Here is a 72,089-nt window from a genome sequence, read left to right on the forward strand (position 1 = left end):
GAACAAGTTTAGCCCATGAGTCCACAGAGTTAGGCGCTTGGGCAGTTAACCAAGACGCTGCCTTATCGGCTAAGGTGAAGGGAAATACCCTTAGTTTAATTTGTTCCGCACCAACCGTAGGATGATGGAATGTTGTAAGGACTTGTTCTATCCTACGCATGTGTTGGTAAGGTTTTTCATGGCCTAAACCATGGAAAACGGGTAACAAATTAAATATGTTTGGGGGGATTCGAAAATCCCCCACTGGGTCTGCTAGAACGATGCAAGATTTAGGGCTATCGCTCAAAGCTTTGTAGAAGTCGGATAGAGGAGTCTCTCTTTCTTCACCCATTATGTCAGGTATGGTTGGTGGGATAGTAGTTAGAGGTGTTGTGATTGGTATACTCGATATGTTTGTTTGTTGACGGTTAATTACGTTCGGTGTTTTTCTCCGACCAGACCTTAATCTCATGCAAGTCTAAGTCTAAACACGAAAACAATCCAAACAATTTTGATATATTAGTATGAACCTCTAACTGGAGATGCGAGGTATGGAACAAAGGAATACCTGATAGTGTCCTTGCTTTGCTTATGAATAGCGTCTTGTTTACGCGTGTTCAGTGTAAATAACAAGTTAGAACACTGAAAAAAAACTTAAAAATCGAAGTTCGAAACAAACCTGTAGAAATCTGCAAAATTTTGCATAGGGCGCGGTCGCGCTCCTTGTCCAGTAAGTGAGCGCGGGTCGTGCTCGAAGTCCAGTAAGTGAGGGCGGGTCGCGCTCGAAGTCCAGACTATAGAGGCGGTAGCTCCTTATAAGCGATCGCTCCGTGTAATTACGTCCGAATTTTTCAAACGGCTGAAACGAATAACCACAGTATGAATCAAACAAGGGTGGGTGGGTTTAATGGGACTTAAAAATGACTAATTCTACTATGAAAACAATGCTAAAGTGCAACTAAGATGGCAGCAGCGCCATTTGATAAAAGATAAAATTGAATAGTCTACCTACGAAATGAACGATGAACTCAAAACGCAAGTAAACTAAAACTATCTTATGTTTATATGTTATCAAAGTTTCCTACTCTCAAGTCTATGAGATATAGTGGAGTAGGAAGTTTGTTCCACTCCTAGTGCTCTAGCATGGAATTGTTTTCTAATCTAATTAATCGGTCTAAAGTCAATGAGAGCTTTACGAAGGTCATATACTACGATACTTACTAAATTTGATTACTTGACTTTTAAACTACTAATGCTATGGAAATATGATTGTTTTGAATCTAGATAAAGGATTATAGGGGAATTGAATCCACCTCGAATCCAACTTAATAGCCTAACATAGATTCTTGTATCTCGATTCTTACGTTCTTACGGCAAGAAATTCGAGTTCTAATCCCTAGTGTTCATGGCATTTCTACCTAGTACTAACTAGCATGTGAGGTCGTCCACCCATTCTCATGGCGAATTACGACCTTCTAGATTGGAATAGATTCTACAATGTTTCTACACTATACCACCAAGTTTTCATCAAGGCTTCATCAACCCCTCTAATGGAGGTTTTAGCCTTGAGTCATCAAACCATCATTTCCCATTTCATTATAACTACACATCATATTAAAATTCTAACTTAACTAAATTAACTAACAATGGTTCAATTAATTTAAACTACGGAATGATAATCAACAATAATTAAAATCAGATCTATAAATTGAAATAACACAATTCGAAATTGAGAAAACAACTATTTTATTTATCTAATCAATCAAGAACAATGATTCAAAGACTTAATCTAAAACAAGAATTGAAAATGGAACTAAAGCTTAATTTAATTAATGAAAACAGATCTAGAATTATCTATATTATTTTAGGTCTAACTAGCTACCATTAACAAAGAGCTAAACTTTGGTTTTTATACTTTCAGATCCAAAAATCGTGCATGGGCTTGGAGCCATGTTTTGGGCAAGAGAATCAGGCCCAAAACCCAATTCTTTCAGTCCAAAAAGGCCTCTTCAGCTGCAGTTGGCTTCCACAGACTTTTCATCCACTTCTGCTCCTCTGATCGGGTCAAGGCTTAGACCATTGGAAAGCTCTTTCCGAGACGGTCGTTTTGACATAAGGTAGGCCCAATTCCGAGGTCTTAGTCCAAAGATACGGCTTTCGGAAGTTCTCACGACTTGTGTCTTTGTTTCACCCGTGTCGACTTTTTAGCTTTGACGGGCTTTTTAGAAGACTTTATCTTCTTGAATCTTGGCCTTTAATCATGGAACTCCTTAGTAACCGACCTTTTCTCCTTTATCTCACTAAAGTGGCACATTTCTGCACATAATGGACTTTGAAGCCTGAAATGCATAAAAACACGTAATCAGTGTTAACTCTTAATTACTACTCACATAATTGGTCCAAAAGTATGACTGTTAAAGGGTTAAAACTACAGTTTTGGGCTCTTATCAAGCAACATCTGCAGATTTCCTTCCTAGACATGAAGAATTTTTTTGATTCTTACGATTGGCTGAGTTCCTTAGACTAGAAGTCAGCATGACTTAGAAAGTTAGTAGAGGTGAACTCTATATATCAAAATAAATAAATATACTTGGCATAAGTTAACAAAGAAAATAACTCAACCTTGAACTTTTCTGAATTGCAATTATCTACAAATCGTCGCCAATCTTGCAAAGGAATTGCATCTTGGGGATTTTCCTTCACGATGGAAAGAGGTTGATCTTTTACGTACTTGTTATACAATTCATGTTTGTACTCCTTCCACGCAAGCTTGAATTTGTTTCGTGTCCAGCCTATGTCAATCGAACTCAAGTGCTCAAATGCAAACATTTTCCCTAAAGCCTCAACAGCCTTGGCTACGATGCATTTGTCATTTTTGTCCAGATGAACTTCTTTCCAGTTCTCAAAGCGAATTGGGATGTCACGATGAGCAATGTGACCCAATTTGGTTATGAAGAAATCAACATCTTTTTTGGGCTTACTTGGTTGACCCAAACTGTTAAACGTAAGAACTTTCTTTTGGTAATCATCGGGAATTTCCTCCGAGATACCAATTGAAGGGCCTCTTGTCTCCGTAGACCGAGTGGATGGACCAGAAACGTGTGTGTCATCTACATATATACATTATCATAAGAACTATGAAAAAAAAAAATTAAAGTAAAAGTTGTGCTCTTACCCATGTCCTCATCAAGGTCGTTGCTTAGTGAATGTGAGTGGCTATGTATTAGATGATCCTCCATGGTCCAAAGATCTTTACAAACTAACAAAATTAGGTAGTACTCATTTTAAGCATAACACACACAAAATACCATGTACCATACATATGCACAAAATGCACAAAATCCAGCAGCACCCACCCACTCACCAGCACACAAACGTACATGTTGAAAGAAAAAGACTAGCACTAGCACAAAGACATGTGTTTGAGAAAGAAAAATAAACATGCAAACAATAATGTGGACCAAGTTCAGTACCATAATAAATCACAAACACACAAATACCATTCGAAAAAGCAACAAAAGTGAGCAAGTAAATTAAAGATACTATTAATCCAATACATATATAGAGTTGCTATCCTCTCGTCTTCCTTCTTTTTCTGGAACTCTCAACAACTCTGGTCATCCTTCTTTTTCTAGAACTCTTAACAACTTCAACCATGTCTTCTGGGGCGTCGAATATCAATTCATCCGCCAAGGGAAGCTCAAGGTTGCTAGGCCCTAGATCTGAATCACTTAGCACTCTCTCATCCGTGAGACAAGGATGATCTTGATCAAAATATAGTTTCTTTGGAACCTCCAACACTACATTCCATTCAAGATTCTTTGGATCTTGTGAATAGAAAACCTGTATAACTTTTTCTGCAAGAATAAATGGTTCTTCGCATATGCGGTATGAACTGAGTAGATTAGATAAATTAACTAGCCTCAAGTTTGCTTCTTCATCTATTTTCACACCAAGTTGTGTGCACTTAGCCCAGTCACATTTGAACAATACCGTCTTGTACCCTTCACGATAGTTTAGTTGAACAATGTTTGTTAGGACACCATAGTAATCTGCATCTCCATCAATTGGATTCTTGTCCTTTGCACTTGAATGGAAGGTGGTCATGCAGCTTGTGCTAACACCACTATTTTGGTTCCTTTTAGTTTTCTGGTACTCCTTGGTGATAAAGAGAAACCCATTGACACAGTATTTATGGTACTTCGTAGCAAACCGTGTAAGTCCCCTAACCAAATCCTTAAAATGAACATCGTTCGATTCCAAGAATTTGGGTTCTTTTGTCAACTAAGTGATGAAATCATCTGAGGATGGTACTCTATTCTGCCCACTCCTCCTTGCACTTGTTTTACTGTCCTTAATGAAGCTACTATACTTCCTACACAAATTTCTTATAAAAGTTAGTCACATAACATGTACATTATTTTGTTAAGTTTAGTATCCAACAATGTCAATATGACACATCATATACTTACATGTGCCAATGCAACTCTTGTAACTCGGATGGCTTTTTAGTACCCACTGACGTGCTTGTTCATACTCCACAACTTCCAATCTATACGTCGCACTTGGGCCAAGTGGTCCACCCTCATTGGTAGTGGGGTTGTCCTCCACACTATCTGAAAAATCTGGTAAAAGTTGTGGTTCATTATCAGCCATCTTATCAAGTTTATCTAACATGCCCCCTCCTTTATATCCAGCACAATACAGAAGTGTCTCCTCCCTCAAGTAACGCTCCGCAATACAACCTTCAGGACGCGCTTTGTTTGTAACAGAATCCTTGAAGATTTTCATGTATCTTTCCAAAGCGGGAAAAAATGAAAAAGAATTAAATTATAGTAAAAGCAATGGAAGCAGGTTGAAAAACAGGAAACAAAAACAGAAACAAGTTGTGTACCTTTCGAAACAATACATCCACCTACAAAAAACAGGCCCACATTGATGAGCCTCGTAAGCTAAGTGAATAGGTAGATGCATCATAGAAATGAATAGTGAGGGTGGGTAGATTCTCTCAAGAGCACACAGGGCCTTGATCATACCCCTTTCCAGTACATTCAGTGTTTCGATCTCCACTTTTTTGGAACATAAAGCACCGAAGAAAGTATAAATAGTTGTAATAATAGATCGAGCTTCTTTTATGTTCCCATCTCTATACGCATGCTGGATCAACACTGGGAGCAAATGTTGCATCAAAATATGATAGTCATGTGACTTCATTTGTTTCAAATCCACACAATCGCCCTTGACAATATTGGACCAATTACCACTAAAGCCAACAGGTACACTTAGATTTTGTAAGGTCTGGATGAACAACTTCCTCTCTTCTTTTCGAAGCCAAAAAATACCTTGGGGCATAACTCGTTTCCCGTTAACTTGAGTCACCCAATATTTCTTTTTAATTTTCATACTCTTTAAATCATTGCGTGCTTTGGCATTATCTTTAGTTTTCTTCGTATTCAACATCATAGCAAGAAAGATTTCACACACATTTTTTTCAATATGCATGACATCAAGGATATGACGAACGACAATGCGTTTCCAATACTTGAGCCTAAAAAAGATAGACCGCTTGGAAAAACATGAAGCTGCTTCATTGCCTTCTTGTTCATCACCTTCGCCATCTTTCCTTTTCTTGCCTTTTCCAAATTTGATTTTCAAATTCTTGGTCATTCTCTTAACTTCAACACCAGTAAACCTAATTGGTTGCTCGTCTAGTTCCTTTGTCTTATCATATGTGCTCTCCCTTGTATCATGTCTAGCCTTCGATGTCAATGGAAGCCAACGTCTAGTTCTCATATACACATGCTTCTTTCCATGCTTAAGCCATAAAGAAGCAGTTTTCGGACCACAAGCAGGGCAAGCAAATCTGCCCTTAGTTTTACAACCGGATATATTTCCATAAGCTGGTAAATCGTGGATTGTCCACAACAAAATAGCACGCATTTTGAACACTTCACCTTTGAATACATCTTTAACCATCGCCCCATCACGCCACAAGTCTTGCAACTCTTTAACTAAAGGTTGAAAATACACATCAATATCATTACCCGGTTGTTTTGGACCCTCAATGAGTGTTGTAAGCATGGTGAATTGCGACTTCATACATAGCCAAGGGGGAAGGTTATATGTCACACACATTATAGGCCATGAATTGTATTGTGTTCCTAGAGTACCAAAAGGATTAAAACCATCAGTGGCTAGTCCCAGACGAACATTGCATGCCTCAGCAGAGAAATTTGGATACTTTAAATCCACTTGCTTCCATACTGCCGAGTCAACGGGATGCCTCATTGTACCAGGCTTTGATGCCCCAGTAGAATGCCACTGCATCTCCTTCGCCACCCAACCCACACTATACAATCTCTTCAACCTATCAGTAAGAGGAAAGTATCGCAAAACCTTTGCAGGCACCCTACTTGTCCGTGCCCTCAATTGCTCAATGGTTGCAGTTTTGTATCTAGAAACTCCACATATAGGACAAGAAACCTCAAATTCATTATCTCCCCAATACAAGATGCAATCATTTCTACATGCGTCAATCTTCTAGCATTTCAACTTCAAGTCTTTAATCATCTTATTTGCTTTTAGGCATTCTCGGGTATCTTATTACCACTAGGCATCACCATCCGGAGTAGTTGAAGAAAATCAGTAAAAGCCTTATCGCTCAACCCATTTGTGATCTTCAAATTAAGCAATTTCATGACAAATCTAAGAATAGAGAAGTCAGTACATCCAGGATACAATTCAGTCATGGCTTCACACAAATTATCATTAAACTCAACACCTTCAACGAGTTCTTCTCCCTCGGTACGACCTCCTGGATCCTCACCCAAAACAGCGTCCAAGTTATCAAGACTAAGTTCTTCCGCAAGAATGGTGAATGCTGCATACATGTCCACCACAGGCACGTTTGCTTGAAAACTTGATCCACTTTCATTGAGTTGTTTTGGACATTCTTTCTCACCATCCAAAAACCAGAATTTATACGTCTTGTCAAATCCATGGCTAAAACAATGTATCACAACATCATCGTGACTCATTGCCGGGCCTTGGTTTCGACACTTTCTACAAGGACATGGTATAACATTCTTGTTGTGATGGTGTTCCACAACAAAGGAACTAAAATCCTCAACACCTTTTATAAAACGTGGATCTCGAAAACTGTCCAAGTTAATCCAACTCTTATCTATCAAACCCATTGACTTTATAACTTAATAAACTTCTAAAAGAAATAGAAAAGAGAGGAATTCAGAACAAAGAAAATAAAATAAGAACATATATATTCATGCATCTTATAATCACTCATACCCAAACATAGCATCCAAACTCAAGATTTCATTTTTTTCGCTTAATTTCATTAATAGTTCAGGTTAGTGAGTTAAGCTCATCAGATTAGAAACAAGGACTCAATACTAAAATTCACCATTCACATACACTGTTAGATCGATAAGAGATGTATCACTATCCTCCAACCAAATACCAACCCCAATACACCCCAAAACCCAAATTTTAATCAGCACCCAACTTATAAAGATTTATCTTTAAGACAGTTCATCAAATATCATGCAAATAGTTGGCGTAAATCAACAAACCCACACTTCAAAACAGACTCATAGTCTACGCATAAAAAAAATCAACTTAATTTATATACAACCTGATGCTTAGAATGAGAAACCCACACAAATCCAAAGAAGGAAGGAAAAAATAAACACGCACCTTGATGTGAGAATGCAGATCAAACTTGTTCACATCAATATAAAAAAATGAATAAAGTTACTTCATTTGAGCTCAATAGAAAATGAGTTAGAGGAAAAAAATACTACCTTTAAAACCAAAATAGAAAACGAGTTAGAGGAAGAAAAATTACCTTTGATTGAAGGCGTTGAAAAGATAGAGAATGCGTTGGATTTACTGAAAAAGAGCAAAAAATTGGGGGTGAGAGATTTTTAAGACAAAAGTGTGTAAGGGAGTGAGAGAGTGAGAGAGAGAATACCTTGGCCTCCCTTTTGCTGCCGGCTGTTGTTTGCTGTAGTTGTGTGAGACTATGTTTCCTTCTATTATTTTGGGTGGGAACTGAAACTTTTTTCGCGCACTGTTAAATCCTTGAATGTTTTTAGCAGTATTTCATTCCAACCGGTTGGCCAACTCTAAAAACAGTTGGTACACATAAAATATTCGTCGAAAATGTCCAACCATTATTAACCGTCGGTTATCTCGACGGCTTAAAACAGTGGGATATCTGTCGGGTAAGAAAAAAAATCTAACAATATGTTAAATAACTAATCCGATAGTGATATTTTGGCAGCCAACGAGCTAGAACCGTCGGTAACTACCAACATATTATAGCCGTCGGTGTACATCTACTGGGTCCGTCGGCTAAACTCAATTTTTTTGTAGTGGCAAAATTACAAAGTCGTGTGTTGTTGTATTTTCACGATCATGTTCTTTTTATATAGTAAAATGCACACTCCTTTGTAAGTCAAAATTACTCGTGCTCATAGAAACAAAGTCACGAGTTAGATTTTTGGGATATTATAGGGCACCAGTTGGGAATAAATTTAGATTCATTGTCGTGTGAACTATTCGTCTATTTGAATCACTGAATGGGTTGAAGAGCTCTAAGAGATCTATCTTAGATCGTTGTTCTTGGTAGGCAAACTTGTAGTATCATCTTTGTGCATGAAAATTAACCATGCGCTTAAATTGGAGATGATCCATTTTAAAGCACATGCCTCCTGTGTGAGGTGATTTAGGTGTTGAGCCTATAAGTTAATTTGTTAATAAATAGAATCTAGTAAGGTGATTGTTTCAATTTGAAGTCCATATAAACTCAAAGAAACGGAAAGAGTTTAGAACTTCAGATGGAGAAAGAAGGATGAGGTCTTTTCGCTTTGCACCACAATTTATTAAGTAGAGATGCACCTTTTGGTTGAACTACTATGACAAGATCGAAGAATGATTCCATACCGAAGAAGCTCCTTTTACATATTTGCAAACCAATCAAGTGTGCGAATTACGATTAAGAAATCACTTTGGCAGCGCTGCTTTGAAGGTAGACAACTATTGGACTTCATACCATGTGAATACAATAATCAGACCAAACACAGCCATTTTGTTCACTACAGAAAACTTAGACTAATGTACTCAATTATAAGCTTGCAGGTCTATTTGTTCAAGCTATCATCTGCCATCGATTGGTTTTTACAGCTCCAAGTCTACTCGTTCCCATTTGTGACTGAGGCAACATATAGATTGTTAGAACTTGTCGTAGGTGCCTCAGAATGTTTGTCCTTTCCCTATATGTTCTTCCACATTCATACTTTGGTAGGAAACCAGTTATTTTGACGAGTTCGACCCAGTTGCAGTCACTGGGAATTCATAAGAGTGCCTCTTTTATTTTCGTCGCATTCTGAGGATCCAATCAGAGATCTAAATGAAGTTCAACTGAAACTTCTAATAAGGCCATGTGTTGTTGTTGTTCATTTTTTTTATTTTTTTTTGGAAATACCCCAAATGAATTTGGGAGATATTATTGGATTGAGACGATTATTAGGGTATGACAAAAACTTTAGTTAGTTATGGGGGTATGGGAATGGTTTTATGGGTGTGTCCAAGATCACCCATGAGTTTTGGACTCGATTAAATGACAATTGGACTGTCATGGGGACAGACATATTACAACCCAAATTAATGTTGGACTTTCTTAGTTCCTTGTTTGATTTAGGAAAGCTTGACTCGGGCTTTGGATTGTTCCAAGTATAAATGTCCAATAAATATGGGTCGAGTTTAATTATCAATGGATCAGAGCCATTGGGCTTTATTAGAGCTAAGCTGATTAGGCTTGACTATTGTCTATGGCTGATCCATGCCCATTACAGCTAGGGCATGTGGACCTAGTCTTGTCTTGGTGATAGGCCTATACCCCATTAGGGGTTTATGAAGGAGGGTTCCAAACATCGCCCCTTTTGTCACGTTGTAATGATGCCTGCTAAAGAAGTGGATGTAGTGGAAGTTGTTGGGAGATTTCACTAGAAAATCACACCTCAATCTAGTTACTTTCTATCCCAAATGACTTCAACTTGGAGTTCACACCAAGGAAGTCACCCACCCAAGACTTTGGTAGTTATCACAACAAACTCAACAAAGCAAAGCCACTAGTTTATCATCACAATTCATAGTAACAATAAATATGAAAGTAAATAATGCAAAGAGACATAAAGATTTAAGGTGGTTCAGTAAATGTTACCTACATCCACACAAGAGCTGAGTTTCCTTTATAGTAAAGATTAGAGAGTTTTACAAGAGGTAACTAGAATCAAGAACAAGAGGCCTCACTCAAACCCTAGCTCAATAAAGCTCCCATAATTCCCATGAAATGAATCTCTCAAAGTTGTCTCAAAACCCTATTCTATTTCTTTTATATAGGTACACATAGAAAAAGGTGAGAAAATGGGCTTTGGGCCGAAATATAAAAAAATCAGTGAAAATTTCAGAAGGCATGAGTGCGCCCTGGATAAGGCGTGGTCGAGCGCAGGTCGCACCCCCTTCGTTACCAACTTCTAGTAACTTTCACAAGCATGAGTGCGGGGCGCGCCTTCTACAAGGCCAACTCGAGCGCAGGTCGCGCCCCCTTCTCCAAATAGAAAATTGTGAACGCGGCATCGGACACCGGAGCAAAGCTCGACGGTTCCACAAACCCAACAATCTCCCACTTGGAACCTTCAAGATTTTACATGCACATCACATCTCAATTGTAACAACTCAATCCAAATCCAATTTATTAATGAAACACTCAGCTCATCCATCATGGTCTTCAAGCACGAAGACCCGACGAAGTTGAACACTTCAACTTCATCTTCACAACACCCCTACCATGACATAGACATGTCTATATGGTACTCCATGAATAACATAATATCCATTTCACCGCTTCCTAATGATGTTTGCCAAGGTTAGCCATAAACCTCCAAGCAACTCCCACTGCATGGGATATATCCGGGTGCGTGCAAACCATGTGCCACCGCCTAGGGGCTTGTTAGAAACCATGCAAGCTCTTTCTCAGCTTGCACACCATATTCTCTCTATCCTTCCGTAGGAAACCCAATAGTTGTCGCGTGTAAATCTCCTCAACATGGTCACAATGGAGGCGAGTAGTTTTCACATCTAACTGCTTAAGATTTAAACCTTCCGCTACAACAATACTAAACACTGACTGAAAAGTATTTGGGGAGAATATCATTACCATATATCTCTTGGAGCCATCATGTTCCTTCTTGACTCGATACACCCATTTGTTTTGTAGAGTCATGTCCTTGGGTACTTTGGCACTAAAGACGAGGGACTTCGTCTCATCATGCATAACAAGCTCCCACACGCTAGCATCACCAACCTCCAATGCCGCATCATATATAGCAATGAGGTTCATCATCATCAATAAATAAATAGGTGGAGGGAGGATACTTCATGCTCGGTACAGTTTGCCTGGATAACCTCCTTAGTGCACGATGTAGAGATGGACTTGGTGGCGTAGTCTCCACATCTGAGTCACTACTATCATCATCTGACTGTGGAACTTCCACAACACCTCGACTCATATCAAAGCCTTCCAACTTAACATACTCAGTATTACTATCTGTAACCGGCTCCATAGGCTGTGCTTCTTTTCTGTCCTTGTACAAAACTGTCTCACTGAACAAGGCATCTCTGCTTTGAATAATTTTCCGATTTTGGTCATCCCAAAAACGATAACCACGATCATCATCGCCATATCCAATGAAGGTACACTTGACATCGAGCTGACTCCTAGCTTGGTCACTAGTGTGCACATAGGACTCACACCTAAACACTCTCAAATAGGAAAGGTTTACATCCTTCCCACTCCACACTTCCTCTGGAATCCTGAAATCCAAAGGTACTGACGGTCCTCAGTTGATCAGGTAAGCTGCTGTGCTAGCGCTCTCTGCCCAGTATTGCTCAGGAAAGCCTGCTAGTGTACGCATACACCTAGCCCTATCTATCAGTGTTAAAATCATCCGCTTTGCAACCCCATTCTACTGAAGTGTTCCTTGCAAAGTCTTTTCCATCTTGATGTCACTGTTAGCACAATACTTCTCAAAACCTGAATCAACATACTTTCCACTATTAGCGGATCTCAGTTTCTTCACCTTGAAGCATGTCTCATTCTCAACCATGGCCTTCCACATCTTGAACACTTCTAATACCTCGGACTTGTGTCTCAAGAAATAGACCCACACCTTCATAGTATGGTCATCAATGGAAGTCACAAAATATAACTTTCCGCCAAGTGAAGAGACATTAGCTGGCCCCCAAACATCTGTATGAATCAACTCAAGCTTCCTAACTTTCAGAGTTCGACCCATCTCATGAAAACTCACCCTTCTTTTCTTTTTAAACATGTAATTCTTGTAGAAGTCAAAGTTCGTCGACTTTAACGAGAGTTTACCAGTGGAGTGAAGGACTTGCATTCCTTTCTCACTCATGTGACCAAGTTTGCGGTGCCAAACATTTGGATCCTCTTTGCCATTTACCATGACATTCAACCCACACCCGTGTGCGGTCATGTAGAGAGTATCATCCTTGTCGCCTTTAGCTACTATTAGCGAACCCTTAGAGACTTTCCAAGTATCTCTCGTGAAGATTGTAACAAATCCTTCAATAGCTAATTGACCCACCAAAATCAAATTCTTTCTCAAATCCGGAACGTGTCGAACATCCCTTAATAACCATGTCCTATCTTTCAACATGACATGGACATCACCTTTGCCAATAATGGCACAAGATTAGTCATCACCAAGAAAGACCTTTCCAAGGCCAACTTTGGTGTAGTTCACAAAGAACTCTCGATTTGAGGTCACATGGAATGATGCGCCAGAATCTAAAACCCAAGACTCCTTATTGTTCTCCATCGAACATATCAAAGCATCATCTTCCACTTCAACTACATTAGCTTCTTGTTCTTCTTGTAGTTGTCATTCCTTGGTGCTTGGCATCGATTACTATAGTGGCCAGACAAACCATAATTGTAACATATAATGATACTATTATCTCTAGGCTCATCACTAGGGGCATGAGAGTTCATTCTCCCCCTTCTATTTCTCAGTCTACCATGACCCTTGTGCACATGCATCCCTTCGCTCTCGGTACTCAAAGCCGAACCCAGTGTCGAGGCCCCATCCAAACTCCTTTGAATTTCCTCCGCTAGTATCATACTAACTACATCGTCGAATTTCAACTTATTCATTCCCGCCGAGCCACTAATAGCCACAACCGTAGCCTTCCAACTTAGAGGCATTTGTCCTATTATCGCCAACACTCTCACTTCATCATTAAATGTAATCTCAACCGACTCCAATTGGTCTATCGTTTGGTTGAATTCATTTAAGTGGTCCTTGAAGGAATCATTCTCCGACATTCTCATGGAGAAGAGCTTGGTAATCAAATAGACCTTGTTCGCGGTCGAAGGTTGCTCATACATGCACGTGAGTGCCTTCATGAGAGACACCGCCGTCTTCTCATTTTTAATATTGAAGGCCACCAACTTTGAGGGACTCAATCGAATTGTCGCCAATGTTTTTCTATCTAGCAAATCCCATTCACTTTGCTCGTAACTCGTTGGCTTCTCCCCCATCAAAGGTTCATACAAATCCTTCTGGTAGAGGTAGTCTTCAATTTGCATCTTTCAATAGCTGAAGTTTGTACCATCAAACTTCTCTATCTTGTAGCTTTCTTTATTGGTCGTCATGACTTCCAATGAACCAAAACACTGGTGGAGACCCTCTCAGGGAATTTCTACAAACACCTATCTTCCAATACTAAATGTGGAGTTTTTTCCTCAAACACCCTGTATACACTAATTCAGGAACCAAGCTCTGATACCACTTGTTGGGAGATTTCACTAGAAAGTCACACCTCAATCTAGTTACTTTCTATCCCAAATGACTTCAACTTGGAGTTCACACCAAGAAAGTCACCCACCCAAGACTTTGGTAGTTATCACAACAAACTCAACAAAGCAAAACTACTAGTTTATCATCACAATTCATAACAACAATAAATATGGAAGTAAATAATACAAAGAGACACAAAGATTTAAGGTGGTTCAGTAAATGTTACCTACGTCCACAGAAGAGCCGAGTTTCCTTTATAGTAAAGATTGGAGAGTTTAACAAGAGGTAACTAGAATCAAGAACAAGATGCCTCACTCAAACCCTAAATCAATAGAGCCTTCACAATTCCCATGGAATGAATCTCTCAAAGTTGTCTTAAAACCCTATTCTATTTCCTTTATATAGGTACATATAGAAAAAGGTGAGAAAATAGGCTTTGGGCTGAAATATCAAAAATCGCTGAAAATTTCTAAGGCACGAAAAGGGGTCATACTGGATAAGGCGTGATCGAAATGTAGTGTGCCCCCTTCATTACCAACTTCCAGTAACTTTCACAAGCATGAGCGCACGGCGCGCCTTCTAGAAGGCCAACTCGAGTGCAGGTAGCGCCCCCTTCTCCAAACAGAAAATCGTGAACGCAGCATCGGACACCGGAGCAAAGCTCGACGGTTCCACAAACCCAATAGAAGTGTGGTTTGTAAGCGTTCACAATGGTCTGAAATGCGCAAATAGATGTTGAGAGATTTTCGACAAAATCTTTTTAAAAATGTGCCACTTTCTAAATATGGTGTTGGAACCGTCATTGAGAAGTGGATTTAGGAGAAGTTTTGCCTCATTTCTTTAGTTGAAAGAGAGTAAACATATAGGGTCAGGGTTTTGAATTTTCCCCGAATTTTGAATATGTTCAAGATAGAAGACCATGTCATCTAGTAGTACTTCAATCGGTGAACCTGTTAAACATGTTCCATACGATGCGGTGGGTATGGAACCTAAGGAGGTTGAAGACCATCGTAGATGGGGAACTACTTCAGATCATAATAGTCAATTTCTAATGCCGGTGAAGAAAAAGATCGAGTTGGATATGGCTGAGTAAGGGAAGATCTGAATATTCCTGATAGTGTCAGATTGGTTCGAATCCCGGCCAGATGATAACTTGGATGCAGAACCACTTGCTAGGGCGTTTGCGGCTAGCTATTATCGGCTGTTGTATGGTTTGAATATTTTTAAAGCTTTCAGTGTGCATGTGAGAGAAAGAAGAGTTCCAAAACCCGTTGTTGATAGTCCTGTAGAGAATGTTAGGAGTAATTATTCCGAGGTCATTGCTAAGGTTGTTAAAGTTACTATTGTAGTTTCCATTCAGATGATGCCTGGTACTTCTGGATTGAATTTTGTTGATATATGGGTGTCTGCTTTTGTTGGCGGGGATGTTGAAATGCATGATGTCATATAGCTGGGGGTGCCCGAACTGCTGATGTTCCGGAGCCTTCAGGTGATAAGAATAGTATGGTGGCCAGTTCATCTGGTACTAAGGCTGTAGATTCGGGTGAGCCAGTAGAGGTGGTTGGAGCTGATGGTGGGAGGTATTTGGTTCCTCAACTGTTTCTTGCTTCTGGATATCAATATCTGATGAGGCCTGCCTTTTAAACTTCCCTAGTTGCTCAGTTACCGGCTGCTGGGATTGTGTTGAGGGAACCAGTGGAAGGTTTGTTGTGATTGAGAGAGTCAGTGTTCTGACAACATCCCAGAAGGACAAAGGGAAAGAGAAGGTCACTGAGGTCCCCAAGAAACAAAAGGTGTCGGCTGGACTTGATGGTCGCCAGCGGTGTTTGAGAGTTGGTGTTGGGATGGCACCTGTGTCTGTTGGTGGTTCCGCCCGATGTTGATGTTGATAGGTAGTGCTATACCCGGTGGGGACAAGACTGCGTTGCTGCTAGAGTGGCGGAGGCCCAGAGCGGTTTACTATCTATAAGTATTCAATACTCTATTATAAATTGTTTGTCTTTGAGTTATACCCTGATTAACATGTCGAAAATGCAGGTGCAAAGCATACCGGATGACATGCTTTGGCAGCATGAAGAAAATTATGTGTTGCATCAAGCCAGGATTGTGAATTTGGAATCTGAGGTCTGGCGAGTTAATGCGGAAGCTGAAGTGTCTAGGTGCTTGTTAAAGGAGGCGGAGACTGCTGCTGTTCGAAGTGTTTCATCTGAGGAACTTGAGCAACTTACGCTGATGAGGTCTGAGTTGGAAGATACGCTGACTGGACTTCACGCTTGAGGAAGAGAATGTTGCTTTAAAGCTTGATTTGGAACGACATGAATTTGATCTCCGTTGGACTGATGGAGATCGTGAGCGTAGTGAAGAGCAACTTTGTTTACTGGAACAAGAAGTGTGCTACCTCAAGGTTACAACTGAGTCAAGTGATCCTGAAATTGTTCGGCTGAAGGACTTATATGAAATGGCATTGAGCCATTTGGGCACCAAAGATATAGAGGTAGCCACTTTGCTTCGTCAGATACAAAGGGCCACTGAGGCGAGGAATGAGATTGTTTTGAAGTATCAACAGTTGCTTAAGATTTACCGTCAGCAGGTGGGCAGGGATCCTGAAGGCATTGATCCTTAGGAATATTAATCTCTTGTTTTGTTTTGCCTGTGGTGACGCCAGCTGAAGACATCTCCAAGGATTGTAATTTGAATTTGTCTTTTAATTTCTGTATTGGAATTTGAAATTTAAACAAAATCTTAGTTGCCTAATATATACCGATGTTGGTAATTAATTGTGTTGTTAGTAGTTGTAATTTTGGCTATAAATAGCAACCGGTATTGCGTATTAAGCACAAACTCTACTAACTCCAAACTATTTCAATGGTGGAGGGTTTATATCGGTGCATGGAAATTGCTAAGTACTATCTCATTGGCGTGGAGAATTTCACTGATGGCCATAGTCGGATGGCCTGGAATGCCCTCAATGCTGGTGTGAGGGAGTTAAAAAACAAGGGTGCGCTAACCCTGCGTGATGCTAAGAAGAAACTGAATGAGCAGATGCGGGCTCGTTATGAAAGCCAAGTTATGGAGTTGTTGGCAGAAAAAGAGAAGTTGGTGAAGGAGCACCTTGAGAGGGAGAAAGCTTTGGTGACTGAAGCGGTGCGCTTTCCTAAGGAGAGGGATGATGCTGTCACCCTAGCTTGCTGAGCTGGAGCATGAGTCCAGAAGTGAGTTGGTAAAGCGGTTGAATCGTGTCTCCAAAAATCTAAACTATTATAAAGATCGCGACCCTTAGTTACAGTCCTGCAATAGTGAAATAGTATTTTTTTTAATGTAACTCTAAATCTCTTCGTCTATGTTTTGACTATTGTACCCCCTGTTTTTTTTAGTTAATTGATGATATTGCCCTTCTATTCTTTAAGCAAAACGCACGTTGTGCATGCATCAATCTAGTTTGTTTAAGATGGGGTACAACCGGTGTTGTAAGGATGGTGGTTTTGATGTGATTGCCGACTCATTAGACGAGTCGAAGTAGATTGTAATAGTATTAACTATTAATGAAAAAAAAAATTTGTATATCACTTTTGCCAAGTGTCAAATTTACCTCGGTAGCAAATTTAATTATCTTGATCGGTGTGAATTGATTTGATTGTTTAGCTTGGGGCGCACTAGACAAATCAGCGCACATTTTTTTCTGAATTTTTTAGAGTTGAAGCTAAGTAAAAGTTGGTTGGGTGTTGCTGCGGCCCTAGGTTATCTATCTGACTATATTTGACCTAAAATTCTATAAAAATAAGGTTTAAACTAACATGAGATCTGGGAGCTTTTGATAGATATAAAAAATGGCAGATGAATTGTCATGAAGTGGCTGACATGCGTTGTTTTTATGGTTGAGAATGGTATGTGGGATGAGATTATGGATAATGATGGATGATGGATGTCATTGACCAAAACTATGCAATATCAAAACTTAATTATCCCTCAATGAGTAAATGATGAGTAAGATATCGTTCCACCTTTAAGTTGTATTGTGAATAAGGACAAAATTGGAAAGGGGTTTGAGGGATTAAAAACAATGGTTGTAGAGATTGCGAATTACTAATGCTAAACTAAACTAGTAGTGATTGATTATATGAGAGGAAATTAAAGAGATTTGAATCCACCGATACTTTTGATCCACAACTTTTTGCTTCATGTTTGTTCTCACAAGTAGACTATAATTAGGCAATCAAGCGAGTGTTGATGCCCTTTTGGATGATATATCGTTAATACATATTTATACTTAAGGTTGTTCCATAATATATCTTTTTTTGTTTTACATAGCTTGGACATCCATTCAATGTATTACCGAGAGCAACATCAAGGAGTACTTCCTAATTAGGCAGTCATTCAATGAATCACCACTTAAAATAAAAAAAGATAATTAACATCATATGTCTTACACTTTTAGATTGTTGTATTAAAATTTTATAATCTTGTGTAAAATTTATTGATTAGAAGTTATAAAATCAATTACGGTCTTGCTATACTTATATTTGAGCGTATTTTAACATGCCAAAATTGGCCCATGAGTTAGAATATGTTTTTGGGCCTTTTTGAGTCCTATTTGAAGCCCAAAAGGTGACATATTAGGGTTTAAAAATTAGGTTTTATGTAATTTCAAATTTGAGATCTATTTTCATTACTTTTAATTACTTGCAACCTTAAAACAAAATATAATAAATGAAGAAGAAAGAAAATGAGAGAGTGGTGTAGAAAGGAAATCAAGATATATAATTTTTCACATTAAAAGGTGAGTAGACATTCTTTAATTTTTATTTTGTTATTGTTATTGAGAGTACTTATATGTTGATTAAGAAACAAAGTGTTGTGTTTTAAAAATTCATAATGTAGATTTACATTACAAAAATCATTGTTTCATTGCTACAAATACTTTAATAGTAATTGAGTTCGAATTTTCTGAAATTGTTAATTTAGAATTACATTTCCCGTTGATGTAGTTGTTAGAATTCAGAGATTTGAGGTTAATTAGTTGAATAGATATTTTTAAAGTAGTCAGAATGCATATCTCATTTGTACTGTTTGGGTAGATATTCGATTTTATAATAATTTTAAAATTTCTGTTTTGAGTGAATTTTACAATCTTTGTTGGTCGTGAGGAAATTCTAAAATTTGTAGGGTTTGTTCACATTACTGAGTATAATATTCTAATTTAATTTGGTAATTTTTACATATATGTAGACTTATTGAATATATATGTTCATGTGTAACGTACTTAGGTTTTTCGTATATATACGAATTAATTTTGTGTGATCAATTGTATGTGTCTAGTAAGTTAATAGGAGGTGATCAGGTGAAATAGACTAATCAAGTGAATGTTATTATTGTTATTTTATATGATTACAAATGCATGTATTTATTATGTGATTTCGAAGGATTGTATTAAGATGATTTTATTTATGAAAATATTGATTATTATATATAGACTGAGAAATGTGTTTATGTACGTGGAAACTTTATGATGAAATGATATCGTGTGAATGGGCACCCAAGAAAGGAACTATCGTGATCGTCTTGAGGATTGGTGTTAGTGTAGGTGGTATTCCTTGAATATGTAGGAGTGACCAATATTAATGAATTGGATTACAATGTCATAAAATTTGTTTAAATATAAGTGAAGAGTTTGACCATGTGATATGAATATTTTTATTAGTGATGTTTAACCCTATTTTGCAGGACGGAAGGGCCTATTAATACTTTACGTAGTGATGACGTCCTACCCTATTACGTGGTTAGCTTTAAAATAATGCATAAATGCTATGCAAGCTAAAGTTTAAGAAATCGCTTGGAAGAAACTTTTCGTCATTTAAAAAAAAAAAAAAAAAACTACTTGTCTTCCAAACTGTAATTACTTATTTATTGATTAAGTTATTGTTAGGGTATGCATGGTTGGTTGCATGCCCTTGAGTTTGTTTTTGTTTTCTCTACTCACACAATCAAATTCAAATTTGTTGACCCCATGTTTGTTTTTCTTTTGCAACGGAGGGTGCGTTCTTAGGAGCATAGTTAGTGTGGAGTAGTGAAGTGAGACATTGAATTTGGATGCGTTAAGCGTTGGAGTCATTGTTGTTTTCAGTTTCCTTTATTATTTTTAGAAGGTTGTACAATTTGGAATATTAATTTATATTGTTTGAATTTATGCAATGGACAATTTAGATAATGGAAGTGGAGCTTTTATGGATTTTTTTTGAAAGTCAGTTGTTTATTTATTTCAAATTTACACGATTGAGTTGCTTATAAGATTACTTTTGTAGCTTCAAATGCTTTGATTCTGTTTGGCCAGAAGTGTACACGTATGTTTCGTTCCCAATTCACACCCTAGGTCTTGAGTGATTTCATATTAGTAGAAAATGCGCATTTTTTATTTAATATGTGGTTACTCAAAATTTGTGGTGTGACATGCGTCCTCCTTTTTGAATATTTAATTCCGTCATCTAGAGCTATTTTAAAAAAAAATATATATTTAGAGGGTTAAGGCAGACCCACACTGGCTACATTAAAGGACCCTAGCTCGAAGGCTTACATTGCCCGAAGACTCATGAACCCCGAAGGCTATCACCGATGCCGATGCGCCATTTTGAGTAGACCCAACTGCTTCCACCTGCTTGTCCATGAAGACTTGTTTTCGCTCTTCGGTCCACCCATCATAGCAGCACCTTGTCTTTAACCCGAAGGCTCACCTGGCCCAAAGGCCCATCACATAATTACACAAGAAATAAATCCCAACCAACACTTGGTGGGATTCGAACTTGCAACCTCTCCCATGAGGAGAGGAGTACACAACCAATTGAGCTAAGAAACTCTTGTCAATCAACAAAATCTTAAAAACTACAAAATAATCAATAAAATATTATTATAATAGCTATAAATGAGTTATCAATCGACATCTTGAAGTGAATAAATTTGAAAGAAGAGATTTCATAAGACAATCGCTAACTAGGGAATTTTATTAAAACAATTTTGAGAATTTCCAATTTCTTGTCTAAATTAAGAAATAAAAATAACATGCAAAGAAATAATGCCTAACTAAAGCAATTAATTTTCAAAGATCAATTTATCAACACCCTTGAAAGAAAGTTACTAACTCACCGATAATTCGAGTATTTCATTTTTTATACCTCTTGTTAATTTCTCCGGAACCTCACTAAATCTTAAACGCTAGTTCTAGAATTAGTGGAAAATATAACTTTAAGAACAATAATACAACTCAATATTAAATTTCAACCTCTATTCTCGTTGACTCCAAATGAGAAAATTTTAAGCATTCAATAAACCAGTCCTTCATTTTGCCCTATTTTATTTTTAAGTAGTACAAAAAATCCCAAAAATTCCTTACTAGCTAAAAAAGTCGAAAGATTTTTAACTAAAAAAATAAACTAATAATGAAAAATACCCTGTATTTTCTACGGTGATAGAAACCATGTACATTTAACCTTAGTGTAAAAACCAATATAATTAAAAAGAGATATCATTGGATTTCATGAAAAATTATATAAACCATGCACATTTAACCTTAGTGTAAAAACCAATTAAAAAGAGATATCATTGGATATTAGGAAACACTTATAAGGGAGTTTCTAACAAAAATGACAAAAACAAAATAACAAGCATTTCATAGGGCGTGAAAAAGACAAAAGATAGAATGAACATTGAAACCATCTTTATTGCTTTATTTGATGTTGATCTTTGGAAAATTACACTCTAGAGCACTCTTCCCTATTAATGAAATGAACTAAAAAACCAAATTTCTACTAATTGAATACTAGAATGGGATGCAATTAATGCCAATTCTCTTCTATATATATTTATAGCTTTCACAAACAAGATCTTAGTGCATAATATCTTCACATGAAATGGAAATAATCTTTGTGATAATATGAGAAGAAAATATAAGAGAAAGCGTTAAGGAAGTTAGAAAAAGGAATTGGAAAGAGATAGATATTATCAATTGGTTGGCTCATGGAAGGAATGAAATAAATATGAAATATTAATTGTTAATTAAATGAAAGAGAAAATGAAATAATATGATTTTAATTGGTTTTTAATTATGAATGGTGTGATTGGCAAGATTATAGCGAGGATATGAAGGAATATATATATGGTGGCTTGAATATAAGGCATTATTAAGGAAGAGTTAGCTGTACTACAAAAAGAATGACTTTACCCGACAGACAATAACTATTGCCAAAGGTATTATCCGACGGCCAAAAACCGCCGCACGACCGTCGAAAAATGCTCGGTCGGCATAGGCTTCCGACAGTTATTAACGGTCAGAACAGGCCTTCGGGGTTGATGATCTATGCCGACGGTTATTCCCACTGTTTTGGACCGTTGGGTATTCCTGCTGCTTTGGACCGTTGGGTATTCCCACTGTTTTGGACCGTCGAGTAGTCCCACTGCTTTGGACCATCGGATAGGACAAGTGTCATAGGCCGTCGGGTATTCCAACAGTTGGCGCCTGCTATTGTCCGTCGGGTAGTTTATTACTAGACAGTTGCTATCCGTCGGGTATTAGTTTTTTTGATTAAAAAAAAAATTGGTTATAATAATTCTTTTAGGTATCCCAATCCAAACATTACATTCTTTCCCCTCCAATTACATTCTTGTAGGTTCCCACTCAAAACTCATAAGAAGCTTCACACACTTGTACTTATCTCCCTTGCGACTGTACGTGGGACAGCACGAATTCCTGCCCTTAACTCTGACAGCGGCAAACATGTTTGGCCTCCAAAATCATCCTTTTCAGACATGTCATACTCATGAACCTCAATACGAAGCAAAGCAAGCTCTGGAACTGTCAACGGAAATTCAAACTCCTCATTCCAAACCGGTGTCCAGTTATCCTCAACTGTCTTTGTCTTCTTCATAACAGAATCAGCAGGCACTCCAGCAATTCCAACCTGCAGGGAGATCAATTCAATATATATATAAGAAAAATTATCTCTACCATCATCAATTTTTTTTCCTTAAAATACTGGCATGGAATAAAATAAAAAAGTAATCCAAAGACTCAACTATACTCAAGCAAGAAAGTGGTAAGACGCTTGCTGGGTTCCCCAACAGCATAGAGCTTGGGAAGCTCAGACTGGTCATCACATCATCCAGGGGCAGACCTACATCATGGCTAACAGGGCTATACCTACCCTCCCCCCCCCCCAAAATTTCTCTAAGAAAAAAAAATACTACTGTATATTGCTATATGTACTATATAGTCGTAAGTTTAACTTATTTGTCCCCCTTAACTTGAAATCCTCGTTCCGCCCTTGACATCATCACATGGGAATGGGATTATTTAACAGAACAAACTAATTTACACATCAATGAAGTCAGCAAAGAGGTAAAAGTATAAGAAGACCGTATATTGTCAAAACCACACAATGATGTTAGGAAATGTGGAAACTACTTGAAGCTTTTCAACAATAACTTTTAGCATCATACCCTTGTATAGAAGTCTGGAGGGGAATATACGTCAAAGTGTGTGTGATGAAAATCCATATGCCAGCCTTCTCCCATATATACTCGCACCTAATAAGTGATAAAAAGCCGCAATCAGAATAAGGAATAGAGAAGTTACTCAAACTGAATGCAAGTCTAACCGTGCATTATAAGATGAAATTACCTTCAATATTTGCTTCACAGGTAAACTTGCTCTAGGATCAAAGATCTCATTGTGTGGACCAACTTTGTGTAGAAATTCAGGCTTTTTGACATATCCACACCCTCCATTGGCCCTAAACATTCCCTGCATCAACCATAGTGATCTGCCGTATCCCTGCCATAGTAAATTCACATGTTATCCAGTGCAAGAAAATTATGAGTACATTTGTCAAAAGCTGATTGTAAAGTAAGATGCTAAAGAAGAATCAGTAAACCCACTCACTCCAAAAACCTGAGCTGCCAGCGAAGACAACAACAATTATTACAGGCACTGGGGTTTCCCAAGGGTACTTGACTAATCATGAATTTTACTTAGATTGGGAACCTAAGGTTTTTGAGCGAAACACTAATCCTATTATTCAATGTATAAACTTTTTTCTCGCTTCCCTACAAGTTTACATCACCGAGATAGCTGCCACTTCCTTCCAAAAGCCCAAGGTGATGGAGATATAGGTACCAGCGCGTATCAGGGGCCCATGTATGACCAAGGTCTAACACAACACAATCTTAACAATAGAAAATCTTTGGACCCTAAGAATACAGATATAAGAAAGAGGGCACCAAAAGATAGAGAACCCAAAGCACAAGTTCTCATCTATAGCCATCTTCACCACTTAGTGACAGTAGAATAGAAGGAAATAACTCTGAAGATTCTTCTCCAGGGTATATACGTATGGCAATTTGACTAAGCTTCTGACAAGAAAAGGAACTTGATCCAATTGATTGTAAATGATAACCGAGCTGCAAATAATTAAGCACAAAATTAGAACAACATTCTTTATCTAGAGGCCCACCACAACAACTATTTAACATCACCTCATTGAAAGACAAAATGCATCAGTATCACTTTAAACAATATAAAATGGAAAGTGAAAGGCAAAAACTGAAACTAGCTAATTTACAGCACACTGCACCTAGTCACCTACAAGTGTACAAATACTGCTATCCGAAAATAGCATGTCAACTGTCAACATCATAGATAAAATCAAGGCAAGAGATGAACAGATGCATACTTCCAAGTCCCCATACTACATCAACACTACTAGGACTCAGCTTAGATACTGCGTGTCCAATTTAAATATGAGGTATCCGAAACATATGGGTTGTCAATGCAATACAAAAGGTTCGCAAGGTTTGGAAAAAGATTTGCAAGCAGCCCAGTAATATATTATCAAGAAAATCAAATCATTTAGATTTCAAACCTTTGAAGCCTCAATCTCGTAATCAGCATCATCATATAGAGGCCCACCAATAAAGAAACCATCTGGTTCAGTTGTCGTTTCTAGCACTAATTCACCTTTCTGTAGAGGAGCTGATAAAAACTCATATTTACACACGTTTATCGGCTTTCAGTTACTTATTTCTTAAGTCCGAGGTCCACAGTCCAAAGTCCGAGGTCCACAGTCCAAGTCCAAGTCCAAAGTCCAACGTCCCAGATAGTCGTGACGCTTTTAGTCAAGTTACCTTACTCATGGGATTGGTAGGATAGGTCGAGTAAGGGATCGTCCAAACCTTAGGGCTCGGATAGGTTCACAACCGGAATTACAACTTTAAGTGAGTAGGATTTTAGGTTTCTTTTTTAGTTGGTTTTAATTAAATTAATCTAATGTAAATTACTACGGTGATTAAATATAGGTAAACAAAATGTAGAGAAACAGGGGAGAGTTAATCATCATGCTCATGCAAGAATCATTTTTCAACAGCTTTTATTACCAAATCACTACATCTCTAGTTCGTCTCGTTTCGAGACGACGCCGAAAGTATTGATCCCTAGTGCATGCCCACATCTCTAGGTCGCATTTCACTAGCATAAGGAGTTTTAATAATACCGCGATCTCTGGTATATTATCTCCGCCCCGCAAGCACAAGTTCACATCACCGATTTGACCGAGAGTCAGTTCGACACTGACAGAGAGTCGCTACAGACATTTTGGTCGCTACAGATCGTTTCGAGCATCGACCTCTAACTTTGTACAGGCTCTGACCATTTTGGGACCGGATGTTAATTCTATGCCTAATTCCTAAGTAGTGATTCTAGAATATTAACGAAGTCAATCCGATTTTCACACGAAGCAAAGATAACCCTCCCCGGGGGATTAGCTCATCATCATAGCAGAATAATAAAACTTTTCAGATACATTAAGTAAATAAATGCGGGACAGAAAATTAAACAAGAAAAGAAATGATCAAGTATTAAGGGTAAAAATAACTTCATCGTATTAAGTTCAAAAATAAAATGGGCGGGAAGGTAAGTCTTCAAGAAAAACTAAACGTAGCTAAAGCATTAATATGTCTTTGAAGACCTCATAATGAAGCGCGAACCTTCATATTTATAGGCATCATAGGATGACCATCCGTGAATGATTTTAATTTGCTTTTGGCCTAAGTAGTTGGTTTATTTGTTCAAAACTTTGAGAATCAAAGTTTTGTTTTGATATGTTTATCTTTTCGCCTTTTAGCCGCTTAAAGTTTCACCGTTAGCTAATTTCAATTCAAACCACCGGTTTGAATTGTTACGCGTCTTCTTTCTTGCCGGTGGTATCAATTTGAAACCATCATTTGCCACCGCCTATGCCGACTCATCATGCCTTCGGGCCCGCAGAGTGTGTCCAAATGGCGCTCGAATTGGCGCTTTTACTACTTTTGTCCTATATGAGAAGTTCGTCGCCTCGTCGCTATGGCAGCTTCACTAGCCAACGCCGGCACCTAGATTTATCCGATTTGAGCTTCGGAAGTTTCCTCGCCTCTTTGTATGTGGGCCCGCCTTGTAATCGGTTCTCGTTTTTTGGAAACTTCGACTCTAGTCGCTTTTGTTGGGCTTTACGGGGATTGAGCGGAATTCCAATATTTCCAGTATTCTTGTACTTGGCGGCTTTACTAGCCAACGCCGGCACCTAGATTTATCCGATTTAAGCATCGGAAGTTTCCTCGCTTCTTTATATGTGGGCCCGCTCGCGACCGGTTACTCGTTCTTTTGGGAACTTCGCTCTAGTCGCTTTGTTGGGCTTCACGGGATTGAGTGTGAATTCCCAATATTCCTGTATTCTTGTACTTGGCAGCTTCACTAGCCAACGTCGGCACCTAGATTTATCCGATTTGTGCATCGGAAATTTGTTGCTTCTTCATATGTGGGCCCGTTCCGCACTGGTTCTGTTCTTTTAGAAACTTCGGCTTCATGGGGTTGAGTGGGAAACTCCAAATGTTCTCGTATTCCTGTACTTTGATGCATGTTTTATCACTATCTTCATTTTAATTACGGAAACCTGCAAAAGTACGAAAATATAATTATTACATGATTATTAAACACATAATCGACCAAAATGCTATGTCCCTCGGGGTTTAATATTACAGTTTTAGGTGCTTATCACACCACCCCCAAAAAGAGCACTTTGCTTGTCCTCGAAAAAGAAGAGACATTAAAACGATAAGTGATAAAAAATGTGTTGTCCTAAGCTAAATCTCATTTTCAAGCAGAGTGCGGTTGCATTGACCAGATGCAACAAGGCCTTGAACCACTAGGAATTCCCTAGTGGACGAAGTTATAGCCTCGTGAGAGTTTTCCGAGAAGATACTCACAAACTTCATTTATACTACAACGACTTCGATAACAAAGGCTTGTTTCCTTAATTAATCTCGGTATCTAGTCATCTCTCTAGCAGGGAAACAAGGATTTTATTCTTTCAAATTCAAGTTAATATACATACAATAATCAAACATCTACGTATGAGCATGCATGCAGTGATCTAATAATGAAATGTACGAAAGCGGGGGCGTTTTCGATCCTTTGGATAAGCGTCCTTAAGTAGGTTCTCACAGGTATGTGTCGAAACACAATTTCTCTTTATTTTTCCACTCAAGCTTTGCTATCTCCGGTGTCGCAAATGCGGTGGGCACACGCTTCCCTCACATACTCAATGACAAATGAGGAGCCGAGGTCGAGAAGTCACAACTACTACTTATTATCACACTATCCTATTCCTAATTGAGCTAGAGGTCTTTATTAGGTGTTATGGGGCTTAGGTGGTAGTGTAAAAGAAACCCGGAATGGAAAATTCAAAAAATGATAAGTATGAGAGAATAAGGTCTTCAAGATATTTATACTAGAGAAAATCCTTTTTCTTTCTTTCTTCTAACATGGTTTCCACACTTGATTTTTCAAGCTTTTGTATTCCCTTTGATTTGATCTTTGGGGAATTCTAACCTTGATATTTCTTTTGATTTTTTGAAAACATATTTCTATTTTTTTTTTTTTTTTTCTTCTAAAGCACGTAACTGATTTTGATTTGTGACAAGGTTTTTCTTTCATTTTTCTCAAGACTTCATCCTATTTCTCATACTCATCATCTAGGTAGGCTTATTTAGTTGTGGTTTACTAGATGGGTAATGATTTTTTTTTTTTTTTTTGTGAAGTAGAAAGGATTAATGAAAGGTTCAAATGGGACTAACGGTAAAAAAAAAAAAAATTTTACAGTGCGAATTTTTGGCTATATCGATCCAAAGAAGGCCTAAATTCTCGCCTAGGATTTGGGTAGTGATCAAGTAAGTAGATGTGTGAACTTCTATTCGAAGAACTACTCCTCCTCGTGGTCATTACTCATATATCATACATTTTGAGGCTTTTGGTTAGATTCTTACGGGATATGGAAACTTAGTTGTCTAACCGTGGGTCCCGTAAACTTCATCATTGTACATTTAATGATAGTCGATTGCATGAATGCTCATGAAAAGATGTAAAAACTATTGCATATGTATTAAATTAAGTTTCTAAGAACAAGTCCTAATTTTGATGCTAGGGTGAGATTTCTAAATATTTTTCATCATAGAAGGAGAAACGAGAATTTGTCACTAAATACGCTTATTTAGACATTAAGTAACTATGTACAACTATGCATGCCTAATTTTTGCAAAAGGTTCTCACCACCCCAAACAAAGGGACACCGTGTCCTCAAAGTGTTAAGAGGAAGAAAGAGTATACCCGGTGGCTTTGAGCAAAAATAAAGTCGACATCTTCCACAGAAATTTATTGTAACACACTATATATTATACATCATAAAAGTAGAAGCAATAATCGTTAGAGTAGCACACGTTAGGTCACTTATTTATTTCACATCAAAACATAAAACAAATATGTACATGCATCAACTCACATTGCCCCAACCTTGAACCGGGGATAGTCCTTCCTTGCCTCGGCCCCTCGAGAAATGCCATTCCTTCAAGATCCCGCCAATCTATCATAGCTTTCCGGACTTCACTCCACTTCCTTTTCTTTGCATTGTCTAGATGAGCTATCATTTTATCATCATTAGGGGAAAGAACGAACTTTCTTAAGATACCTTTGCGGGCATGTCCATGTCCCAAATCGCAAGGAACGAATTATCTTGTTTGTTGGACACATAGAGTCGACCTTTACCCAAATTCTGAAAGGTGGCTGCAAACTCGAGGAAATATGGTCCTCACTATCCCGCATGCTGTAAATCGGGTGGTGATGTAATCTTGCCGAAAAGACCGAGCCTTCTTAAGATTCTCAATTACTAGTTCAGAATGTCAAGGTGGTACGCTTTGGGCCAATGCATGGAATGTCTTACACGCCGCCTTGATGCCGTGGAAAAATGCCAATCTCCCATGATGTTCGAAGAATAAATAACATAGCAGTTCCTACATTCATGGTCATAATCGGCTAGTGGAATAGTGAATTCGCCATCGGCAAGCTTCGCACGCTTCTTTGACGTGGGCAAGGCCATCGCCATAGCGGGCAGCAAAAAATCTTCCCTAGAGTAGTCATTAAGGTCATTCTCTATCATGTATTGGATGGGGAGATCCGGCTGAAGAGGAGGAAGGTCTAGAGCCATAGCCACCGCTGGCTCATAAAAGGCGGTCGGGTGTTACCAATACGAAGTGTAAACCCATTCAACGGAAACCCCGGACACCGGTAGATCTTCCATGTTATTATAAAAAAAGTTGCCAAACCCGGGGAGTATGTCCGGTCCGGTGTAGAATGAGAGAGTTCCATCCAACTTGAGTGATGTAGTCTCTCCAAAAGATGTCCATATGCCGGAGAATTTAGTAAGGAATGGAAAGATTGTTCTGGAATCATCTTTGGAGCTTCCATTCTGTGAAAAAATGTGACCTGTTTAGACAAGGATAAACAAATAGTAGAGCATGATGAGAATAATTAAGTAAAAACAAATTACCATATGAAAATTAAAAACTAAAAAGAAAATGATAAATAATATAAAATTGCAAAATTTAAATTGTTTTATTGTCCCAAGTAACGGCGAGGATCCTTATGTGGGAGGAATCCGCTTTATAAGATTCTCTATGCCGTCAATCCGTGCAAATAAATGACTGTTGCAACATTTTGCTTTACTCGTGCCGTAAATCTCGGCGTGGTTCTCCATTATTAGAGTGTGATTTGCCAAGAATTGGTTGTGGTCGTGGCAAGAATTGTGCTTGTTCCTCTTCGCTTTATTGTCCGCAGTCCCTCAAATTCAAGAAGGCCGGTGATAATAATGTTCGACGCTTGAATAATGTCATCACCCTTGTTGAATTAAGTGAAGCCCTTCCATGGGATTAAATACGCTTGCATAAGGCATTTTCAAGAAAGATGTTGTCGGTGGAACAATCTTCGTTGGTTCCTACACCGACATGGTTTTTTGCAACGCCGGGGTTCCGAATCCGTTCTACATACCGAAAGTGAATGGTAAGAATGTTAGCCGTTCAAGAGGTGTATGAGGATAAGTACTAGAAAAACCCCAATGTATCATGATAAGTGTCACAATGGTTGGTAAAGGGGCTGCCTTTTTCCCTTTGCACGCGATCGCGATTCCGCAGAAATTTTATAATGCAAAAAATCATTGCAGTTAGTCCGCAACACCCGTGAGTAAATGGAGGAGTGGTTTGGTTATTTCGAAGTCTTAGATGTGCCTAGGACATTATGAGCTACCCATCGATCACAGATAATTGGTTCTTTTGTAAAGATCTCCGATAAACAATACGGTTTTTCCGTTGTATTCGCCGCGTGAAGGATAGTTGCAAACATCGATGCCGGATATTATCGAAAGGTGAATCCCGGGCGGTGAACTCCTTGGTTTGTAATAGGAATTTGAAGTACCTCGTGATGATTTCCATAGTCAATTCATGCTCGCGATCCGTTAGCACGGACAAAGAATTGTCCGCTTTGGAAATAACCGCTTTTATAGAATAACAAGACCAATTCTCCGGAATAAAATGTTTGCTTATGGTGTAACAGAGGGTACCATCCCCTCGACGTAATATTTCGAGTCAAAAAAAAAGGATGAAAAAGACCATTTTGAAAATTTTCCATAAAATTTTGCTCGTGCACTGAAACTTCGAAAGTGAGGGCCATTAAAGATGGAGTGGTGAAAAATTATTTTGGAAAAAAAAAAAAAGTTAAATATTTTGAGGTGTCTATCCTTGGTATAAATAGCCACCCATCCGAAAAATGTAAAAGATACGCTTCGAGGTGTCACAGGGGTAGTTATACCACGGTATCTTCTAAGATATGCAAAAGTGGATGAAGTGTGGATGAGAAGAATGGGGCATGTGACAAGGAGTGCCCCTTTGTTTTTTTTTTTTTTTTTTTTTTTTTTTTTTAAGTAGAAGGACAAGGAAAATGTAGATATACTATCACAATATGATGTAAGAACGCATAAATGGTATGGAAACACAACATAATGATAATGATGACTTAATTACAAACCTAAATATTAGATAGAATAATATGCCACATTAACAACATGACTATAACAAAACAACCTAGCATGAAAACTTGAGTAGCATATATTCAAGCCGCCCGGCGCTCAAACTTTTCTAGTGCATCCATGAATCTTGAACTTGGAGTGATCTAAAAACGCTTTTTAGAATAAGAAGTGTAGAGGGAAGAATAAGAAATGAGTGAATATGGAGGAAGAGGTGAACTTATTTATAGAAAGAAAATTGCCGTTTTGACCCGTTTTCTTTTAATCGTTTTCTAGATGTGGTCATGACCGCTTTTCGACCGCTTTTTAGTTGTGGTTCATGACCGCTTTTCGACCGCTTTTTTATCGTTTTTCATTATCGGTTTCTGAACGTGTTAGTGACGCGTTAAAATTTGTTGTTTAAGTATGACATATTTATATATATTTATATATATATATATATATATATATAATTTATTATTAGCAATATATGTTCCTACCTATATACTATAATATTAGGTATAGCTAATATAAAACTATTTAGGAACCATCTACTATTAAGCTAGAAAGTGAAAACACGTAAATAAAATATCCGATATAAATATTATACAAGACCGGAAAAAAATAAACTAGCTACCGATGATCCTCCCGTGCCAGTAGTAGTAGTCCTCGGGGTTGCGTAGAAGAAGAACTAGGAGTCCCGCGACGTCGTCAAGACGAGCTCCCCGTGGAGGCTAACTGCCCCCGGATATCACCAAGAGTATCCATCACCGAAGCTCGAAATCCGATGTTTGCTCGCCATGAACATTCAATGAAACCGGTTCCGCGAAAAAGCATACTGTCCTGAAATGTAGTCATGGAGGCTCTCATTTCCTCTGAATTCACCCATGCTGTCTGTCATCGACTCGTGGCGAGTGGTCATATCGGTCCTTAACTCGCCCAAGGTACGTCTCATCGATACCTGGCGAGTGTACATGTCTCTCAGACCACTGTTCACTGCACGTAGGGCCTCTATGGGTTGGGTGATCTTACTCATGGCAGTCTCATCAAAGTATGGTGGGTGAGAGGATCCTACGCTAGCGTGCTCGGCAGCCCTAGGTGCTGTGGGTTCCCAAGGGTCTTGTATGCATTTCTTAAAGACTAGCATATTCTCATATTGTGGTATAGGGAGTAGTGGGGTGGCAGACAGAAAACCCAGATTAATCATGACTTGCGTTACTAGAACGGCAAGGGGGGCTGACCTAAGAGTGGCATGTGTGATAATATCAAAAAGAAAGGTAACGATGCAGAAGTTACCCTTTCGCTCCTGAAGGATCCAGAGAAGGTGGAGGAAGGTCTTGTTGATGTCGGAAGGCTTCGAGGTGCCAATGACGTTCAGTCCCAGCCATTGAGTCAGCTAAATGGTTCCGCCGCGACCGAAGCCGCCGATACGCCGCGCATTTCCCGTCGATGTTGTACTCTCCCTCGATAAGCGTGTCGAGCATTAGGTCGTAAGTCCGTGGGTACACGGACGGATCGAAGTCGATCCGTGGTCGACCGCTGGAATGCCCGTGATCCCGGAGAGCAACACCGGTGTGACTTCGCGGGCGACACCCTCGACGGTGATCCAAAAATGGTCGCCATTAAAGCTTCCATTGTCGTAGAATTTCATCACCAAATCCTTAGAATAAAGCCCTCCATTGGCATATAACAAACTCTCCCATCCTCTAGAGTGAATTTCGTGATCAAAGAATGGAGCAAACATCCCGTTTTCAAACAAATTTCCAAAAAAATTTTCCACACAAATCCGTCTGTTTCCAGCCATTGCTGATCTAAGAGGGAGGATGGCTATGGATTATTGATGAGGGGGAGAATTGGGATGATCCGACGGAAGGAAATCTTTGATCGAATGTGAGGGTCTCGCCAGACCTAGTTTTAGTGTGGGCCCGCCTCGCGGCGACCGATTCGAGAGGGGCAAGATCCGGTTTTAGGAAGATGAAACGTGGATTTGTGGACGCTGTGATCGATCGGTATTTTGGGTTTAAATGGACCGAGAAATCGATATTTGGGCTGGGCCAAAAATTTTCTCGAAGCCCAAATCAAGCCTAAAGCCTGATTTAAACCTAAAAATCTAAATGCGTACCCACGACTCGTTTGGACTCCGAATTGGACGAATGAGATATCGAAACGATCGGCACAAAAAATTCTATCCAATTATATGAGTCATTCTTGAAAGCCACAATTTTTTTTTTTTTTTTTTTTTAGAAGGAAAGTGTAAGGGTTTTATTTACATACAAGGGAGATATACATGAAAAACACTGGATGTCCAGGGGAGTCACCATCTTAAATCATAGACAACTGTCATGTGTCGGCTCGAGCTTAACCCAATCCAGCCAAACTGCGGGCTTCACCTCTATGTATTATGGGGTTAGGGGCAGGATGGTACCATCCTGGACCGTGCGCGCTACGGTCTAATAAAATTGCCCTTTTTACATACGGCTATCCTCAAACCGCCCCAAGGGACTCAAAGTAACCAATTCTAGGGTTGGTCTGGTGGAATCCATTGCCCGCTTGTGTTCCAAGTATGCAACATCCGAGGTTTGATACGAATCCCTTGTGCAAAACTTAATGCAAAGGGAAAAGGTAACAAAATAAACATATGTACAAGGTGAGTCTTTTAACGCCGATCCTCAAGACGAATCGAAGTCTTTTAACGCCGATTCTCAAGACGAATCCCATCCCGTGGGAAAACGGCGGCGGCGAGATTATCCCGCGCAGCTTGGTGTTAGACAAAAGTATACCTTAAACCTGGCTAGTATCGGATAGGAAGTCCGGGCCTAGATGTAAGGGTGTTTGGCAATGCATACACCAGCCCATCCTTCAAGCGACGCCGTTTACGAGCAAAAAGAACTACGACCATTTCCTATTCGTGGATGAGTGAGACTTACACCAAATAATTAGCTGAAGTTCGCGAGGTAGAGAGTAGAAAAGGGAAGAGAAGGAAGGAGTTGAAATTTTAGGTACCCATCGTTTACCGAAAAGCACGTTTGCTCGTGTTACAAAATACATTTATACTCCGCTTACGTAAAAAAGAGTTTTCGTGGACTAAGGTTCCGGCCTTGCAAACCACACACTTCAAAGAACTTTGGAGATCATAAGATAGAAGATGGCCCGGCTACCAAAATGGCGCACCCTCTATAGAAACAAGATCGAAAGTACGCCAAACTAAACATCTAGTCGATTAAACAGGATTCTGAAGAAGAGTCTGTTCAACATCTGGTGAGCGTAATTCGTGGTAATGTTTTAGGCGTTGTCCATTGACTTGAAATTCACTGTTATCTTTTGGATTAAGCAAAGAGATTGCCCCATAATGTTTCACAAACCGACACAATGAAAAAGGACCGCACCATCGTGTTTTCAATTTACCGTGAAAGATGTGTAACTGGAGTTGTACAAAGAAAACTTTTGGCCAATTTTAAAATCCTTACGCAAAATGTGCTTGTCGCGGCACTCTTTTCATATTAGCCTTGTAGGATTTCGAGAGATCATAAGCATCAATCTCGAATCTCCTCCACCATTTAATTGCAGTTTTCGCTTCTCACCGCCTCGATGATATTGTAATTGAGGCTTTTGATGGCCCAAAAGGCACGATGCTCAAGTTCAACCGGCAGATGACAAGGTTTTCCAAAAACAATGCGTAAGGAGACATCCCTATAGGTGTCTTAAATGTCGTTCGGTATGCCCACAAGGCATCCGATAAGCGGAGAGACCAAATCCTTTCTTGATGGGTTGACAGTTTTTCCGAATAGACTTTATCTCTCATTGAGACTTCCACTTGGCCACTCGTTTGTGGGTGGTATGGAGTAGCAACCTTGTGAGTAACTCCATATTTCTTCATTAAAACCCAAAAAATTTTGTTACAAAAATGTACCCCCATCATCGATGATAGCTTTGGGAACACCAAAACGAGAAAAATGTTTTCTTTACAAATCTCACGACAGTCTTATGGTCATTCGAAATGACATGCGAGTGCCTCAATCCATTTGGACACATAGTCTACAAATGACTAAAATGTATAGAAAACCTTGAGAAATAGGGAAGGGTCCCATAAAATCAATGCCCCAAACATCAAAAATTTCCACAATCAATATAGGATTTAGGGGCATCATATTTCGTTTGGTAATTCGACCTAAGTGTTGACAACGAATGCAAGCTACGCAATGTTCGTGTGCATCGCGAAAAAGGGTAGGCCAGTAAAAACCACATTGTAACACCTTGGCAGCAGTTTTCTTTCCACTGAAATGACCTCCGCAAGATTGTTCATGGCAAAAGGATAATACGTCGGTGTGTTCCCAAACGGAATGCAAACGAAATGAGTTGGTCGGAACAATACTTAAAGAGGTAGGGTTCATCCCGAAATAATATTTTACAAATGGATAAGAACTTTTATGATCGAGGCGACCAAAAGGAGGGACTTCCTCAAGAATCCAGGGTAGTTAACGATATCCGCATTACCATGGAGATGAGAAAATAGAGTACAAGTATTCGTCTGGGAAGGAGTCACTGATAGCTTCAGAATCACTATCGATGTCACCAACCAGTCTTGATAAATGGTCGGCTACTTACATTTTCGGTTCCTTTCTTGTCTTTGATTTCCGTGGTGAATTCTTGTAAGAGAAGGATCCAAATGAAATAATCGTTGTTTTTCGCCCTTTTCGCGAAAGTAAGTACCGAATCAAGCGGCATGGTCAAGATATACTATGGTCGATGTTCCAACTAGGTAGGGGCTTAAACTTATCCAAAGCATAGACAACAACTAGGAACTCTTTCTCGGTTGTGGTATAATTACGCTGAGCGCCGTTAAGAGTTTTACTAGCGTAATAAATGACAACGGGTTTGTCGTCACGCCGCTGGCCTAGCACGGCACCAATAGCAAAGTCGCTAGCGCCACACATCACCAATGGTTGAGACCAATCGGGGGTGAATAATAGGAGCGGTAGTCGAGCGGTTTTTAGTGTATCAAAAGCTTGTTTGCAATTGAAATTGAAGTCGAATCGCATCCTTAAGGTGAGATTGGTTAAGGTCGAAAGCAACTTTAGAGAAATCCTGAATGAATCTCCTCAGAAACCCCAATAGGGCCTAAAAGGCACGGATATCCCGAATCGCGGCGTGGAAGGGTAGCGAAGAAATTTTAACAATTTTAGCTTTATCAACCTCTATCCCGCCTTTTGAAACAATATGACCTAGAACAAGTCCTTTGGTAACCATGAAATGACACTTCTCCCAATTGAGTACCAGATTTTTCTCCTCGCAACGCTAAAGAAGACTTTGAAAGGTTGGATAAACAAATAAGCCAGGAATTTCCGTAAATGGAAAAGTCATCCATGAAGACTTCCATATAACGCTCCACCATATCACTAAAAAATGTGAAGCATGCAGCGTTGGAAAGTGCCCGGGGCATTACAAAGACCAAAAGGCATTCGCCCCAGAAGCAAAGGTTCCAAAGGGACACGCGAAAGTTGTCTTTTCTTGATCGGGGGATCGATGACAATTTGGAAGTATCCGAAATAGCCATCAAGAAAAAAAGAGTAAGCATGACCGCTAAACGCTCTAGCATCCGGGTCAATGAATGGGAGAGGAAAATGATCTTTACGGGTTCCGCATTAAGTTTGCGATAGTCAATGCAAATTCTCCATTTCAAAGGAATGCGAGTGGAGATGCATTCACCATTTTCATTTTGCACAACTTGAATGCCGGACTTTTTGGGAACAACGTGGGATGACTAACCCAGCCACTATCCGAGATAGGGTATATGATACCCGCGATCAAGTAAACGTAGAACTTCCTCTCTCACTACTTCCTTCATAGCGGGATTAAAGCGCGCGTTGTGGTTCTCGTGATGTCTTTGTGCCGCCATCAAGATGTATACGATCGCATATGCTAGGGTCTATTCCCTTGATATCATCTAAGGACCATCCGATAGCGGAGCGGTGTTCACGAATGACATGAATCAAACGCGTGTCTCTTCGCCTGCGTGGTCAAGGAGCAGAAATTATTATAGGGTGACTACCATCGAAATCGAGATGTAACGTTTCAAATCAGGGGTAGAGGTTTTAAATCCGAGTTGGAGGATTGGGGATCAAGGATTCGTGAGGGATCATCTCTTCAATGGAAAAGAGCTTAATCCGGTCTTCCGAATTAGTTTGCCGAAGCATTTAGGTCAAATAGTGGTAATCGACTCTAATAATGCATGGACATCCCTTATGTAATGAAGCCATCGCCAAACTCGGATTATCAAAAGAAAGAAATTGGTGTATCTCGTCCGGGGAAAAAGAGTTTGCGAAATAATCATGCTCCGGACTATCAACCAAGCTAATCTCGCCCTCCATTATAGGATCGGAAACCGTTTCATTAATTTGAACACGCTGAGTTCGATGAGAAAAGGTTCCCGAAAAGACAATGTCATTGAACCGCCCCGACAATTTATAAGAGCGCTGGCGGTTGCAAGGAAAGGACGCCCCAAGATGATAGGGATGGAGTCACAGCTACTTCAAGATCTAGAATGACAAAATCAACCGGATAGTAAAAATCTTGGACCTTTACTATAACGCTCTCTACTATGCCTTTTGGGTACTTGATGGAGCCGATCCGCGAAGTTGCAGAGTCATATTGGTAGGTTTCAATTCATGAAGACCTAACCGCTTAAATAAGTAGTAGGAAGTAGGTTAACATTGGCACCTAGGTCTAAAAGCCGCAAGAAGCGGTATACTTTGTCGCCAACGCGATGCATGGTACAGTTGGTCGAATTCGGTCCTTGTACTTTACCACACCATTGGTAGTGGTAATCGAGGGAAACCGCCGCTGAGGAACGCTTTGTGAGGTACATTCAGACGCCGTTTGGTGGTGCACATGTCCTTCAAAAACTTGGCATGCTTGGGCAAATGCTTTAGCGATCTAGGAAAGGTAAGTTTATGGTCAAATTTTGAAGGTTTCACGGATCTCATCAAAATGTTCGCCATGTTTGTTCTTTACCAAACGGGCGGGAACGGAGCTTTTGGACGGAATCGCGCGATAAGGATCAATGGTGGTATTTTTCCTAGGGACGAGGGTGTAGATTTTGATGGTACAACTTCGTCCGCTATAGGTCATGCGAGGTATGAGTTGGAAGGACGTTAGTCGTGGCTTCCGCCGATTCCTCGCCCGCATAATGATATTATTGTCGATGGTTCGCCGAACGAAGAGTGGTAATGGCATTTACCTCACCCCGGCTTGATTACTAGGTCCCGGTGCATTGTTGAGTTCAAAGGCGGTTTTGTAGGCTTAGGGTTTGAACCGCTTGGCCGGGAACACGCCTTTGACTTTTATCCCGAAAACCAACAAAAGAAGAGACCGGCTGGATAGAAGCTAGGATTTGATTCTGCTGATTCATGTATGTCAGAAAGTTTCAGCCGCTTTATCGGCCGTGGATTGTACTAAGGGAGCAAAGCAGAACTAGTTCTCGCTTATTATTCACGTTGATTTTGGTAGCCATATCCTTGGTTAGCGGGAACAAGGTTGCGGTTGTTTTGGTATCCCATATTTGCGTTGTTGGGAAAATTATTTTTGCCCTTGCTGAAATTATGGAGGATTTCCTTGACGATAGGAATTGTAGTTCGCGGGTGGTCGTGACAGAACGCTTGTTGCCACCGAAGGAGCTTGTTGTTGACAAAGGGTGCCAAGCTAAATTCGATGTTGTCGCCAAGGTGCATTAGGGATGTTGAAAGCACAAACCTCTTCAAAGAGGTTGGGGAGGACACTCGTGATACCAAAGGACAATAAGAATCGGGCGTCGGACTTAAGCAAAGAGGGCATGGGGAAGCGTTGGCGCCATGACCGTTTGGGTTTTTGTTCATTTACTTGTACCGAAAGAGCATCGACCTTTTGTTTAAGGATTCGATTAGAGTTTTAATTCGGATCGGTTTTGACCTTGAACATAGACGTAACTTTGGTAGGAGTGTCTTTAGAAGATCTAGAAGAATCGGTGTTTCCCCAATGGGTGCTTCGTGGAGCCTCGCTTCTCAAGAAAAGTGTATGCTTCAAGAAATTTTGTCCATGAAAAACAACCGCCGCTCATGATATCTAATGTTTCCTTTTGATGGTCGAGAGACCATTAAAGAATGAACGGACTAATACAAATGTGTCGAAGTTGATGATGGGGACATTCGAGAAGTAGATCAAGAAATCTGCTCCCACGCCCGGTGGATTCCCGGGGGGTGCCGGGCGAAAAGAATTGAATCTTTTGAAGCATTTATGTAGTTTTCTTCGAAAGTATAAAACTTTATCATGAATGCTTGAACAAGTTTGCCCCATGTGTCAATGGATTGCGGGCGCTTGTCCGGGCGAGCCAAACCGGCTTTATCGCCTAAGGTGAAGGGAAACAACCTAAGCAAGACTTGTTCGTTGGTAACGGTCGGATGGCTAAAAGTGGTGACTACTTGTTGCATCCGACGATGATTGTATGGTTTTTCATGGTCTAAACCATGGTAAACAGGTAACAAACCGAAAATGTTTGGTGGAATACGAAAATCACCTACAATCGCGATCGAAGTTTAATGCGTGAAGTAGGTCCTTCCCCGTAAAGGCAAGATAGAACCGAAGGGGTCCCTTTCGGGGTTTCTCGACCGCGTGAGATTTTCTTCACCATAATTAAAGGGATAATGGAAACGGAGATGTTTGACGAGGTTGATTTACGGAGGAGGAACTATGCCTAGGAGATAACATAAACAGTTGTTTCTTGTATTTTCGACGATGATATGTAAGTTCTAATTCCTTATGTTTACCGCACCGTAGTCTCATACAAATATGAATTTTAATTTAGTGCTCATAAGGAAACGAATAATGACCGGAGTTTTTAGAAGTTAGGAAGGAGGAAGTTGAAGCACGCCTTCCCGAAATGCTGCTAACTCGAAAGCGGGAAGCTAGGATAATGCGGTGAATATTCCAAGACCCGGTGTTACCCGAGAGAATCGAGGGAGGTTGTTCGTACTAGCACGCTCCTTAATTAGGCAACCTCAATTTTTTCAAGTTTCCTAGGCAATCGATGGAATAGGATGATGATTTATGATGGTGTATTATGCGGGTGTTATTAAGATGATTTAGATGAAATTTTTAATTACTATGATTTTTTTTTTTTTTTAATTTTTTAATTTTTTTTAATTTTTTTAATTTTTTTTTTTTTTTTTTTTTATTTACGTAATTAGTGTATTATGGAGACGTTGATTACTTAAATATGCAATTAAAAACGATAGATGCTAAAAATAAAAACTAACTAACATATACTAGTTATGCAGAAAGTCTACCCATGCAAATCTATATTACCTATACGAAAGCAACTATGTGTAAGTTATACGTGAGCTAGGGAATGTCGAGAACTAACTCATGCAATTGAATACCGCAGACGCGGAATTGATGTAAACATACACATACAAAAATATTCTAAGCAAGTGGTTTGACGCTACGATATATCAAAATATATTCAATCATATTAATTGTGTTTCGTGAATATATGATGATCTAACCACCTTTACATGCACGAGTTCTCATTCCAACATACAAATATACGAGGTAAAACAAAGTTATAGCAAATAATATCCTCGACAAAGTTTGAGGAGTTTAAGAGTTTGAAACCCAAGGCCCCGCGATTCCTCGTGATAGCGATCGACTACTCCCAAGCTTATGCTTACTAGAAAAACAGACCAAAGAGCCCAAAAGAGTAATCGAAAGGAAAGTGGCTCAGACTGAAAACCGGAGTGTTGATACTCGTGTTAGTTTCGCTTTTGTTTACTAATTCAGGTCTCGTCCCGACTCTTTTTTGTCGCTTAGTACTTCAAATTCCTACGAATACTTAGCCCGTGCTAATGAAAATAAACAACTTGGCTCACGCTTATTTGTTAGTAGAAAAAATTACGGTAAAAAGTTAGTATTGTAAATGAAATGAAAATTAAAAAGATGATGAGGTAAGGGGAGGGTTTTTATAGATGTATTCCGCTTATTACGCTAAGTCCGAGTCCTTCCCGTGAAATGCCATTTTGATAAAACATAAATTTACACGCTTATCGGCTTTCGCCATTTATTTCTTATTTCGAGGTCCAAGTCCAAAGTCCGAGGTCCATGTCCCAAGTCCAAAGTCCAAAGTCCAACGTCCGTATATAGTCGCGACGCTTTAGTCAAGTTACCTTTACTCACGTGGGATTGGTAGGATAGGTCGAGTAAGGGATCGCCCAAACCTTAGGGCTCTGGATAGGTTCACAACCGAATTACAACTTTAAGTGAGTAGGATTTTAGGTTTTTTTTAGTTGGTTTTAATTAAATTAACGGTAATGTAAATTACTACGGTGATTAAATATAGGTAAACAAAATGTAGAGAAACAGGGAGAGAGTTAATCATGCTCATGCAAGAATCATTTTTCAACAGCTTTTATTACCAAATCACTACATCTCTAGTTCGCCTCGCTTCGAGACGACGCCGAAGTATTGATCCCTAGTGCATGCCCACATCTCTAGGTCGCATTTCACTAGCATAAGGAGTTTTAATAATACCGCATCTCTCGGTATATTATCTCCGGCCCGCATAAGTTTACATCACCGACGAATTGGAGAGTCGCCCGACACTGCAGAAGTCGCTACGAGACATTTTGTCGCTACGATCGTTTCGAGCAGCATCGGCGATCTAACTTTGTACGGTCCTCGATCATTTTGGGACCGGATGTTAATTCTATGCCTAATTCCTAAGTAGTGATTCTAGAATATTAACGAAGTCAATCCGATTTTCACACGAAGCAAAGATAACCCTCCCCGGGGGGAATTAGCTCATCATCATAGCAGAATAATAAAACTTGTCAGATACATTAAGTAAATAAATGCAGGACAAAATTAAACAAGAAAAGAAATGACCGCTATTAAGGGTAAAATAACTTACCGTATTAAGTTTCTTTGAAATAAAAATGGCGGAAGGTAAGTCTTCAAGAAAAACTAAACGTAGCTAAAGCATTAATATGTTTGAAGACCTCATAATGAAGGCGACCCTTCATATATATATAGCTGATACAAAGAGTGACCCGTGAATATTTAAGGTTTTGTTTTTATGCTAATTGAATGGTTCAAACCAAACTTTGTTTTCAACCGCTTTTAAGTTTTGTCCTTTTGCCATTTTAAGGTTTTGTTTTTAGCTTATGTTAATTCAAACCAACCGGGTTTGAATTGTGCGATGTCTTCTCTCTTGCCGTGGTATCAATTTGAAACCATCATTTGCCACCTGCCTATCTTTGACTCATCATGCCTTCGGGCCCAAGCAGAGTGTGTCCACTTAGTGTGTCCAATTGGCGGCTTTTTGGCGTTTTACTACTTTTGTCCTTGCGCAGAGTTCGTTCGCCTCGTCGCTATGGCAGCTTCACTAGCCAACGCCGGCACCTAGATTTATCCGATTTGAGCCGGAAGTTTCCTCGCCTCTTTGTATGTGGGCCCGCTTTGTATCTGGTTCGTTCTTTTGGAAACTTCGCTCTAGTCGGGCTTTGTTGGGCTTTACGGGGATTGAGGGGAATTCCAATATTCCCAGATTCTTGTACTTGGCGGCTTTACTAGCCAACGCGTCGGCACCTAGATTTATCCGATTTGAGCATCGGAAGTTTCCTGCTTCTTTATATGTGGGCCCGCTCTCGACCGGGTTCTCGTTCTTTTTGGGAACTTCGGCTCTAGTCAGGCTTTGTTGGGCTTCACGGGGATTGAGTGTGAATTCCCAATATTCCCGTATTCTTGTACTTGGCAGCTTCACTAGCCAACGTCGGCACCTAGATTTATCCGATTTGAGCATCGGAAATTTGCTGCTTCTTCATATGTGGGCCCGTTCCGCACTGGTTCTGTTCTTTTGGAAACTTCGGCTTCACGGGGTCGAGTGGGAAACTCCAAATGTTCCCGTATTCCTGTACTTTGATGCATGTTTTATCACTATCTTCATTTTAATTGCGGAAACCTGCAAAAGTACGAAAATATAATTATTACATGATTATGAAACACATAATCGACCAAAATGCTATGTCCCTCGGGGTTTAATATTATAGTTTTAGGTGCTTATCACCAATGCCCAAATCAATTGCCGGGATGGCTCAATGACTCTTTCTTTTGGAAATCTTTTTGTGGAAGTTAACATGTTTAGACAAAAACAGAGACAGCTAGGTTTTCCTGTAGAAGGTGAATTCAAGTCTATTGAGAGTTTTGTATATCACATTAGTGCTTCTGACAATCTCGTCCCCACACTAGTAGATACCCTTCTTATGGAAAAAGACAAAGATCACAATTTTGACTCTTTGAACATAACTGAACTAGCAAAAGAATTTTCCACCCTTTCTTCCGACCCTATGAGAGATAGAGTCAATCTCACAATAGACGAGATAGATGAATTCCTCAAAGATGGAGATAAATACCATATTTATGTGGATGCGAACAACCTAGATGAGGACTTCAACGAATTTCTAAGAGCCGGTGATGATCCACCCTCTCAAGCGCTACCTAGAGCACCACCCTACCACCATCCACTTGAGCTAATCCCTCACAGAATCCAATCATTCTTCCCACCCTTTTCTTCTAACACTTATCCACATTCCAGGTATCTTCCACAACCATCCATTTTCTCACGATCATTCACTTGGACACCTTTTCGTTCAAAGAAAAAGAAGAAAATTTATGCTCGATTAGGTTCTAGATCCATCAGAATTCACTCCCATTCTACTAAGCCATGCCATAGGAAATCTTGGTGCTTAATTCTGTTTGGTGGTGCATTACGTGTTAACTATTTATGAAAAGATCCACAATTATTTAGATTAATGATGTATGGTAAACTGCATGCTAATACATATATATCACATTAAGTCTAAGGAATCTGACTTAAAAAGATCCATATAATTTTTTGTAACATACCACCTTTTTGGAGTATAGGCCAAACAAACATTTTCAAACTTAAAAAGAGTTTTCCAATTTTGTTTGGGGGTGGCGTATTTTGGTATTTCATTTCAAATCTTTTTGCCACCCTTTACCTATCATGTTTACTCCAGTAGAGTTTGTGTTAGTTAGTACGTAACAGTTAAATTGTGCTCCATGTTATCATATCATCTTTATAATATTTCTGTTACAAGTACTGCCAATTTTTGCCACGTTTCTATGGTAAATTTTTTCCTTATCTCTTTACACTTTGAGGACAAAGCGTTCGATTGTTTAGGGGTGGGATAGAAACATTTACAAATATTAGGCACTTTTAGGATGTAAATTTCACACTTTTCTTTATAAAAAATTAAAAATCATAAATATTGTTTATACTAGGCACTTAGTGATAATAGTATTGTTCCCTTCTCCATGATGATATTAGTCTAGAAATCTCACGTAGTACTTGAATTAGGATTTAATTTTTGAAACATAGATTAATATATAGGTAATAGTTATTGCATCTTTTTATAAACATCTTGCATGAGCATCTTTGATTGTACTTGGCAGTATTTTTCTGAGACCTAGGTTAAAGTACTTAATACATATCCTGTGAGCATCTAGCTTAAAAGCCTCATAAGAGTGAAATATCTAAGTGATGACACAAGGGAGAAGTAAATTCCGAGTAGAGAAATCGCAAATCCACTTGCTTGAATTTTTTGTTAAAGGTAATTGATTAATTATAAAGAATAAGGATTACATGATAGCCAATGTAGCAAAAGAAGGAAACAAAAAGATACAAGCCTGCACTAGAAAAGAAGAACTAGTGAACAAAATGATAATAAGTCGTATGATGGTTCTCCAGATGAATCATGAATGAAGGTCGAGAAATCCACCATATACTGTCCCCCTGTGTTAATGCAGCTCCACATGCACGCGTATCCGGCTCCCGTTAGTCTCGCCAAGATGAAGTGAGGTTAATCCATGCCGCTTTATCTTTCAAAGATTGCCGGTTTCTTTGACTCTCCAATGTGTGGTGTTGTTCGAAAAGCTGGACAACCAAGTAGAATCGCATTCTACCCAAATATAGCGCCAACCCAAATCAATTGCCTGTTTAATGGCCTGTATAATAGCCATTGTTTCCGCCATGTAGTTAGTGGATATACCCATCCCACCAGCAGCCGCTCCCAAAAAATCTCCTCTGTAGTTTCTGAAGATATATCCCCACCCTGATCTTCCCGGATTTCCTTTCGAACATCCGTCAGTGTTTATCTTGAGTATACCCGGAGGAGGAAGTAGCCAAAAGCACTCAAAGATCTTTGGGGACCTGCGAAATTTGAGCTGTAGCTGGAAATGCTTTAGAATCTTAAGGTCATGCATCGAGTTTTCCATAATCCCCGAGGACTTATGATGCGCTCTTGTAATCGCTCTCCTGATCAAAAAGCAAACATGTGTGTAGCTTGGAGCTTTGTCGTCATAGAGGGCTTTGTTCCTGGTTTTCCAAAGATTGACCATGATCGTCAAGGAGCAAGCTTTCCACATATCCAAGATGAGTGAGCTGTAGTGCTTGCACTGCTGCCTCACAAGAAGAAGGACTCCAAATCTCGCTGAATTTGAAAGATTTGCTGAGCAAAATGCCATATCTTCTTAGCAAAGGTGATAACTGAAGAAATGTATAGTCTACCTACGAAATGAACGATGAATTCAATCCGTAAGTAAACTAAAACTAAACTTTTACTGTCTCAATTATCAAAGCTTCTACTCTCAATGCGAATTGCACTAAGTGGAGTAGGAAGTTCGTTCCACTCCTAGTTCCCTAGCATGAATTGTTTTCTAAGTCTAAGAAATCAGTCTTAAGTCAATGAGAGATTTTCTTAATTCACGAACTAGACTACGATGCAAACTACCCACGAAATGCAACTAGTCGATTATCGACAACTAAGGGAATGCTACGTTGATTCGATGATAAGGAGTTAGAGGGGGATTGATTCCACCTTAACTCAACTTAATCCACTAACGACGAAAATTAAAGTAATCCGAATTGAACTGCTACACAGAACAATCGGTTCTTCCTAATCCCTAATTACACATGGAATTTCTACCAATTTATAACTAGCATGTGAACAATTAAACCCATTCTCATGGTGAACTAATTATTTACGGCGTGGAATAGAAATTACGGCGACTCTACGATAAAAAACGGGATCAAGCTTTCATCAAGGCTTCTCAACCCCCTCTAATGGAGTTTAGCCTTGAATCATTCCACAATCATTCCCATTTAGATTAAAACTAAACATAATATAAAACATTGAAATTTACTAATTTAAACAATAATGAAATCTAAATTAATGACTAAAATGAAATAAGAACAAGAATTGAAATTAGATCTAGAAATGGAAATGACAAAATCGAAATTGATAAAAAATACTACTTTATTGATCTAATTAAATGAAGAACAAGATTCAAAGGTTTAATCTAATAAAGGATTTGAAAATAATTAAATAAAACAATTAAATCTAGATCTAGAAGCTATTTTAATGGCTACTTTCTATTCTAACCTATCTACCTAACCTAACTGCCCCTGACTGCCATTAATACTGAGTCAAGCTTTTGTTTTTATACATCTAGATCCAAAAATCGTGCATGGGCTTGGAGCCATGTTTTGGGCCAGAGAATCAGGCCCAAAACCCAATCTTCAAATCAAAAGGCCTCTTCAGCTGCAGTTGGCTTCCACAGACTTTTCGTCCACTTCTGCTCCTCTGATTGGGTCAAGGCTTAGACCATTGCAAAGCTCTTTCCGAGCCGGTCGTTTTGACATAAAGTAGGCCTCAATCCGAGGTCTGAGTCCAAAGATATGGCATTCGGAAGTTCTGTTGACTTTTGCTCCTTTATCTCGCTAAAGTGGCACATTTACGCACATAATGGACTTTGAAGCCCTGAAATGCATAAAACACGTAATCAGTATTAACTCTTACTTATTATTCACATAATTGGTCTAACAATATGATTATTAAGGGGTTAAAACTACAGTTTTGGGCTCTTATCAAACCACCCCCCAAACAAAGATTTTGCTTGTCCTCAAGCAAAAGATGAGAAATTAGAATAAGTGACCAAAAATGAGTTCTAACTACTCTCGTTTATTTGAGTGCGATTGCATTGACCATATGCAAAAGGCCTTAAACCACTAGGAATTCCCTAGTGGACGAGTTATAGCCTCGTGAGAGTTTTCCAGATGAAGGTACTTTCACAAACTTCATCTATACTACAACGACTAAGAAAATAAAAAACTATTGTTTCCTTATTCATGCTCAACTATCTATACATCTCTCTAGCAATTGAATAAGAATAACCAAGTCAGAAACCTAAGTTAATATATGCATAATAATCCATCATCTACAATAAACATATACACAATGAGTAGTACTATAAAATGTTTAGCGGGTTTGTTTCTAGAAACTTCGGAATAAGCGTCCTTAAGTAGGTTCTCACAATAATAGTCAAGAAACAACACTCTGATTTTTCCACTCAAGTTTTGCTACTCCGATTAATGCGTGGGCACACTTTACCTTACAATCTCAATGACACACAGAAGCGGAGTCGATCAAACACATCTGCCACTTACTATCACACTAACCTATTCCTAATTGAGCTAGAGGTCTTTATTAGGTGTTACGGGGATTAGGAGATGGTTTAAGAAGGAAGGAAATGGATATTCTAAAGGACAAGTCCGAGATAATAGAGTCTTCATATTATGTAACTAGAGAAAACCTTGTTATTTACTTTTTGCTTCTACACTTTGTTTCCATCCTTAGCCATATTTTTTCTTTTTTTCTTTTCTTTGGCTTTTGACTCTCTTTTATTCTATTTTTGGAGTTTTTATTTATTTCTATTTTTTTTTTCTTTTCCTTGGATGGAAACTTCTTTTCTTTTTATGAAGCAACTAACTAATTTTTGTTTACACAGGTTTTTCTCTTCTTCTTTCTTCACTCATTCTATTCTCAGACTTATCTTAATTGGGTAGGTTGATTTATTATATATATATATATTTTATTTTGTTTTTGTTTTTGTAATAGGGTAAAGGAATTGTGGTTTATGGAAGGCTAAAGAAAGGCTCAGAGGGGCGACTAGCGGAAAGTAATTCATAGGTTTGAATTTCTGGCTATATCGATCCAAAGAGGGCCTAAATTCTCGCTTAGGATATGGTTTAGTGATCAAGCAAGTGGATGTGTGATTTCTCTATCCGGATTTTACTTCTCCCTTGTGTCATTTCTCAAATATTTCGCTCATATAAGGCTTTAGGCTATATTCTCACAGGATTTGTAGAATAAGTACTCTAGCCTAGATTTCAGAAACTTACTGCTAACAATCATAGATACTCATGTAATATATTTATAGATAGATGCAAAGATTATTACCTACATATTAACCTAAGTTTCTAACAATTATTCTGATGCAAAAACTATGTGAGACTTCTAGATTGTTAAGAGCATGGAGAAAGAAACAATACCAATATTCCTAAGTGTATAGCATAACTTATTTATTTATATTTTTAAATTTTTGGAAATTTTAACTAGAAAACAAATGCATATTATATCTATCTATATCCTAACAGGATGTCTTAATTACACGAAGTTTCTATGCCCCCCCAAACAAGAAGCATGCTTTGTCCTCAAAGCATTTAAATAAAGAGGGTAGGAAAAATACCATTGAAGCGCTGTGGAAATCAGGGAACATCTGTAAAACAAGGTTAGAACATACTAATATAGGAAATAAAACCCACCTGACTCTATACGAAGTTCTACCCATTATGGGGTTATCGAAATTAAATTGCTTGGGACATAAGCGGACACTAACGAAAACTAAAACTTACATCCACTCCCATTTGTTATTCGTCATCTTCGCCATCCTCTACTTCTATAAAGAAGTGAGGCTCCTTCAAGCCCTCTGCCATGCTATGATAATTTTCCGGGCTTCACGCCATTTATCATCTATGTTTGCTAACCTATTAAGTGCCACTTGGTCCGATGGGGTGTAGGGTGCAACCTCGTGAGGTTGTATCCGCCACCACCCTTGCCAAGTCATTACGCGGAAAGATCGAATAATACTATTGGTGGGTCGCACCGTCTCTACCGTAATCCAATCCGTGAAAACGTGTACAAAAAGCAGGGAAAGAAACATAGCATAATACGTGAAATTAGAACAGGCATAAGAAGGTACTTATGCCTCATGGTATGGGCTCGTGCTAAACTAGACATCAAAGTTAAGGGAAGGTCATAGAACCGGGCGTCCCCGCTAAAGCAAGGAAAACGCTGCAAGTGGCGTCATTCACGAAGAAAAAACGACATTCCCCTAAAATGTTTAGCATAATCCAAAACATAACAGTTCCCTATGTTCATGGACCCGGGCTACCAAGGCAACGCGTTATAGTCCCCTTGGTCCTCAATACGAAAATGCCCCATAAGCCTCGTGCAAAACTCATAAGTGTAGACATGCATATTATCGACCCAATAGCACCATGGGTCTTGTATCTCAGCGGGCATAGCAAGTCCAAGAACAAATGCTAGCAAGAACCTGGTAATTTCCATTGGTTCATCGTCAATGTTGATGGAGAACACTTGTTCTCCATCCGGTCTCTCAAAGAAAATGCAGTTATTATAAAAATAAGATGCAAGTGCTGGAGAATAAAGTTCAGCCGGTCTTACCATAAGAGGTTCCCAGCCAACGTATGTGATCACCTCGCGAAACCAAGCACCGTAAGTAGTGCTTTGGAACAAATCTTCGAAAGACTGTTCCGGTATCAATGTTGGAGATGTCATCTCAAAATTACGCTTTGGAATAGTTGCAAATGATCCGGATACTACGCGCGAAAAACTGGAAAATTTCTGGTCCACGGAAGTTAGTTAGAAAGCGGCTTAACTAGGGCTAGCGAAGTCGCTCTTGTATTTTGGAATTCCGGTGTTTTAGCTAGTCGCTACTTTGACTTGCTGGCGCTCTGAAAGCAAAATTTTCTGTCGAAGTGTAGAGTGGCGCCGCAAGGCTTTTCCGTATGCGCGCTCGAGTTGCGATTTTGCAAAATGAAGTCGAAACGTGGGAATCGCGGGTGTGAAGGGGTGAGTGATGGAGTTTAGGTGTAGTGTGAGTTGTGAGGATAGTTTGTATCAAGTTTATATAGGTTTAAAGTTGCTAAAATGGATCGGAAAGTTGCCAAAACTAATTACGGCAGTTTCCGGAAATCCTAAAATTTCCAAACTCGAAAACGGAAACAACTCATATCCTGGATTGTAATTCAAACCCAGTATCTTTAGGTTGATTTTATGATAGAATGTACCTATTTAATCTAGATTTCATCCTACAATGATACTTAATCATATTTCTGCCTAAACATCCATATTTTCACCTTGACTCCACAATTAATTCTAATACGAGGGTTATACAAAAATAATGCTTGAATTGATAAAACCACCCCCAAACAAGTTGGGAAGGTGGGGTCAATATGAAACAACCATGCATAATGAAAATAAGCCCTTATATTAAAATTTCATTCGGAGTACCACTACAAAATTCAAATTACGGGAATAAAAGTTACATTACAATAAAACAACAAAAATAAATAAAACAACAACCACTATCAAACCTCGGACTCTCTAAACACCTCGCCATCGGTGGCGAGGGGCACACTCTCTAGTGGTGGCTCCCGGGCTCCCGGCGTCCAAGCAGTGATCGTCCTTCGTCGACGACGCCATGCCCTCGTGAAGTTGTGTCCTCGAGGCAGAGTCCGTATGAGGTGGGAAGCGTGCAAGCATATCCAATCTAAACCGGCGGGGGCTTCCATCTCAGCCCTCGCTTTCCCATCTCTCATCCTCTCTCTGCGGGTGCGGATCTCGAAGTTGTGATGAATAGTCACTGTCGAGTCCGAGGTCTGTCTGAGATAGTGTTTAGTGAACGATGCCCCTATGAAGCATAGCCATGCGTTACGCATCGGACCAACACCTCTGGAAGGCATCCGTGATCAAAGCAGTCAAGTCTTCCTCATCCCGGAGGCATCCTGATGTCCCCTAGCCTCCTCTTCATTCCCAGCTCCACCATCCTCTTCTTCTTCTTCTCTATCCTCAGCCCTCCTCCAAACTTGTTGGACACACTCCCTATAGATACGCAGCGTGTTACGGTGCGGGGTAATGTAAATCCTCTCGGGCGAGTCTGCTTTCATCTTCGAAGATGATCTTGGTGATTAACACGGGGAAGAGGTGCCAAAGACTTTCCGACCCCTAATCATGCTTTCAGCAAAAACTCCGGGATACGAAAATCGTATTTACGCTCTGGAGTACCCATAAGACGATGGAGGCAGGTCGACCGATGTCGCTGACCTTGTCCTTCCCTAGGACATTCCGACCAATCCAATCGAAACAGAGCCACCGGTTGGTCCTGAGGGATGCCCGGCGCATACACAATGGGAGTTTGTATTGTAGCTCCCATTGATGACAGATCCGCCCATCGAGGCTCTACCCGTCAAAACCGGGGCTCCCCGTAGAGTGACATCGGATGGATTCTAGGCGGAATGCCTAGAATTTCAGCCAACCATCCGATGAGTCAACTCCCTCCTCTTCTTCCTTACCAACACAAAAATCCTACTCCCTCCAACTCCCCGGTGTTGTAGAACCGTCGGACCAAGTCTTCGTGGTAGAAGGCTTCGGGTCGAAAGTACCGAAGACTATTCCAGTCTCTACTAGCCATTTCGTCACCGTAAAAGCGGGCGCCAAGTGGTCGGCAAATGAAAACTTGCTCGGTATAATTCGGCGTTGTTGAGCCATCTAGTGTTTGGAATGGAGTGAGGGTTTAAATATGATGTGGTGGTGGTGGTTTAACTTGACCGACTGAAAGAACAATGGTGGTGGCGGTGGTGGTGGTAGCGACAAAGACCAAATTTTTGAATTTTCGGTGGGTTTTTGTTATTTAAATCGGTGGGGGTTGTGGTGGTTTGGTTTTAGAGAAGATTTGGGGTTAGGATTTGATTTTGGGCGTGGGTTATTTTGGTTTTCTTTTTAATTTTTATTTTTGTTAGGGTTTTGAGCTTTGTTAATGGCGGTGGAAGATGAAAAAAAACGATGAACTGTTGCTGAGAATGTAAGGGCGCGAGCGCGCTGGTCGTGGGCGCGGGTTGGGCCCAAGCCCAAAATCGAAATTTTTGATTTTTTCGATTTTTTCGCGAATTTCAAATCAAAATTCCCGCTTCGTTACCGGTCCGATTTTTGCGAATGAGATATGGAAATGATCAGGAGAGAATTTCCTATCCAATGATCTATAAAACACTCTATTCCGACTTCAGGTGACATACGAGATAGTGGAAAATGCCTCGAAGTCGCGTGCATAACGTAAGTTATCTTGAACGAATGAACTCTAAATTAATAGATTATGTCAATCCGAATTCGTAATACAATAAAACGGCCTAAGCAACTGTAATGGGACATAAACATTTTAGTATGCGGAACATTTAACACTTGACCCCCCAAAACAAATTTTTACAACGAAGCTTAGAAAATTTGTTTTTAGCAATGGTCTTTTACAAATCGATTCCCGAGACTTCCTAGATTACTATGTTTATTTTTATTTTTATTTTTATTTTATTTTTAGAAGGAAAAACAATAAACAATAAAGACATAATTCACACCATAGAGAAACATGACTCAAAAAAATCCGAAAAAACATGCAAGAGTGGAAAACGTGAACTATGTGAACCGTGGACTTAGGATCCGTGACTTACAGCCACACACTCCATAGGGAGGGCCCGGTTACCTTAATGGTGCACTCACCAATATATTAAAGTGAAAGGAAGTGCACCAAACACAGAAATTAAGTCGTTTATAGTCGATACTTTAGACTTTATCTAAAATATATGTATGAACATGCAGTTGATCATATATCAACAACCTAAATAGTTGTGGATCATTCCATAAATAAAATCATAGAAAACATATCCAAACACAATCAAGCACCAAGATTTTCTCTGACGCAGCCCTAGTGGAATGAAAGCGAAGTCGGATAACCCTATTGTGTAACCTATCATGCACCTTCTTTTCCATTTTGAATGAGTGGGTGTTCTAGTAAATAAGTGTGGAAAGGTGAATGGTTGTGGAGAATATGGTGGATATGGATAAGTTGTAGAAAACAGCCCGCATTACCTAATGAGGATGTGGTTTTAGCACCGAACTCATTCATTGTGTGTGTATGTTCTCGTCTCAATTCTGAAAATGAAGGTGTCAAATAGTTTGTCCTTCCGAAGTATCTGTTTGCTAGGAGGATTTAAAAAAATTATGAAGCACAGAGAAAACAAAAGGATCGAGTGCAAACTCGATATTCCTTTGAAAGGGTGGAAGGAGGGGAATCGAGGTGGATGTTGTGCAAGTTAGTTCTTGATAGGGTGAATTGTCACCTACCGAAAAAACTCATCAATTCCTCATCTAGATTGGTCATATCCACATTACTATGGTAGTCCTCTACATCTTTGAGAAAGTCATCTATCCCGGCCCTCATCAATAATATGTGTATCGACTAGTGTAGGGATGAAAATGTTGAGTCCGACTTTCCAAAGGAAAGAATTTTGGGCATATGACTATCGGGGAACGTGTTGTTGAAATAATCTCGGCCCGAAGCTCTCGATCATGCTTACCTCTCCATCCATAGACGAATCGGTAATCGCGTGTCCTTGTTTTAAAAAACATTGACTTCAACACAAAGATGGCCAAAAAGACATGGACATTGAACCATCACGGCAATTAATGAGCGCATTGGCAGTTGCCAAGAAAGGGCGCCCTAAAATAATCGGGACGAGTCGTTAGCGACTTCAGTATCGAGGACTACAAAATCAGCCGGATAGTAGAAATCCGAACTTTTACCAAAGACATTTTCGACTACACCCTTAGGATACTTAATAGACCGATCGACTAATTGCAACGTCATTTTAGTGGGTTGCATCTCATCTAGACCTATTTGTCTATACAAATAAAATGGGAGTAAGTTGACACTAGCCCCCAAGTCTAATAACGCCGTCGTCAGATAGGAATCTCCTAAGGTGCATTGTCAAGAGGGGGCTACCACCGGGTCCTTGTACTTAACAATTCCATTATGTTCAGATAAGGTTGGGAATTGTTACATTAAAAGGCGTCTTTTGGTATATTTGTCTTCGCCGCTAGTAGTACACAATTCCTTAAGAAACTTAGCATGATGTGGTAGCTTTTAATAGCTTCGAGGAAGGGAAGGTTTATAGTTAGATTCTTAAAAACGTCCCTAATCTCCTTGTAATTTGTATCCCTAGTTAACATGGCTAATTTTTGTGGAAACGGTGGTTTTCTGTCTATATTTAGCAATGGTATCACCGGATGTTTAACCGTGGCTTTCTGTTTCTTAGGTTGTGTTGTAACCGGGTACCTCTACGGTGGTAGGCTCTTCAGTTTCTATTTCGTATCTAGTAAAATAGTAGGTGTAGGGGCTCTTGGTGGGTAACTATAGGCATAGTTACCTTGTTATCAACCACTCTGCGGAGAGTGGTGATGGTGATGGCATTTATCTCCCTACATTTTCATATTCATTACTAGTATTATCGGTTACCTCAAAGGTCGTGTTTGTTGTTTTAGGATTAGGTATTGCGTGACCTCGGCAACACACCTTTGGTTTGGGCTTTATCTTGAGCCAACCGTTGGGTTAAATTATTAACGGATTATAGAAGCCGTTGGTTAGATTGAGCCATGGTTTGAAAAAGTTTTTGGCTCACTTGTATGAAGGTGTCAAAGGCGATCCGGTTGTGTGGGTGTAGTAGTCACGGGTGGTGTGTGGATCGAACTATTTCACGTGAATTATTTATTGGTGGATTCTGATAATTATTATTGACCGGAACGATACCTCTATTAGCATTATAATTATTATAATTACCTTGACCTTGTGCTTGACCTTGTCGAGGTTGCACTTGGTTGTTATAATTATTAAAATTACCCTGACCCTGTCCTTGTCGTAGTGGAGCTTGGTTAAAGCTGTGTGTTGGCCTAACATATTGATTATTGTACCCTTGAGGTGTGACTTGTTGGTTATTTCTCCAACTGTAGTTGGGATTTTGTCTCCAAGGGGCGTTAGGTTCACTATTAATGGAACAAGCCCTGTTCATAGGCTATAGGGACCGATGGGAGTCGGGATGCTCGGGACTCAAATGTAAACTACATGGGTTTGAATTTACATTCATGACGGGGATAGGCTTTTGTTGTACGTAAATGGCTTCAACCTTTTTAGTGAGTGATTCGATTAGAGTTTTAAGCTCGAATCGTGTTTAATTTCAAACATACCGCAGCCTTTAACGTATTAGTAGAACTAGCGGGCCGGGGATATCATCACTACCCCCAATTATTATTTAAACTTAGTTTGGTCCTCTAAAATTTATAAGCCTCCGAGGCTCCTTTGCTTAAGAAACTACCCCCATTCATTATGTCAAGGACTTCTTTATGGTGATGTTGAAGTCCTTTGAAAAAGGCACGAACTAACGTGTCTTTCGCTAAGTTATGGTGTGAACACTCTATAAGCAGATCGGTGAAACGATTCCAAGCCTCTGAAAATGATTCATGAGGATTTTGTCGAAAAGAAATGAATCTTGGAAAGCATCTCATCCGTCTTTAGGGGTGGGTAAAATGTTCCATAAACAAATTTGAACAAGTTTAGCCCACGAGTCCACGAATTAGGCTTGGGCAGTTAACCAAGACGCCCTTATCGGCTAAGGTGAAAGGGAATACCCTTAATTTAATTTGTTCCGTACCAACCGTAGAATGGTGGAATGTTGTTAGGACTTGTTCAATCCTACGCATGTGTTGATAAGGTTTTTCATGGTCTAAACCATGAAAAACGGGTAAGAAATTAAAAATATTTGGAGGGATTATGAAATCCCCCGCTGGGTTTGCTAGAACGATGCAAGATTTGGGGCTATCGCTCAAGGCTTTGTAGAAGTCCGAGAGAGGAGTCTCTCTTTCTTCCCCATTATATCGGTGGTGTGTGTGAAATAGTAGTTAGAGGTGTAGTGGGTGGTATACTAGATAGATTTGATTGTTGATGTTGTTGTGTGTTTACGCTCGGTGTTTTTTGTTCGGCCGGACCTTAATCTCATGCAAGACTAAGTCGAACTTAACTAACATGCAACACTCCAAACAATTCGATATACTAGTATAAACCTCTAACCGGAGATCACGAGGTATGGAAGAAAGGAATACCGATAAGCGTCCTTGCTTCGCTTATGAATAGCGTCTTGTTTATGCTTGTTCGGTGTATATAGCGGTTAGAACACTGAAAAATATGAAAGATCAAAGTTTGAATCAAAACCGTGGAAATCGGAAATTTTAACACAAGGGCGCCGCGCGCCAAGATAGCCTTCGCTCGAGTAATTTTCAGATTACAGGTGTTTTAGGGCGGGTTGCGCTCCAAATGGGGCGGGGTCGGTCGCTCGGTGTGAAGTCGAGTTCCATGTTTGAGCTGGTCGGCGCTTAGTATGAAGCGTAGCTTCTTCGGGTAGACGAAATTCCAAGAACTTAGCTGGTCGCTCTCTCCTTAAGCTGGCGCCTTCCGTGGTAAACGAAACGAATTCCGATAACTTAGCGCGGGTTGCGCTCTCCTTGAAGCGCTTGGCGCGCCGTATTTTCTCGAATTTGTCAACGCTGAACCGGGCAACCACAAAGATGAAACAAACAAGGGTGGGTGGGTTTAATGGGACTTAAAAATGACTACTTCTACAAGGAAAACAATGCTAAAGTGTAACTAAGATGGCAGCGGCGCCATTTGATAACTGAAGAAATGTATAGTCTACCTACGAAATGAACGATGAATTCAATCCGTAAGTAAACTAAAACTAAACTTTTACTGTCTCAATTATCAAAGCTTCTACTCTCGATGCGAATTGCACTAAGTGGAGTAGGAAGTTCGTTCCACTCCTAGTTCCCTAGCATGAATTGTTTTCTAAGTCTAAGAAATCAGTCTTAAGTCAATGAGAGATTTACGAATTACGAACTAGACTACGATGCAACTACCCACGAAATGCAACTAGTCGATTATCAGACAACTAAGGGAATGCTACGTTGATTCGATGATAAGGAGTTAGAGGGGGGATTGATTCCACCTTAACTCAACTTAATCCACTAACGACGAGTCGTCGTAATCCGAATTGAACTGCTACACAGAACAATCGGTTCTTCCTAATCCCTAATTACACATGGAATTTCTACCAATTTATAACTAGCATGTGAACAATTAAACCCATTCTCATGGTGAACTAATTATTTCTGGCGTGGAATAGAAATTACTTAATTTTACTCTACGATAAACGGGATCAAGCTTTCATCAAGGCTTCTCAACCCCTCTAATGGAGTTTAGCCTTGAATCATTCCGCAAATCATTCCCATTTAGATTAAAACTAAACATAATATAAAACATTGAAATTTACTAATTTAAATAATAATGAAATCTAAATTAATGACTAAAATGAAATAAGAACAAGAATTGAAATTAGATCTAGAAATGGAAATGACAAAATCGAAATTGATAAAAATACTACTTTATTGATCTAATTAAATGAAGAACAAGATTCAAAGGTTTAATCTAATAAAGGATTTGAAACTAATTAAATAAAACAATTAAATCTAGATCTAGAAGCTATTTTAATGGCTACTTTCTATTCTAACCTATCTACCTAACCTAACTGCCCCCGACTGCCATTAACACTGAGTCAAGCTTTTGTTTTATACATCCAGATCCAAAAATCGTGCATGGGCTTGGAGCCATGTTTTGGGCGGAGAATCGGGCCCAAAACCCAATTCTTCAAATTCAAAAAGGCCTCTTCAGCTGCAGTTGGCTTCTACAGACTTTTCGTCCACTTCTGCTCCTCTGATTGGGTCAAGGCTTGGACCATTGCAAAGCTCTTTCCGAGTCGGTCGTTTTGACATAAGGTAGGCCTCAATCCGAGGTCTGAGTCCAAAGATATGGCATTCGAAGTTCTCACTGACTTTTGCTCCTTTATCTCGCTAAAGTGGCACATTTCTACACATAATGGACTTTGAAGCCCGAAATGCATAAAACACGTAATCGTATTATTAACTCTTACTTATTATTCACATAATTGGTCTAACAAGATGATTATTAAGTGGTTAAAACTAAAGTTTTGCGCTCCCAAAAATCTCCTCTCAGAGTTTCAAGATATATCCCACCACGATCTTCCCTTCCCGGATTTTTTCAACATCCGTCGGTGTTTATCTTGAGTATACCCGAGGAGGAAGTAGCCAAAAGCACTCAAAGATCTTTGGGGACCTGCGAAATTTGAGCTGTAGCTGGAAATGCTTTAGAATCTTAAGGTCATGCATCGAGTTTTCCATAATCCCCGAGGACTTATGATGCGCTCTTGTAATCGCTCTCCTGATCAAAAAGCAAACATGTGTGTAGCTTGGAGCTTTGTCATCATAGAGGGCTTTGTTCCTGGTTTTCCAAAGATTGACCATGATCGCCAAGGAGCAAGCTTTCCACATATCCAAGATGAGTGAGTGTAGTGCTTTGCTTTTCTGCCTTGCACATCGAAGAAGGACTCCAAATCTCATTTGAATTTGAAAGATTTGCTGAGCAAAATGCCATATCTTCTTAGCAAAGGCGCAATGGAATAGGATGTGTTCCAGAGTTTCTTCCTGATTTTGACAAATACAGCATCTAGATGCAAGGTGAAACTTCCTTTTTTGCAGCTGGTCATCCGTTCTAGCCGCACCATGCGATAGTTTCCAAGCAATACCCTGTGTTCTCGGCAGTATTTTGGCGCTCCAAATGAACTTACTCCAAGCTGATTTCGGTGCTTTCTTCCTGATGCTTTCAACTGCCGCTGCCACTGTGAAGTGCCCATTTATAGAATCGATCCAAACTCTTGAATCTTCTTTGGAACTGTCAGGTTGGGGTAGCTTAGAGATGTCGATGCCCAGCTGATGGAGTACTAGCATCATTTCGTTGGAGAAGGACCATCTATCCTCATGTATGTAATCACAGAGTCTAGCTTGGAATTTAACAATTTCTTTCCTTTCCTCCTGAAAAAAATCACATATGGGCCTCTGCAACAACCAATTTTCTCTCCAAATGTTTATCGCCTCACCATTACCGACGTTCCAACCATGTAGAGGTGCCATTTCATTGAGTGCCCATTTGATGCCTGACCAAACTGTTGAGGTTTTATAGTTTGACCATCCACCCACTCTGTTAATATATTTCCCCCTCATGAAATCTGCCCAGTCACCATCTCCGGACAGCAGTGTCCAAGCTTGTTTCATTAACATCACAAGATTAATATCTTTGAGCCTCCTGATTCCTAACCCTCCCTCCTCTGTTGGTTTGCATGATTTCTCCCAAGAAACCGTTATAGCTTTCCTTTCTGCTGGGTTGCCACTCCAGATAAAGTTCCTGATGATGGTTTCACATTCCTTTATCACCGATTTTGGCCATTTGTAGATAGCCATATTGTGAACCGGTATACTATTGAGGACGTGCTTTGCTAGCACCACCCTTCCTTGGAAGGATAGCATTTTACCCTCCCAACCTGCCGCTCTCTTTCTGATCTTATCCACTAAAGGAGCAAGAGTCACTTTGGTAACTTTTCCATTGATGAGAGGAACACCCAGGTAGTTCTCCGGCAGAAGACCCTCATTAATGTTCAGCACCCCCTGTATACGGGCCTTTCTTCTGTAAGACATAGGGCTAAGAAAAATCTTGCATTTTTCCTTATTAATAACCTGCCCTGAGGAGTCCTGGTATCGATTCAGAAGTTTCATCAGATTCTTGATACCTTTGATATTCGCATTGCTGAATAGAAATACATCATCTGCAAACATCAAATGTGAGGGGCTGCAGTACTTTGTATTGACCACCATATGTGAGAGCTCTTTCTTCTGGATCAGTTTGGTGATGGACTTGCTTAAACAATCCTCCGCCAGGGCAAAAAGCATGGGAGAGAGAGGGTCGCCCTGTTTGAGACCTCTTTCTGCAGTAAAGTGACCTTGTGGACCCCCGTTGAGCAAAATTGATAAAGTATATCCTAAGTGAGAAATTAGGCCCTCTTTGGATCGATATAGCCAGAAATTCACACCTATATAAAATTTATTATCCGCTAGTCGCCCCACTAAGCCTTTCATTAGCCTTTTCACAAACCACAAATCATTTACTCAATAAAACAAAATAAAAAATAAAATCAGCCTACCTATCTAGATAAGTCTGAGAAATAGGATGAGTGAAGAAAAGAAAAAAGAAAAACCTGTGTAAACAAAAATTAGTTTGTTGCTTCATAAAAAAAAGAAAAAAGAAAAAGAAAAAGAAAAGTGGTTTCCATCCAAAGAAAAGAAAATAAAAATAAAAATAAAATAAAAACTTCAAAAATAGAATAAAAGGAGTAAAAAAGCCAGAATAAAAAGGCTAAGGATGGAAACAAAGTTTAGAAGCAAAAGAACAAGGTTTTCTCTAGTTACATAATATGAAGACCCTATTTTCTCATACTTGTCTTTTTGAATATCCATTTCCTTCCTTCTTTAACCAATACCTACGCCCCGTATCACCTAATAAAGACTTTTAGCTCAATTAGGAATAGGTTGGTGTGATAGTAAGTGGTAGATGTGTTTGATCGATCTCATCTTCCTTGGATTGTCATTGAGATTGTGAGGAAATGTGTTCCCACTGCACACTGGAGTTAGCAAACTTGAGTGGAAAAATCAAAGTGTTATGTGTTTTGACACATTCCTTGTGAGAACCTACTTAGGCACGCTAGCCAAAAGTTTCAAAAACGGACCTGCCATTGCATTTCATATCATAGTTCATTGTATAGTTGTTTGTCTTAAGATAATTTTATTATTATGCATGTATTATTTTAAGTTTTAGAATGATCATTCTTGTTTAAATACTAGTGAGATGTATAGATCATTGAGACATAAATAAGGAAACAATAGTTTTATTTCTTAGTCATTGTAGTATAGATGAAGTTTGTGAGTACCTTCACTAGAAAACTCTCACGAGGCTATAACTCGTCCATTAGGGAATTCCTAGTGGTTTAAGGCCTTGTTGCATATGGTCAATGCAATCGCACTCGGCGAAACGAGATTAGTTAGAACTCCATTTTTGGTCACTTATTCTAATTTCTCATATTTGCTTGAGGACAAGCAAAATGCTGTTTGGGGGTGGTTTGATAAGAGCCCAAAACTGTAGTTTTAACCCCTTTAACAATATCGCTTTTGACCAATTATATGATTAATAAGTAAGAGTTAGTACTACTATTGTGTTCTTATGTATTTCAGGCATTGGAGTCGAATGTGTAGAAATGCACCCCTTTTGTGAGATAAAAGAGTAATGGTTGGTTGCTAAGAAGTTCTACGATAAAAGGCCAAGATTCAAGGAGAAAAAGTTTTTTTAAAGCCAGTCAAAGTTGAAATGCCAAAGTCAACACGGGCAGAAATAGTGCACAAAAGTCAGCAGAACTTTCGAAGGCCGTATCTTTGGACTCAGACCTTAGAATTGGGCCTACCTTATGTCAAAACGACCGACTTGAAAAGAGATTTCCAATGGTTTAAGTCTTGACCCAATCAGAGGAGTAGAAGTGGATGAAAATACTGTTGAAGTCAAATCTAACTGAAAAAGCCTATGTGGACTGAAGAAATTGGGTTTTGGGCTCTATTTTCCGGCCCAAAACATGGCTTCTCAGCCGATGCACAAATTTGTGGATCTTGTCTCCTCCATATGAAGAGACAAAGACTTAGCTCTTAAGTTACCTAGTTCTAGATTAGAAAACTTAGTTTTTAGTTATTTTTTTAATTAGTTTTGAATCGATAATTAGTTTGTATTTTAAGTTTTAGTTTCTAATTCAATATTTGATTCATAGATTTAGTTTGTCTTAAATTTATAATTAGTTATTCATAATCTTAGTTTTACATTAGTTTTAATTTCAGTTTTAATTCATTTGATTCTTAGACTATTATTCTATTCGTTTAATCAAGTTTATTTCAATTTAGTTTAATTTAATTATGTCTTCCTATTATTGTTTATTGTCAATGAATCCAATGAAACTACGCTAAAACTTCATTAGAGGAGGTTAAAGAAGCCATGTGAGGATGATTGCTTGTTAGAATAGTTGTTATTTAGAATAGAATTTCAAGTTCATTATTATGAGTGTTTAGAGATAAACCTCATAATGATGAACTAGAGTTTAGAGCCACTATCAAAGAGATTTGTGGTGGAGCTAAACTCTCATGCTAGTGGAACCTTGATTCGAGATGACTTGGTATTCAATAGGGATCAATATTCGATTCGATGACTAACTAATAGATAAATCGAATTGCATGGTGAAATTTCCCCCCTCTATGTTCTTCAAATTCATTAAATTCACCTTTTAATTGCTTAGTTAAATTAGTTAAATTAGTTAAATTTATAATTAGTTTTAGTTTAAATAAATCACAACACTACTCTCATTGTTCTCACCATTGGTTCCTTGTGTTTGATTAATTGGATTCATTTATGTCTTGCTAGTTTAAGAGTGGAATGATTCCGTACTCTATATATTGCATAAATCTATATATGAGTGTAGGAAATAAATAATTGATACTGTAAGAATGAGGTTAAAGTAATCCAGTTGAGTTTTTATGGGTTATCAGGGGGTGACCTTGCAAAGGTTCAGAAAGCTGTTTGCATGATCTCTATCTCCACCAGTGTTGCTGAGGTGTTCTCCCGAATTGACCACAAGTTTGATCTTATGTATGCAAAACGTGCATTTGTCCATTGATATGTTGGTGAGGGAGAGTTCTCTGTAGCCCGTGAGGATCTGGCTGCACTGGAGAAGGATTATGAAGAAGTTGGGGCCGAGTTTGCAGAGGGTGACGATGGTGATGAGTATTGAGTGGACAGTCTAGCTTGGTTTTTGTTCTAGTATTTTGTGTCCTTAGTATGTGATCTATGGTTTCTTTCGGATTTCATAATAATTAGGAACAAAATTAGTGCCTTTGATGTTGGAATGTGACTAGTAATGGCATGTGCTAATACTATATTGCTTGCTTGGTAAAAAAAAAAGTAATGAAAAATTAATTTTTTGAACCAAACAACCCTAATAGTGAAACCAGTTTTAGGTTCCCTTGAATCTTTACGTGCTACAGTTAGTCAAACTTGTTAATCAATTAGATTGGTGCTATAACCTTTCCCATTTGTCGGAAAATAGCATGTTCTTTTGAGGTCCTTTAGACTTTGTTTGTTAATTATAGTTCCAAGTTCCCTATCAGTTGCCTTGGTCTTCATTTGGACAAATTAACAAACCTAACAAATGTTGAATCTTTCTTACTGCTTCTCCAAGGCAAGCTTCAGGTCTATATATATACATTGTAACTTGGGAACAATAATGAAATCTTATATTCAGGTGCTTGAATATCCTTCCAAGTACACACCTATAGGTGCACTTCTATTCAGATGTAGGCAGGCTTCAAGACTAGGTCTGACCTTGTTTCTTCGTGTATCAGGAATGCGCTGCTGTGAGACAGATTAAAATGCGTTGCTATGAGACTAGGTCTGACCTTGTTTTATTGTTATTATTTTTATGACATCATTAGGTTGTCTAACCTTGAAATGGACTTCAACTATGTCAGGATGCAGGAGTCAGTTGGTGATAAAGATCTCACACCATTGATCGACCCTTGATACAACTGAGCAGTAATTTAAACACTAGTCCAAGACTCCAAGTTAACATTTCTTTTCAAGTAATATCTCTTTTGTGTGAATTGACATTCTATTTACTTATTTGAAATAGGGTAATAAAATATACGATGTTTGTCCTAAATAGACTCTATTCTGCAGGTAATGTGATAATTTCTCACAAGCCCATTATACTGGCTATGGGCTCTTAGCCTTTGACCACTCTTAGGCTATGGGCAAGAGATATAAAAGATATGGTCTGATGAAAAGCTTCAGAGGAAGCTTCCTTTGAGGAGAAGCAGAGTAAGCTGTCTTGCAATAACTTGCCTTCAGCAGAGGTGAATACATACATCCATTTGTAATCAAGTTTATAGTTTACATCCATTTTTGTTATTTTCCCTACCCTCTAGACTTTTTAGAAGCTTGTGTAGCATTTGACTAGTAGCATAATAGCCTCAATGTGGGGTGCTTGTAACATGCAGGTCACAGCTTGTAGTCAATTGGCTTCTTTAGTGGCACTTTCAAATAAAGGTAAATATTGTTCTTATTGCTTTAACATGGCTATTCAAGCTCATCCATATCATTTGGTTGGCTTCTCTTTATTTGGTGGTGCTTCACAAGATTGGATGGGCTGTGGTGGTGGATTTAATGAGTTATCTTCTTCTTCTCAACAACTATAACAATATATAGAAATGTTTCAGTTCCAGCAGAGAAATAATCAATTTTTAGGACAAATATGTTGTTGATCCTACAAATAGTGATAGTTACAAATATAGTGATGTTTCTTCAATGGGGTTTTCTCAATCTTTTTTAGCAAATTAGCATTGTGTTTTTGAGTTTTGTACTTGAATTTTCTTGATCTAGCTATTAAAATATCTATTAGGGATGAATTCTGACAAGCCTTTAGCCCCTTGTGCAAAATTTATTTTCATTTTCGAGTACAGAAGGCTTGGGTCTTAATAAATTGGTCTACTGCTCATAGTTGCTTTGAGGGGCCTTAAGTTGGTTTTAGTTTAAAGACCACCATTAGCATAGAATGTTGCGTGATGGACAACCCAATTCACTAATTGGGATTAACTTGATCTTTCAAACCCAATCCAGAGTACAAAACAGATAAGGTGAGAAACCCCTAGACCCATCGGAGGATCTCTCTTCTTCTTCTAGAGGTTGCTAATAATAATGTCGGTAGGTTGGATAGGTGTGTTAAGATGGGGAGAATTAAGAGTATGGGAAAGATATTTCCCTTCCTTTCTCATCAAAATTATATATGTGATTGGTGATCCAATTCGTCTCTTTTTGTATTTAGATAATGAAAACTAGTTCAAAAGGAAGAATTTGAATGAAGGGGCAATTAAAGGTTTTAGTTGAGGGTTTATGGGCACTCAATGAAACCACCATTATAACTTGTTCCAAATAGAAGAAAATGAAGTGAATTCGGATTAAAAATCAGATTTGTCATGTGTTACCAATGAGGGCATAACTTCTTCTACAAAACTTGTATTTGCATGTGGTTTGGTGCGTTTGAAACATGATTCATAGGACTTTTAAATGATGTATGAGTTAGGTTGTTGTTCTTCTTGGGATGATTCAGATTTCAGTTCATTTAGGGGTGAAAACCATGTGATAACCCCGTCAATATTAAGACAAGACCAGTATTAGGACAGGACGAGTTTTGGAGCTTTTGGATAAGATTTTGGATGCTTTAATATACCTTTTCTTGCTGTAAATCTTAGGTAAGTCTCCTCTACTCGTTAGTCCCATTCTTCCTTGTGTTGTAGATTTGTAGTAGTAATCATTTTGTTAATTTTTATGCACTCTTGAGATACTCTGTTGAATTAGATTTCCACTACACCAAAATAGGATATTAGTAACGCACAACATTTTTGGTTCCTAAAGCTTTTTAGGTGTAACAAAATGCCTAACGTTTTCTAGGCGTTATATTTGTATATAAAATGTTACGTTAATTTCCCCTGTATTGAGAATTAATTTGTAACACATTTAATTTTTTTTTGTTTTGGCAGCAAACTGTTAAGGTTTATAAAATATTAGAAAATAAAACGTGAAAAGAATACTATCAATCGCTAAATTAGAATTTTGGGTGAGGGAAAAAAATAAAAGCTCCCGTTATTTTATTTCTCCTCACTCTAACTAAATAAAACTCTAGGTCTATATCTCTCTCTCCCACCCCATACATAGAGTAATATTGGGATTTTTTTTTTATTCTGTCACCTCTCTCTCTCTCTCTCTCAATACTTCTGCCGCCGCCGTCAGCTGCAGGTAGTACTCCCTTCTTCTCTCACTTTCTTCTTTAAGGGTTTGAATATTTTAATTATCTAATTTATAGTTTTTCGTTATTTTTTCACTACTAGGTGTTTAATTCACAACTGATATTAACTTCGGTGCTAGCTGCTTCAGTTATAACCAAATGTATGATTTTTGTTTTGATATATTGTGTTCTTCAATGAAAAAAATTCGATTTTTGTTTTGGTATCATGTTTTGGTGAATGTTAGGGGTTGTTTGTTTTATGAATATTTAGCATTAAGCACTGATGAAATCAAGTATTTAATTGTTCAGAGCCTATATATGTTGTTTGTTTTATGTTCTAGTTAATTCAAAGGCAAATAATGGTTTAAGTATTCCGACATAAATGTCTTGTTGATTGCTTAACTAAATTGCTAAAGTTTTCTGATTCCCAGCATTACCCTTTAATTATTACATCTCCTAATCTTCATTATATCACTTGAATAAACCTCCCAGCTTCCAAGTTTTAACATCCATGAAACAATTTCGCCACTTGCAGCATATCTAGGTCTTTGGGTGTCTATATAGTCTTTCTTCCACTTTGCTGGAAAAATCCAAAGCAATTTCTTTTGAGAAATCAATTTTAATTAGGTTTTTATTTTGCTGAAAATTGAAATTTGAGTATTTAAGTGATGATGCATGATTTTATTGAGTTCTGAACATAAATAAAATATATAGTCAATCTCTTGAGGTTGGGTTCAAGAGGAAACAGAAAAGAAAGGAAGTAGATCGATGTTTGCATATGATCAGGTTTCGGTAGAAATTCATAAATATTCTATTATCATAGTCTGTGTTGAGAGCTTAAATTGCTAGTCGAAATATGTTCACACCAATTGAAAGGTTTTAGACCAACTTGGATTGGAGATGACCTGAATGAGGTCCATTGGTAATGGTCTTAAGTCTTAACAACCTTACGTACTAAAGGAATCACCATTGCTCTTTTATCTTTTGCACTTCATTTTAAGTTGCATAACATGAAGAAACATTCCAAAGGAAGAATATATATTTATTAAAATCAAAAGACCCTTTAGAGTTCAAGATTTTAGTGGTGATATGTTTTCTTTTCCTGGTTTGTAGATTGTTCCTTGCTTGTGGATTCTTCTTCACTTGTGGATTTTGGTCCGATTTGTTTTCTACTTGTTTCTGCTGCTTAAGAAAGCTTAGTCTTAGTATGGATTATTTAGATACAGTGTAAAAAATGTCTGTGTTGATATTAAAGTTTCTAGTTTGTTACACAATGTTCACTTGGTATGGTATACCATCATATTAGGTTCCTTAGAAACCATCATTATATCTTTTTCAGAAAATTTCAACTTTACTAAGCAATAATCTCTTCTCCTGACACGCCAAGTATGAAAGGAAGGACTTTAATATAAAAGAAGCATTTTTATGTCTTAAAGCTGGGATGTCTGGTATGATTATATTATTAATAGGAATGTTGTTGGTTTGATGTATTAAAGATTGGAACTTGACTGGTTTATTTATTTCATATTGTTGTAGTTGCGCGTTTTGATTTCTCTTAGAGACCCTGAGTATCATCAACAGACTTTGGCAAATTTGAAGCTAGCTGTTAAGAGTACTAAGAAGTCTGCGCGGTAAATAAACCCTTGTGAAACTATAGTTTATGTAAGATTAGGGGAGTGAGATACTAATTTTTGTTTTGCTATCAGGTCATGCTGGATACAGTGGGACCTGAATTGCAGGTTGTGAATGTCACTGAGGATGCTATATCGCTTGTAACTGGTGGTCTTGTTGTTCAAACTCTAAATCGAGACTAGAAGTCTACGTCAGAGTTGCTTCCTATTAACTTTGATGGACTGGCGAAGGTGAGTAGTTAATTCTCATTGGCTATTATGATACTCGTTGGAACATAAGGTTTTTAAGCACTAAGGATAGGTTAGGTAGATAAGTCAGATTTTGCACTTACAAAGTGTTTTATATATGAAAGCCTCTCTTTCGATCGACAATGATAGTTGAGTAGCTATCTCCATTTTTTTTGATAGAATTGATTAGAACTTAACTCTATATTGCACTACAAGTTTATATGTCAATCCAACTTTAGTTCTATTTTGATAAAGCATCAATGAAGTTTCTATTAAAAGTGTAATTCTTTTCTTTGGTGTAATCTGGAGTGATTGTTGTTTTTCAGGAAGTGAAGAAGGGAGATACCATGACTTTATGAAAGTGTATATTACTAAATATCCATAACTTTATGAAAGTGTGAGTTTAAGTCTTATTATCTTGCACAAATAAAGATCTAAATTCTTGCACTAGCTGCACTAGTAAACGCAAAGATTGAATTACCCTATGATATCCTTACCAGTCCACCTATGTTAGGCCTTGTGTCAGACAATGCCCTATTTCAGTTGAAGGTATTGTGTAGTTTGGAGGTTTGGCCCATTTGCATTGGATTGCATTATTTTTGTAAGTACTAAACTAGTAATTAAGAAGGCTTAGTCTGTTATTGATCCCTCTAGCTTCCACCAAGTCTTGTGTCTTTTTTATTTGACTGTGCAGTTAGTGTTTCATATCATTAAGGAGTCTATCTTTAACCATTTGTCAATTTCCAAAGAGGTGTTCTTAAAGCGCCTTATTCCTTCCAGCCCAATGTATGGAACAATTTCACATATAAACTTTAATGATCTCAGAAACTATAGATATCTTTTGCTCCTTGATCTAACACTTAGTATGGATGCATATCTTCATTTATTTGAGGTACTCCAACTTCATTAGATAGTGGTGTTCACCTTACCCTGCAGTTATTATAGCCTACTTCTCTTCCAATTCGTCATCAACTCAATTACATTCATTTTTAATTGCAAAAACACAATCCTTTCATTTTTTATTTTTTTCCCCTTGTCCCTGTCCATGTTGTCACAGTATCATCTTTCTTCCAGAATGCTAGGTGTTCCATTGATGTAATATGGTTTGTTGGGCATTATTAAGATATGTTCTTTCTTTTAAATTCTCCACAAATGTACCGTGACAATGAAACTGGTGGCATGTGGGAAGTTGTTAGGTATGAATATGTTACTTTAACTAAGCCAGGAGATGCCAAGGCAAATGAATGGAAAAAAGGCTGGGAAAGGAATGGCCATCCAGTCAAGCTATGTATGAAAGCATAAAAATCGTTGAAACCTAAGTAAGATGGACATTTCATACTCTTGAACCCCCCAACCCCACCCCCCCCCCCTAAAAAAAAAATCTTCCCCACTCCGCTCATGCCCCCATTGTAATGTAGTATACTAGTGTATTTGAATTACGATGCCACAAAGCAATATACTCAAAACTAACACTGCTACTATTTTCTTTCTTATTTTTTCATGCCTTAAGGGGATTGTAAGAAGGTTATTCATTTGTGGGAGCCTTTGTCTTGTGGAACATGGAAAGTAGAACCTACTCCTTTTGTTGGGCATGCCAGAAGTGTTAAGGATCTCCAGGTACACTCTAACTTAATGAACAAAACTTTTTCATTTTTTTGTGTGGGTGTTTTAATGCGGTAAACCCTCAATTTGTAGTCTATTCTATTCTAAAAGTTGTCTAAATTCCTTCATGCAGTCTATTCATGAGTTTTGTTTTGGAAGATGGGTTCTTACATGTGAGTAGTGTGAATGTATGGTGTGTATATATTCGAAGTGTGGTATCTCGGATTGGAACTAATAGAGGTGTATAACACTGATATAAGCGGAAGTGATGTATATGTTGTTTTCATTTTAATTTTGGTATATAATTTATAGTGTCCTTTTGATTCGAGAATTGGTTATTTGACTTAACTGGCATTGGTCTAGATGGTTAAGTAGCTAGTTCTACGAATCAATATATATTTGAGTAGCTAGTTCTACGAATCAATATATTATTTGATTTTTAGGTTATGACAGGATTTATGTATATGAAATGTTGAAAATACAGAGGAGATTCTGCAGAAATTTTTATGTCTTTCGTCAAGGTGTCTGACAAGGTTATAGGGTTTTGGGGCGTTGCATAAACTTTCATGTCTATACTATGCTTCTATTGCTACTAGCCTGCTACCATATTCTCTTTTCTGAATTACGTAGTTTGAGTATAAGGAGCTACTACTTAAGAATAAGATATAAGTATATATCTATACATATTTGTTTTCTACTGCCTGACTCTTTTTTATATATTTCTATTGGTGTATAGGATGAAAGGGACTTTTCTGATGATACTATCCCAAAATCATCCCTTGATGCTTGCAACTACTGAAGGTGCTAGTTCTATACAAATGACGTGAGAGTTTGAGTTTAAGGATAAGTCCCATTGATTTGGAAAATAATGTGTATTTCATTCGTGGCAAGTCCTATTTATGAAAGTTGTTTTGGTGAGGTTATTTTAATAAAAGATTATGTGATTGGATGTGCTTGTGAGATTAATTTCTTGTTTATGTTATGGACTATTGTAGAATACCCAATAAGTGGGGCATCTTTATGCAGGTTCAGTAGTCTCCCAAGAAGGGTGGTTTTGGGGGAAATTATTTTTTTTACATATGAAATAGTTTTGTAACGGTGGAAAACTGTAACTAAGCTTTGCACCGAGTAACACTTACGAAGCAGCAAAACCGTTACCAAAAGAAAATTAACTGTTACAAATTTTATAAATTAGTAACACTAAAAAGCGTTACTAACTTTATAAAACCATTACTAATGTTAGAAAAGAGTAAGACAAAAAAGCGTTACTAATTTTATAAAACCGTTACTAATGTTAGAAAAGAGTAACACAAAAAAAGCGTTACTAACGTTATAAAACCGTTACTAAATAGTAATACAATTGAGTAAAGAAAACCGTTAGCAAATATTTTCAGTTACGGAAAAAACCGTTAGCAAAATAATGCTTTGTAACACTTTTAAACCGTTACAAATATTTGTAACAGATTACCCATGCCCAAACTGTTACGGATAAAAAGTGTTACAAATATTTTTGTAACAATTTTTAACTGTTAGTAATAGCCTATTATGGTATAGTCTCAGACTAGTGGCCAAGTGGAAGTCTCTAACCGAGAGATAAAATCCATTCTAGAGAAAATAGTTAATCCAACTAGGAAAGACTAGTCTCTCCAATTATCTGATGTCTTATGGGTATATCGAATGGCCTTTAAGACACCTATAGGGATGTAGCCTTACCACCTCGTTTTTGGAAAACCTTGTCATCTGCCGGTTAAACTTGAGCATTGTGCTTTATAGGTCATTAAAAGCCTCAATTATAATATCAATGCGGCAGGCGAGAAATGAAAATTACAACTAAATGAGCTTGAAAAAATTTGGAGTGATGCATATGATCTCTCAAAATTCTATAAAGCTAATATGAAAAGAGTGCATGACAAACACATTTTGCAGAAATATTTCAAAATTGGTCAAAAAGTTTTGCTTTATAACTCAAGATTACATATTTTTCCGGGAAAATTGAAAACATAATGGTCTGGTCCATTTTTTGTATCCGCTGTCATCCCTTACGGGCAATCTCATTGAAAAATCTAAATGATAACAACGAATTTCAAGTAAATGGTCAATGCCTCAAACATTACCATGAGTTACGCTATCCAGATGTCGAAAAGACTCTTCTACAAGATCCAGTCTACAAAGACTAATAGATTTGCTTGGTGTACATCATCCCCTGTGTTTTGAAAGGGAGTACACCATTTTGGTAACCGGGCCCTCTTTTATCTTCTTATATGTAATATTTTGGGAGTGTGTGGTTGCAAGTGCCGGAACCGTAGTCCACAACAACTCTATTTCATAACTGAGTATAAATGTCTTATGATAATTGAGCAAACGTTCTTTTTGGTACACGATGGGTACCTAAAATTTCTCCTTCTTCCTTTTGTTCCCTTTTCTACTCTCTTCCCTCCGACAATCAGCTCAT

General features: G+C 38.7%; 1 protein-coding gene and 1 pseudogene across 2 annotated transcripts; both read right to left on the minus strand.

Moving 5' to 3' along the window:
* Positions 1 to 4,263: 4,263 nt before the first annotated feature.
* LOC147496834 (uncharacterized) lies at positions 4,264 to 7,016 on the minus strand. Its single transcript, XM_086562673.1, has 4 exons — positions 6,587 to 7,016; positions 4,874 to 6,476; positions 4,499 to 4,774; positions 4,264 to 4,354 (listed from the first exon to the last, which is right to left on the minus strand). The coding sequence occupies exons 1-4, from the start codon at positions 7,014 to 7,016 to the stop codon at positions 4,264 to 4,266; spliced, it is 2,400 nt and encodes a 799-aa protein (XP_086418799.1).
* A 15,452-nt stretch (positions 7,017 to 22,468) lies between these two features.
* Positions 22,469 to 45,853, minus strand: LOC147496835 (uncharacterized; annotated as a pseudogene). Its single transcript, XR_015196767.1, has 5 exons — positions 45,379 to 45,853; positions 24,788 to 24,897; positions 23,548 to 23,700; positions 23,367 to 23,453; positions 22,469 to 22,828 (listed from the first exon to the last, which is right to left on the minus strand). The product of XR_015196767.1 is annotated as an uncharacterized LOC147496835 (transcript).
* Positions 45,854 to 72,089: the final 26,236 nt, after the last annotated feature.

Source organism: Coptis chinensis, chromosome 5, assembly GCF_015680905.1.
Source record: "Coptis chinensis isolate HL-2020 chromosome 5, ASM1568090v1, whole genome shotgun sequence".
Lineage (NCBI taxonomy): Eukaryota > Viridiplantae > Streptophyta > Magnoliopsida > Ranunculales > Ranunculaceae > Coptis > Coptis chinensis.

Excerpts from the sequence above, each read along its gene's own strand:
- LOC147496834 (XM_086562673.1), bottom strand. The coding sequence starts at position 7,016 with ATGAGTCACGATGATGTTGTGATACATTGTTTTAGCCATGGATTTGAC. Across the intron at positions 4,775-4,873 it reads TGGATGTATTGTTTCGAAAG|ATACATGAAAATCTTCAAGG; the intron begins GTACACAACTTG and ends CGCTTTGGAAAG. Across the intron at positions 4,355-4,498 it reads GAGTATGAACAAGCACGTCA|GAAGTATAGTAGCTTCATTA; the intron begins GTGGGTACTAAA and ends AAATTTGTGTAG.